Source organism: Bactrocera tryoni, chromosome 1 (assembly GCF_016617805.1).
Source record: "Bactrocera tryoni isolate S06 chromosome 1, CSIRO_BtryS06_freeze2, whole genome shotgun sequence".
Lineage (NCBI taxonomy): Eukaryota > Metazoa > Arthropoda > Insecta > Diptera > Tephritidae > Bactrocera > Bactrocera tryoni.
The window spans coordinates 68,564,431-68,636,519 of NC_052499.1; the positions used below are offsets into that span (position 1 = coordinate 68,564,431).

The 72,089-nt window shown below is 36.0% G+C and overlaps 6 protein-coding genes across 6 annotated transcripts in view; 3 read left to right on the top strand and 3 right to left on the bottom strand.

Moving 5' to 3' along the window:
• The first annotated feature begins 2,044 nt into the window (after positions 1-2,044).
• LOC120766439 (probable LIM domain-containing serine/threonine-protein kinase DDB_G0286997) lies at positions 2,045-7,069 on the top strand. Its single transcript, XM_040091948.1, has 3 exons — positions 2,045-2,059; positions 3,843-4,569; positions 6,767-7,069. Exons 1-3 carry the CDS (start codon positions 2,045-2,047, stop codon positions 6,991-6,993), a joined length of 969 nt encoding a protein of 322 aa, XP_039947882.1. The 3' UTR covers positions 6,994-7,069.
• A 9,648-nt stretch (positions 7,070-16,717) lies between these two features.
• On the bottom strand, positions 16,718-17,977 carry LOC120782237 (probable basic-leucine zipper transcription factor R). Its single transcript, XM_040114408.1, has 2 exons — positions 17,954-17,977; positions 16,718-17,866 (listed from the first exon to the last, which is right to left on the bottom strand). The coding sequence occupies exons 1-2, from the start codon at positions 17,975-17,977 to the stop codon at positions 16,718-16,720; spliced, it is 1,173 nt and encodes a 390-aa protein (XP_039970342.1).
• Positions 17,978-28,016: 10,039 nt separating this feature from the next.
• On the top strand, positions 28,017-31,980 carry LOC120774605 (mediator of RNA polymerase II transcription subunit 15-like). The gene is made up of 2 exons (XM_040104358.1): positions 28,017-28,061; positions 30,754-31,980. Exons 1-2 carry the CDS (start codon positions 28,017-28,019, stop codon positions 31,978-31,980), a joined length of 1,272 nt encoding a protein of 423 aa, XP_039960292.1.
• Positions 31,981-33,816: 1,836 nt separating this feature from the next.
• On the bottom strand, positions 33,817-34,675 carry LOC120782294. Its single transcript, XM_040114498.1, has 2 exons — positions 34,661-34,675; positions 33,817-34,590 (listed from the first exon to the last, which is right to left on the bottom strand). Exons 1-2 carry the CDS (start codon positions 34,673-34,675, stop codon positions 33,817-33,819), a joined length of 789 nt encoding a protein of 262 aa, XP_039970432.1.
• Positions 34,676-54,492: 19,817 nt separating this feature from the next.
• LOC120777057 lies at positions 54,493-55,260 on the bottom strand. The gene is made up of 2 exons (XM_040108174.1): positions 55,246-55,260; positions 54,493-55,140 (listed from the first exon to the last, which is right to left on the bottom strand). Exons 1-2 carry the CDS (start codon positions 55,258-55,260, stop codon positions 54,493-54,495), a joined length of 663 nt encoding a protein of 220 aa, XP_039964108.1.
• Positions 55,261-71,983: 16,723 nt separating this feature from the next.
• Positions 71,984-72,089, top strand: part of LOC120777062 — a 724-nt gene continuing 618 nt past the window's right edge. The window contains exons 1-2 of the mRNA XM_040108189.1: positions 71,984-71,998; positions 72,087-72,089. The exon at positions 72,087-72,089 is cut by the window's right edge and continues 618 nt beyond it. Coding sequence (XP_039964123.1) covers positions 71,984-71,998; positions 72,087-72,089 — 18 coding nt within the window. The remainder of the gene's footprint in view (positions 71,999-72,086) is intronic.

A 72,089-nucleotide genomic window follows, 5' to 3' on the forward strand; every position in this document is an offset into this window, starting at 1 on the left:
AGTATAGCGCAACGCTGGTTACGATAGTTGCGTTGGATATTAGTTTCTGCATACTGACTTATAGAAAAGCCTTTTGCTTGAAAAATGGAATCGAAAAAAATCCCATAGATATGGGAAGCTAGGTATTCGGTTCCGCAATGTGTGCTTCAATGCTCTCCGGTGTCTTCGAGCCGTCAGTAGTAGATCACCTGATCATACTTGGCTTTCATCGCCAAGAACCACTGACCAGGCATATGCACTCCATGAGTGCTTTTGTAGCTTTAGACAATGTTATTTCAATATAACTTTTCAACCGTAAGGTGGAGGCTACCATAATATGAGTAAATAGGTCAAAGTTTCATCCACCAGTCCCGTTACTATATTGACAAAATCGAATAAAGTAACCCATTCTTATGTAATCATTGGGAATAATTCGAATTCAGCGCAACCTATCCTTGGTTGATACTAATAACCCTCCCACTTGATCGTTTGAGAACCGAATACCTACGAAAATATACTTCGAGACATACAATGCTCTTCTTAAAACAAAAAAAATAAAATAAAATGAGAGTTTAAAATTTTTCATTTAACTCCAGCTATAAGTTTTAATGGTTTCGACATTTGCCCTGTAATTACAAATATATTATTAATTACTAATCATATTCATAAAATTATTAACGTTATGCAATATCTATAAAGATCGAATCAAGTTTAAGGTGTTAAAATCTTAAGTATGCGAAAGAGACCGCCTTCGAGTGCAATTCATCTCCGACAAGTCGTTACCCTAAATCAGCCGATTATGTCATAGACTGATATGCTCAATTTATAATTTTTTATATATTTGCGCAGCAACACCAGCAACAAAACAAAAAAAAACAAAACCTAAATTGAATGCCGTTGAGCATTTACACCTCAGGAGAGCAGGGCATGTCTGCGGCCATTCATTGAAGTCAACGAAAACCCACTGGACGGTTTGCACTTGGCATCAATTTCCGTATCAAAATATGCTGATCGTTCCGCCTCATTTACGAAACCAACGCCACTCCGCTCATTATAAAGTACTTGATTGTAAAAGGTTTGCACTGCGCCGGACACCCAGTGGGCAAACGCGTTGTACGCCTTGGGCGCCCTACGGTGAAGCAACGCTGGAATTTAGGCGCTCAAGCAGTGTTGATCGCGACGATCCTCTTGAAAGCGGGCGTAAGCATGAAAAGTTGAAAATAATCACAGTCGGTGCAATTAAATTCGATACAGCCGCAACCAGCGCATGGCGGGCGGTTGCATAAGCGAACTTGGCAACACCAGATTGGCTTTTCAAGGCGATAATTGCATACGTGTTCCGGGGAAGAGGCGCTTCTCAACGCATCCAAAGTGGGAAAATTAATCAACTCAACTGTTTGTCATTTCACTCAGCGCAGCGCATCCAATGCGCCAGCACTCGTTGGTTTGGCAATTGGACTTCCGGCGGCAGCGAGTTGCAGCGGTAGCCTTAATTTGTTTACATTACATTACCGCCAACACTCAAACATAAGTACTTATGTATTTATGCGGTAAATTATCACAAATACTCACGCAAACTGCTGGCGCTTTGCTAAAGTCTTCAGCAGCGTTTGTTAACTGAGCTTTTTCGCGCTCGCACTACCGCAGCAGTTGCCAAGCGTCATCTGCATTTCTTATTCTTCTTCTTCTTTGTTACTCTGCTTTTTACTACTTCTTTACTCTGCAATTTTTGGCGCTCATTTTAGGTACTTTGCATCGCACTCTGGATCTGCGCGCTTTGAGCGCCATCTGCGACTTCATCTCCCGCTGCATTGGCCAAACTACGTGACGCGCTTAGCTTTTTGGCCAACATCTGTACTTCGCATATATTGTTGTTGTTGTTTTAGCGTATCTTGGGTGTCGAAGACGTTGTTGTTGCTTTAATTTTTGACAGTGATATAAAAGATTGGCGTTCAACTGATTAGCATTTAGTTGATTTCTGCTTGTCAATTGGTTCAGTGGTCGGTTGTGTTGAAAATTGTGACGCGTACGTTTTAACCTAAAGTTGATTTGTGCTGTGGGAAAAATGCGCGCTTTTATTGTAAGTTCAAAAAAAAAAAATTTTAATGTGTTAAAAGAAGAGTTTGAGTTAGTGTCTAAAATAAATTATGGATTAAATTATGGAATATAAACTGACTCCAACTGGAACGGTGTGTTGAAATAGTGAGATTTGAAAAAACAATGCGAAAAGGACAAAAAGGATTACAAAATGGATATGTTACATTCACTAAAAAAAGTTAATTTATTAATGTCGCCAAAACAAATTTAGAGAATGCTTTGGCCCTCTCAAAGTATACAAAAAATATTTATAAAAATCAAAAATTATTTTAAAAAGCTGCTTTTCAAAAAAAAAAATATATTTTACTTCTATCTAAGAAAAACAAAAACATTTAACTATTCATTATATCTCTTTCTCTCCGAGAACAATACCAAAAATTTTAGTTTTTTAATATTATATTTTAATTTAATTAATTTACCTTTTAAAAATCAAAAATTTGATGTCATGATTAATTTATTTTTTTTTTAAATCATCTTGCAAAATACATTTCTCCAGAAATGAAGTATTATTTTATTATATTTTGTGGAAAATAAAAAATTTTTTTTAAATAAATTTCTAATATGTATGTATATTCGAATTATAGTTTTCTAAGTTAAATTTTCATTTTTATTCGAGTTTATTCCTTCGATAGTTCGGTCAAATTTACTGACCTCTTAAAGAACTCTTGGGCTACTGCTCAAATTAGCAGCAATAAATAGGTTTCATTTGGGGCTCCACCACATCGTATCGCCTAACGAAAAAAGGTCAGGTTTGGAGAATACCAGGTTATTCAATAAGTTTTGTCATTTGATAAGAAAAACACAATTTTATTATTCAAAATATTCAGTACAATCTCCCTGAAGTGAGAATCAGGGAGATCTGCTTAATAAGCTTCAACGGCTGTTATGACCTCTTCATTTGATGAAAAACGCTTGCCATGCATATATTTTTTGAATTCTGGAAACAAACGGAAGTCGATGGGGGCGAAATGTGGTGAATAGGGTGAATGCTCCAACAATTCGAACTTTAATTCATGGATTTTATCCATTGTCAAAATGCTCTTGTGACACGGTGCATTGACCTGATGAAAAAGGATTTTTTTCTTCTGCAAACCGGCTCCTTTTTCACGAATTTTTTTCTTCAACTTGTCCAAAAGGTCGCATTAATATTCAGGATTAGTTGTTTTACCAGTTTGCTTGTAATCCGCAAACAAAATTCCCAATTCACATCCCAAAAAACTGATGCTACAACATTCTTGGCCGATTTACGGACGCGAACTCGTTTCGAAGCCGAACAAGCAGGTTCCCACCACTCTTTAGCCTTTTGTTTTGATTCAGGATCATGGTGATAGACCCAAGTCTCATCCATTGCGATGAATCGACGCACAAAATTGACGTTATCCGTTTTAAAACGCTCCAAATGTTTCTGAGAAAATCGCATTCGAAGGTGTTTTGTTCCATTGTTAGCGAATGCGGCACACATTGTGCACACAGCTTTCTAAAACCCAAAATTTTAACATTCGTTCGTGAACTTCTTTTGGTGCTACACCTTCCAAAAATAAGAATTTCATCACTGCACAATATTAAATTTTTTCCATTGTAAAAAATACTGTGACATGGCGACACTAAATGGCTTCTAAACAAATAATGAATTGACTGAAATAAAACTTATAAATCAAATAGATTTCAGTGATTCCACCAGGTACAACCCACTCATAACTCTTCGCTACCAAAAAGCGTTTTTAACCAAGCTCTAATGCAAAACTCGCCACTTTTCACCATTTCAGACACTCTGCCTGCTTGCGTCGGCGTACGCGAAGCCACAAGGCTACAGCTACCAGAACCAGCAAAACAGCTACCAGAACCAACAGAGCAGCTATCAGAATCAACAAAACAGCTTCCAAATAAAATTGCCTGGCATTAGCAGTACTTCAAGCGCACAACAAACACCAAGTTTCCTACAACAAGCGTTACAGAACACCAAATTGACACAATCGCTTATCAGCGCACCAGCGCCAGCGCCAGTGCCAAGCGTTGCCACACCAAATAACTACTATCAGCCACAATTTCAATCTAACTTCCAACCCAGTCATCTGCCAGTGCAGCAACCCGCCTTTGCCACCTACCCACAACAACAATACCAACAAGGCGGTGGCAGCTTCGGACCAGCACCATCATCGCTAGTCACCAAGGACATCTATGTGCATGTTGCGCCCGAAGAGCAAGAGGAACGCTACCAACGACCAGTGTTGCCACCACCACCACCACGCAAGCACTACCGTATCGTTTTCATTAAGGCGCCATCACCAAAACCAAGCGCTGCGGCATTGCGTATCAATCAAGCGCCCACCGAGGAGAAGACCATCATCTATGTGCTCACACGCAAACCGGACCCACTCGACTTGGAGGCGGCCTACCAGGAGGCAGCGCCCAAACAGCCCAGCAAACCGGAAGTCTACTTCATCAAGTATCGCACACAAGAGGAAGCGCAACATGCACAGCGCACCATCCAAGGTAGGTCACAATCACCACAGTTTTTTTTTCTATGCAGATTGGCAACAGGTTGTATTTCCGCTGCGAATCAAGCGCGCGCTGCGAAATATTTGACTTCGAAAAGTTTATTGCTTTTTGCCTTTTATTTCCTGTTCTGCGACATTTGTTATGCAAATTCAATGCGCCGTCTAATGGCGGAGAACGTCATCGAAAATTTGCCAATCAACGCTGATATGATGAATCATTTTCACACCTAGCAACACCAACAACAACAATATGTTGTTTGATTGCCTTTGTTGTTTTATTCAGTTTTCTTGAAGTTGCTTTGATTTAGTTGCACAATCTCGGCATTTAATGGCGCTGCCAACGCTCTCCATCCATCCACCATCTCAAGCGTTTTATGTAAATTTGTTAGTCTTTCCTAAATTTGTATGCAAATCTGCGGCGCGGCACCTCTGATGTACCTTTAAATAGTATGTATGCAAGCGCTTTTGTTAATATTGACATAGGTCGAAGGCACTTGTTTCCCCGCTGACTGAAACAATCGTGCTTTGGAATGGATGCTCAAGGTCGTTGGAAGTTCTTCGGACTTTTTATTATTATGACACGAATATATTCTTTCAACGACTATTAAACGAGGTCAGATTCCACGCAATCAGATTTTATTGACTTCACGTCCACATTTGAATAAGTAAAAAAGAGTATTATGTAAATGAAAGTTTTATGATTCTTTCCGAATTATTAGTTCAGTAATGAATTTATGTTATTTGCTTCAATAAGCTTTTGACTTGTATTAGTAAAATGAAAGTAAATCAATTAGAAGCATTTTTGAGAGTCCTTTAATTGAGTCAAAAAGCAAATCTTTTTTTCGAAATTTAATATTTAGATCAATTGACCTTGGACACTTTGTTGCTTTATGAAAATTTTGGGAACTATTGTCCACTTTACTTTCTTAGTTCGTTAGTATTGGAAAAAGTACTAATTTATTAACACTACTTTGTCTTTAGAAGCATGGAGGAAGTGGATGTAGTGTCTACTTATAAATAACGAAATACCTGATGGGATTGCCAAAAGCGCCATGTCTACTTTATAAATTGGGTTTCAAATCATAAAGGAATTCCTGGAAACGAAATAGCTGATGAGATTGCCAAAAGCACCATCCGTCTGACTAACCGCACAACTACAGAAAATTGTAAAGTCACTAAAAACTATATATATACAATGAAATTTCCGAAAAGGTTGACAGACGGATCAGGACGTGATGGAATGTCTTAGAGCCATGTAGAATCGTCAAGTTCATAGCAAGTGCGCCGAAGAAAAACGCTAATGCTTTTTATTCAAGCGATGGGCAGAAGTAACGACAATACATGCATATAGTGCTTGGAAGTAGGTCTAAAAGACATGCTGGAACACCTCCTATGCTTACGTGCAACTTTGCCTAAAGATCGTCTAGGAGCTTTGCAGTTCAAGCGACTAGATGTTGTATGAAAATTAGATACCCAGTTTCCCTTGAAGTTCACAAAAAGTCAACACCTTCCTGTATGACGAATATATCGGCTCAAATTAAACTGAACCTCCGACATTACTGAGGACTAGTAGGTCTATATATGCCATGACAGCCCGTCGCTACAACCTAACCTAACATATTACAACTTATTATTTTCCTTTGGCCACACAATCGTGGGTGTGGTCCGAGCACACAAGTCAGTTATTTGTATCCTTAGCAAAGTCACGCCAGTCACGCAGATAGGTACCCATTCACTTCATCCTGCTATTGGATGCATGAGTGAAATTGCTGCAGTAGGCCTCAAGAATTCATGCGGAAAAGAGTTCTATATAATGTTCGAAGTTTAGCGCGGCATGATAGAACAGGAATGGTAAGAGGCTTAAATAGCGTTTTGTACGTTTCATTACGCGAAGAATCGCTGTGTGTATCCTTCAGGTTCTTTGTCTTGTTCTCGTTCATCACAAAACCCAACACATTCGCTTCTTTTTCTATATATCCATTATTTAATTAACCAACTATCTCCATTATTTTATTATTTAATTATGTATCTATAGAAAACAAAATTATTAGGTTATTGTGACCTAAACAATTTCTTATTATACTATTACTACTTATCTTCAAAATCATCCCCAAAAACATCACCATCACATCATCTTTTTCATTAAATTACCACATTTCAAGCCACACATTAAATGAATTTTCACTTTCCAGAGCAATACGATCAATTAGGTGGCACTACACAGGTCTCCGACGAGGGCATCGCACCGGTAACCTCAGTGATAGGATCGCTGGATCCACGTGGCGCAAGCGCCGGCGGCAGCATCAGCAGCTCCAGTGCATCGAGTAGCAGCAGCAGCAGCGGCAGTAGCAGCAGTGCCAGCAGCAGCAGTGAAGGTGGCAGTTTAGGCAAATATTTGCCCCCAATTACACGACTTTAAATTTAGTTAATTAAAATTTTTAGCGAGATTAAATTAATCGACTGAAAGCGATTTTACGGCACAACAAAAGAAAACAATGACTCGCAAAAACAAAACACACGCACACAAACACAAGACATACAAGCTCACAATATCAACAAAAAAATCTCACACACACACACAAAGAAACAACATTACACACACATATACACACACTCGTTTATATTCGCTCCAACAATTTTATGCACGATTATGCTCGCTTGCATCGCGGAATGCAGGCGAATCAAATCAGAGTTCATTTTCGTTATTTTTCAATTTTTGCCTTTTCTGTTGATAAAGTCTGTTAATTAATTTTGTTGTTATTGTTATAAATTTCTTGTATTTGTGTCATTATGCTTTTAAAAGCTTTGAACACAATGCGTTGTTTGTTGTTGTCTAATTTGTTAATTGATATTTTCGGCAAAATATTCTTTTGTTGATTTATTTATTTAGTTTTCGTTTTCCTTACTATATTTTTGTTATTTACTTTTAATTTAATTTGTATCGTTATGTCTTTATACATATATACTCATATATAATAACTGAGCGCCTCACTGCTGCCGCAGCCGGCCATCCGCCGCTAGTCGATCGTCAAGGCCCAAAGCGCCGAATGCCAACTAAATTATAAATATACATATCTACACATATGTATGTAGTTGTAAGTTGTTATGTAATAAATATGCGTTTTGCCACTTTTTCTACTATTTCTTGTAAATATGTATGTTAAATAGAAAAGCCGCCGTCACACAGCGCTTCATTGTGCATAAATGAAATAAAAGAAATAAAATTATATTTTTATATTTTTTAAAAAAGTTCAAACCAGTTTATTTGTTTACCTCCAAATTTGATATGCCATAATTTATGGTCGAGCGCCGAATTTCGACACGGAGAAATTAGCATTGTGTTGAGCAAGCGCGGATGGAGGAGAGATGTTTAAGATGAAAATGTCGAAATGTCAAAGTCTTGAAACATTCATCGATAGTAAAATATAACAACAACAACATTACACCTATATGAAATTATCAAAAAAAAAAACAGGTTGAAGTGCTTATAAAATAAAAGATAAAGAGGGAAAGAAAAAAAGAGAGAAAGAAATTGGCTGAATACCAGAGCGCTACTGACTGACCTGTCTTAAGGCGATGCTGCAGCTGCAAATGAATCAAAAAATGGATGCGTTTTTACATATGTGAACTGAGATCTTTAATTCAATTTTCTTTTAAATAATTTTTGGAAATTAAAATATTGGACCATCAAAGAAACAATAAGGAGAGAAATATCAACTTGAGCTATTATTTTTCCAATAAAGTTTCGCTCTATGTTAAGCCTTTATTAACTAATAAATTTTTATTATTATACTAAAACTAAATCATTTTTACCAAAAAATTTTAGATTAAACTCACTTTTTGTATGCTTAGGCAAGAATGAAAAGTATTCGCTCAGTTTATCCGATGGAAAACCTGTAAAAGTGGCAACAACTTTGACTACTTAGTCAAAGATACGCATGGAATTAGTACCCTTTTGCCTTTTTTCGTCTTTTATACATATCGAGTTGTATACATATATAAAACTGATCAGGATGGTAAACATACTTTTTGTTCTTTATAATATCTACAATATTGGGTAGTCGAAAAAGTCTTTTCGTATTTTGTCAATAAATGTCGATGCAGTCGTATATCTCCAGTGCTACCAATCACATTGTGTCATACCATATAGCATTGGAAAGGGAGACTATAACCTGCATTTAGTTACAGTTGTTCAAAAATGAGTGAAAATAATGAAGAAATTCGCTATAATTTGAAATTTTTGCATAAAAAAAGGGGAAGAATGCCACGCAAGCCACCAATGTTATCCGACCTGAACAATTTCTTCGGATATTGTATTATTGCTTTGGAGAGTAACTGGTTCGTAAAGACATATCGTTAAATGAAAAAAAAAATTTGCAAGCACTTGATTCTGAACGATCAGTTTCCATGACATGTCACAGGGAATTCCAGTAGAGGTACTTTTTTCAATAGCCTTTTTTAACAGATCACGCGTGTTTCGTATGAAGCTGTCATATTATCTTGTTTAGTAGTGTTTGGCATTTTATCTTTGATCTCCGTTTACAAATCGTACAATTTTATTACAAATGTTCTGTAAAGAATGTGTTTTGCTCATCAAAATCTTAAATTGCAAGCGTACAAAGTACAAAAAAAATTGAACATCACTTCGTTTATGTGTTCCATGTACCAAGAAGATCCAACCTTTTCAAGCCAAATTTTTTTCAGCGATGAGCCATTTGGGATAAAAAGATCCGAGGGCTGTCATTTCGTCCAGAAAAAAAAAACGGTTTGGTGTGGTTTGTGGGCCGTATCCTTCTCGCTGTTACAAACTTCTTGACAACTTAATATATCCTGTTCAGTGTATAATGAACACCAAGGGTGCATAGTCGAATATCTTCGTGTACTCCTCTAGATATATAAGATAATATTGTCAACATTCCCCTCTTTTGAAAAATTATGCGCAACAATAACAAAGTATTGTTCAAAACAACTTTTATATTCAACATCTCGATCTTCCGTAAAAATAAAAACAAGATTCATGTTCTGGAAACACGTTTCATAAACAAACCGCAGTAAAATTATCAAGAATACTTTTCAAATTTTCAGTTTTCTGGAGGTCATACAATAGTTCAAGCACCTCATGCTTGTGCAATTTTACTCCGGTTTTGAAGACTTTGTTACTATTTGAGCATAATATCAATATATCAGCACATAATGGAACTGATGTTCCTCATTTGGCGATTGAAAGACTAGACCACTTAATTAGCGTCTCATTAAAAACAAAGCTTTTAAATATTAGTCGTATGGAAATGGTAAAACTAAAATCAAGTCGTTAGCGAAACAATTATATCGAAACGGACAAAAATGTTAAGAAACCCCTATCACGGTAATGCGATATTCCCCCGCAACTATTATATTTGTGCATCGTTATCTCCAAACGACATATTTTAGGTAAGTTTTCGGTTACTTCAGTTAATTTTGGTGCTTTGTTTTAAAACTTATCTTTAAATAATAAAAAAGCTACAAAGATGCAAACAGCAACAACAAGACTTCAACTCACCGGTTGAACTTTTGAAAAATCGTTTCGTGCGGAATGTTCGGCGGTCGTGTCGTATACATGCTACGCTTTTCGGCAGCGAAATTTGCATTGTGGTCGCGACAAGTTGCGGCTAAGTCCATACAATGGGTCAAAGTCACACCTCAACGACTTAAGAGTGCCATAAGGAAGTTGACGTCAATATATGCATATGTTTGTATGTATGCTGTGGCTGGCAAGCGCCTAAAACCGACTGTCAGTAGCTGGCAGTGATGACTGTGAATAATCTGAGCGTAACTGAGGAATATAAAAATGACACCGAAAATTCATACATAACACCTCTTAAACATTGCCATAAAGTTAAAAATTTGCTTCGCGCAAGAAAGGCTTAGCTGATGGCCGACGTGTGGTAACAAATACTAAGGAGTTGTTTTGGTTGGCAGGCTATATGTATATGTACATATGTAACTTCAAAATAAATTGACTTTGGCAGTATTATGTAATTCGTTGGAGTATTGGGCGAACACAAGTAATGGCAAATAAAACTGTTCATTTACTTAATTGTTGGGTGCAGTGCGAGACAGGCGTTTCCTGGCAACTCTGGTTGGCTAATCCACCAACGTCAAGTTTATGATAAAATTAATTTCACAGTTTTTTTCTCAATTGATTGACAGATTGTCTTGATTGCAGGTTTTTTTATAAACTAATTTATCGCACAATAAAAGGTCAACAAAATAGTTAAGTCTGGCTTATGATTTTAATTAAATTAACTTGACAACGTTTGTGAAGTTTCTAAGAGGGAAACTCTGCTTTGAGTAGCAAGTTCTCCACGTTTAAAGGAAGCAATCGCGATCCAAAACGAGTGCTACCACTATCAGTCAAATCAAAAATGCTTTTCCTGTTAAAGATAACGGGTGATATAAATAGAGGTACTTTCAAAGGGTGCCATTTCATTAAGAAAAAACAACGGTTTGGTATGGTTTCAGGGCCGGTGAAATCATCGGTCCATATTTCCTCAAAAATGAAGGCGGTGAGAAAGTTACCTTCAATGATGAACGTTGTTGAGCCAACATAACCGACTATTCAATGCCTGAAATATCAATGGATTTATTGAGAGAACAGTTCGGTGAACAGATAATTGTACGTTCCAAGTTAGTGTGATATCACACTGTTAGACTTTTTCCTGTGGGGATAGGTAAAGTCTAAAGTATATGCGCACAATCCCACTTCAATTCCGGCTTTTCAGAAAAACATCGCACATGCCATTCGCTAGTTACCAGTCGAAATGCTCGAACAAGTCATAAAAATCGGACTAAACAGATGTATCATCTGAGACGTAGCCGCGGCCAAGGTTTGAAAGAGATAATCTTCAAAAAATAAATGAGAAATAATGTTCTTTCAAAAGATAATAAACATTTTCCATTAAATTTGAAGTTTTTGTGGTTTTTCTTAAAAAATGTAGAAAACCTCTAAATGAGTCACCCTTTAGTTTACTTCATCCCGAACACAGACCACAAAGAATTATGTGAAAGTCGTGAAGACAACGACAACTTGTCGATCCATCGTTTTTATTGAAGTTAATATAGAAATAGTTAAAGAAACAGTTGTTAAAAATCATAGTCTTGGCAGGTAGATAGCAGAGTACTTATATATATGTATATCATGGATGGACTCAAAACATTTTCATTAATCTTTGGGTAAGAAGCGTGTCAATACTAGACTCATACCAAAAGACCGGAATCTTTTAAAAAAACGATGCCGAGAAAGCCGCTAAAGTTATGTTTGAATAAGAGATAATATTCATCAAATGTATAATTTCTGGTTACGAGACGTGGATTTATGTATAATTGTGACTTTGAAACACTCCAAAAATGAGCCGAAACTTGAAAAACTAAGAAGAAGAAAGGACGGCAGCTCACCCCAATCGATGCTTATAACGCGTCAAAGGTGATCAGCATCTAAATAAGATTTATATCAAATATTAAATCCACAAAATCATCAAATTTGTTTATTCACTCGAGAGTCCTAGTCTAAGCCATTACGGAATCGTAAGTTTTCACCCCACTCTCCTGAAAGCTATAACTGTACTTTCTATAAAAGTGTAATCCGGTGCGAAAAAATCCATAACTTAAATGTTTTCATCCCATTTCTTAACAACTAAAAGTTTTTTCTCCTAACAATAATTGCTGTCACCAAACTTCCTTATTTTACAGTTTATAAAATTATAGTATTTTAGTGTCACACAGCAAAATCGCGTCATCACTCAGCTACTCAATTCGGCCTATATACTTACGGCAAATATGAATATTTATTGAAAATGCAGGTTTTAAAAATTCCACATTTTATGATGTCTTTGTAACACTTACGCTACAAATGTTTTGTGTGATATTGCGAACGTGTGCAAAGGGAGTAGCCAAAATAATGCAATAAACTTGCGTAGAAATACAATTCCGACGTAATCATAGAGAAAACACCGTTGCCGGCGTTGGCGTATAAAGACGAATAAGACGTAAGCTAAGCCGCTCAGCGGTTAAAATACGCAACGATCGTTAAAAGCAATGAGTGACTGCCTGTCAACAGCACCAAACTTTAGAAGTAAGCAAAACAGCTAAAAAGGTAAATACATAAATAGCAAATTGAATGAAACTAACGGCAGCATAACAAATGCATCAGTGGTCCGTGTACAACACCAACAAAAATAACAACGAAACCATAATACGCCAACGCTTATAGCGCCAAACGATTATTTCGACAAACTGTTATATTATTTATCGATTTTGTGTTTCAATTTTGAATATTTGTTTTACAATAAGCACTAATGTGGTTTCAAATATCTTCTGACGTTATTTCCATACCATATAACTGTTGTTTTGACACAACTAATGTCCTCTAGCCATTAATCAACAAATAATTTTGATTTTATCTGCTTGCTTTTGGTGTGCCACACAAAATCATTAAACATTAATCTTATTTTATCTTTGTGTTTATATTATTGACACAATTTGAATGAATTGGTTAGATGTATAAAAACTCTTTATTGCCTTCGATTTGCCACTTTTCTAACAGTTGGATTTACGCACAGCTGTTTTCTTGACAAAAAACTTACGTGTGAAAGAAGCAACTGAGCTTTCTTGCTCAATTCGATACATGAAATGAATGATCAAAAAAATTGTTTTTTTTTTTTTAATTCTCTTGTTAAATTCTACAACACCGCTAGAATATTGTAACAAATTTTCAAGTTGATCCGAGTAACAGTTTCTAAGATATAGCATTGAGAACTTATGCGCTCGGGGCCAGCTAGGCTAAATGCGCCGCCTTTAAACACGCTTTTCTCGAAACTACGTTTTTGAAGTCGGTTGGAAAAACTTCTCGAGAACTATTCCACCGATGTTCATGAAATTTTAGGTACAATTCTTAAAGACTTGGACGAAGGAGTTTTTTCTATTACAAATATTTAAAAAAAAGTCGCGAAATTTTCATCTTTTTTGTAAATCTAATTTTCTTCTTTTTTCTTCGTCCAAGTTCAAAGTTAAGGTTTTAACTAAAATACGCGTTTTTCACTTTAGGTGATCCTTTATTGAGTTATCCTGCCAACGCAGAATTATCTTTTTTCCGAACGGTTACCGGAAATGGCGTCGAAATGGCTGAGTTTAAAATATTTGTTCCGAAAAATTTCAGAATTTCTTTGCTAATAGCGTTTTTTGGTACAGATTGTACAAGTATACTGTAGAAAATACTTGTATAACATGCCTGGAGCATAACACATTGCACGTTACTTATAATTGAGTTATGAATTATTTTCTTAGCTATTTAGAACTTCCTCTTTTATGCCTTTGGTGGTGAAGCCGAAAAGTTTTCGTACAAAGTTTGTAGGAAAAATGACGTCAATCGTGATCTAACTCTTTAGCAAATACCCTATCCTCTCTCCCTATATACAGATTTAAAGAAAAAAAGCCATAGAATTTCTGAAACCAAACATCTATTAACTATAATAATTCTTCAGACACTAATGCCCGGCTTAACAGTCCATACTTAAGTTATGCTTAAGTACTGAAAATGGGAGACTTAAGCAGTGCTTAAGTAACAGCTGATTTTTGTTTTGAATTGTTTTGCATTTTCAGTTATTTGTCAAACGGGAATAATAAGAAATAAGAAATTATTTTTTGTGAAAAAATATGGAATCGGATTGGGATTTCCACCCGTTCCAATAGGTGCTCCCACTCGCTAACGGGTTTTCACACATTTTCGATATAAAGTTCCTTTAATGTATTAACTGTTATAATTTTAAATATTTCAAACATATTTCTATGGATGACATTTGTAAAACATGTATTGCCCATAACGTTGCCATACATATATCATAATAAATTTTATAGAAATTAAGCATTGACTGTGAAACGCAAACGACTACTCAGTCTGCAACAATGCTTAGCTAATATTTTATTTGGGCACAACTTAAGTATGGACCTTGAAACCGGGCAGAAATATTTTCATGATTTCACTTTCTGTTTTGTCAAAACACCATACTATAACTTACATATGTAAGTACTCTAATTAAATAATTAAAATGAAGTCATTACCACGCACATTTCATATCAGAATTTTGAAAATACTTTCTTCAACAAATACTAGTGATTTTATACCATATTAAGTGCTAATTTCACTCACACTAGTGGCGACAAAAAAAATTTCAAGACAACACGCCTAAAAGTATGCGCCGTACTTAAGAAATGTATATTTTAAGCTCATGTAATTCCGTTGCTAAGTTTTGCGATTTGTCTACGAGGCAGCCTAGCTTTCGTGGCTGTATGACATTACTTTAAGGTGTCAGTTTTATTGTTGTTTAATGTCCATCTTTTAGACTTTTAGTATTACTTACTGATAAAAATATTGATCATGATAATATTCAGATATACTTTAATATTAAAGAGATATTCACTATATGAGAGTAGCTAAAGACTAAAAATTTTAGGGGTAGATAAGTTAGTAAAACTAAAAAAATCACTGAAAAAATACTATCTTGTAAGGTTTTAAGCTTTAACGAATTCGAATATGATCGTTGCTGATTTTTGTTATTACTTTATTTAACAACTAACTAATATTGTTCCGCAGTTTAAGGACAATAGTCTAATAAAGCTTATACTGAGGAAAACAAACAGAAAATAATTTACTAAAAAATTAAAAAGAAACATCATAAATACTTGTCCTATTTGATACAATCCGTACTAAATCTGGCATTAATACGATCAAATTTCCGCCGAACGGACACACTGACCTGTAAAAATACATTACACATTTTCAACGGCGTCTGTACAACTTTGAAACTGTTAACATGTTACATGTCTTCCCTAAAGCTTTTGCTCTCGTGTATCCAATACGAAAAAATGAATAAAAGTTATGTTCCAATGTCATTTATAGATCCTATATTCAATGTTTATTTACTAAAACATTTTATTCTATTATTCAAGTATGAGCTTAATCGAAAACTAAATACGGATTTTATAAATAAAGGGTGATCCATATCGAGGATCCCTACTTTTTTTTAAGGAAAAAACACAGAAACTTCAAATTTAATGAGGAATGTTTATTATCATTCGAAAAACCATTCTTTTGTATTTATTTTTTAAAATTGTCTCGATTATATATATTTATATTATTATAAATCCATTCATTGATGCCATGCGTGGGAACTGGCGCCGTCTTGTTGAAACCAAATTTCGCCGAGGCTCAAAAACCACACCACACCGTTGTTTTTTTTTCGGATAAAATGGCAGCTCTTGATTATCTTCAAGTTGGTTTTCGTCTTAAATCCGGCAATTTTGCTTATTTACATACCCATTGAGCCAGAAATGGGCCTCATCGCTGAACCAAATTTGGCTAAAAGCCACCGGATCTTCTTTGAGCTTTTCAATACACTCTCAACCGTCTTCGTGTATACTCTCAGCTACGGCTGTTATGTTTTATTCACAGATCGGGTGGCAGACAGTCTATCGGCAAATTTTCGGAACATCCTTAAAATTTCTTCAAAACCTGTTCAGCCTTGAAGTACAATACCTAATTACACCCTTTTGAAAAAAATATTTTGTGCATATTTAAACAGACCGATAGAGATTTCATTGACCCAAATAGTTTCTTTGTTTGCTGCAGAAAAGTCTTACAAAATTATAAAATTTACCGCTAGTTGAGTGCAAGGTGACTTTTAAAGAACCCAAACTTATATCTTACACAGTAAATTATGGTAAACATTTTCATTGCATTCCTCTTAAGGTTTTACTCGTTACTTCTAATAGAAAATGCCTATTTCCTTATATGGTAAATGGTGGTTAAGTTCTCCTGAGCTGTGATGAATAAAAATATACACATGAAAGAGCAAACAACTGAATTATAAAATCAAAAAATATTTTCTTTTATTTCATTCAATAAATTAATACAAACTATTTGTGTGTGAATGGCGAATGAATGATACGATTGTGGGGCTCGCATGATTCAGAAGAAAACGAAAAAAGAAGCCATAATAGATTGCATAGATTGAAGAGAGAATGTATGAACAAGTCAGAGAATATGTGAGTGCCTTAAAAACTATTAACTAAATTATTTTGTAAATTTTTGCAAGTTCCAATGAACCCATTTACTTCTTCTTGATGGGCAAGTATTTGTTGGTGGGCAAATTATAGTTGCTAGCCGATTGGAAGTTCTGCTGCACGAAGGACGAATGTGAATGTTGCTGGCCAATGCTGCCACCCAAGTTCAGAGAACCACCAGAGACGGATGTAAGGGGAGCAATGCCCTCATCGGAAATGTGCGTAGAACCACCAAGAGCATCGTACTGAGCTTGGATTTCCTGTTGGGCGCGTTGAGCCTCCTCCTGAGTCTTGTACTTGATGAAGTACACTTCAGGCTTGTGTGTTTTCTGTTCACCTTGAGCCTGTTGCAATTGCTGTTGCACCTCGGACAAGTCGGGTTTCTTCGACAACACATAGATGACGGTCTTCTCTTCATTAGCATTCTGAGCGTGTCTCAAAGCTGCGCCGGCCAATTTGATATTGTGTGTTGGTGCCTTGATGAAGACGATGCGATAATTCTTGCGAATTGGGGCATTATCGAATTGTTGACCGAGCAAAGTCTCTTCCTGGTCTTCGGGTGCTGAGTGGATGTAAATATCCTTAGTAATAATGGCAGTCTGTGGACGTGGTTGCTGGAATGATTGGAAGTTCTGTTGGAAACCACCGTGACCGCCGGAGGGGAAGCCAAAAGCACCGCCACCCAGCTGTTGTTGTGGTTGGGGCTGAATTGGCTGGCTAAGTTGCGCAGCACCGAATTGTTGTTGTGGTTGAATTGGCTGACTAAGTTGCGCAGCACCGTATTGCGCCTGTTGCTGTACCACTTGTTGTTGTTGCACAAATTGTTGCTGATGGCTCTGTGAGATTGCTGACACTCCACCGTTTTGGAGCGGTGGCAAGTAGTTTTGTTGTGGTGGCGCTTGTGGTTCTGGCAAATGGATCTCTTGTGATGGTGGTTGCAATGGAATTGATGGTGATGGGTTGAATGTTTGCAATGGTGGTGACTGCACTGGGGAGTAGAGTGCGCTTGGTTGTTGTGGTGGTGGTGAAATGGGACTGGAAATGGGTGCAGCTGGACCTGCTTGCGGTACTGTATGATGATGATGATGATGATGCTGATGACTCACAGCTGGTACAATGGGCGCAGACGGTCCGGCTTGTGGTTGTTGATACTTGTAGCCTGGTTGAGCGCTAACCACGGCGAGTATGGTGAAATACTGTGTGGTGAAAAATTGTTTTTATTAATTTGATGTTATTGATGATAATAAGTTCATAAGCTCATCCTGTCTTATCATAATACCTACCAATGCGACACTGATTGCCTTCATGTTTGAGTATTTTTCGTTAATTTTTTGCTCTGTGATCTTCCTCACTTTCTCTGACAAGTTCAAATGCTTGACTGATGCCTAAATCTGAACCAGTTAACACTTTTATAGTCGGTGAACCGAATGGTAATCGAAATCTTTCTCAGCAAACTGAATCAATTCGCATTTGAATTAATCCACCAATTTGTAGCCGCTTTACATCCGTTATTGCCGTTATGCGCAAGCGCACCACGCACGTGTGACCTTTACATGTATCACCGAAAATCGTCACATAAGCGCGATTAGCACACCGCGGAATCGACCGCTCGACCGGTCCTCTATTCCGTTTTAAAATGCATCCCACTTAGCATAAGGTCGTTCGCTGGTATCACTTTAATCGATTATCTAACAAGCCAGACCAGCATTAGCTCACCATCCGTTTAGAGCGCGCTTCAATGGGCCGCAGACGCGCCTTCGCACTGTGCAACTGTAAACTTGTAAATCTTTTTTCCGTTTGGTTCAAGTTTTATTTTTCCAGTTTTTGTCTTCGAATTATGAAATTGCTAATGTCGTGTTGCTTATGGTTAATTTAATGCAAAATTATTATTATTATTTTATAGTCTTCGTAACATCTCTTCAACAAAAACACAAAGCTGAAGAAACAAAAGATCCAAAAGCGCAACGCAACAAACGCGACAAAAGTCGGTATTCGAACAATTCTAATTTGCATATTGCCATTCATTTCTTTTCACTTTTCCTGTTTGGCCGTCTGCTTCGGCGTGGAATTGTTGGACCAGACGTTAATGCGACGCTGCGCTGTTCCAATGCGTAGAAACGGCTTAGTCGCCCATTAGCCATGTTTACAGGCATTAAATATGGCCCTCTTATAAATTACAACAATAAACGTTATAACGAAGATATCACAACATAATTACGCAGCATCGTTTGCCATGCTCTTTCGCTCTCACTCTGTTCGATTCTCTCATGCAAGTTGCACAGCATTTGAAGTTCAGCAACATGTTGCTAGCTACATACTGCAACATCATGCTCTGTGCTATCGTTGAGGGTTATTAGAGTGTACGTATGCATAACTGTATACTATGAATAACGGTTACGTTATGCTTAAATAAAAATTATTATTTAGTGTGCTGAGAAGGGTTAGGTGCATAAAGATTTATTTTATAAAGTTTACGAATATTTTATTTTACATATTTTATTGAAATCAAATTCCCATGTAATTTCTTTACTTCCGTTCACCCATTATGTTTCTGTAAACAATTAAATAAGTGGCCCTTTTCCAAATCTTTGGCTTGACAGATTCTTGGCTTAACATATCCACGTCTGAGATTGATTTAAAACATTCTCAGACAACTGAATTCCATTCTCTTGTTTTTCGAATATTCAAAAAAGTATGTATGAATATTGACACGTGCTGCTGAACTGTATTTAACATGGTATTTTCTCTCTTCTTTCACTTTATTAACGAAAATTTGGGTGACTCTGGGCCCTCTGAAAAGACGTGGTGGATCGTCGCCTAAAAAGAACTTGATTAATTAAACTTGCTTTTACTTGATAGATAAATTCAATTATGCGGCAGTCATTTAAGTCAGCTAAGTCAATAGTATTTATATTTGAAGATAGATAGCCTAAAATCCTTCGGTGCGCGACGCAGATAAAAAAATTATTCCAAAGCTGGTAAGGCAGCGCTGAGTTCAGGTACAACCGCAAAGTTAATGCTCTTGCAACTTGCAGGAATCCAAACTCGGAAAATTCCTTCATATGGAAGCAAAACTTGATATTAAAATGTTGAAATTAGACTAGTATCGACCCGATTTCATCTACTTTTGCCGATAACACACACTATTAAGATGTCTCATACTAAGAAAATGTTCCTTGTGTTTCATAAAGTACCTCGCATACAATCAGCAATCTATATTGAGTAAATTCAGCTGGAAGTTCGAAAATTTTGATAATATTTGTATAGAGGCTAGGTCATGTTTTCGCCTAATTTTATCCACAAAGATACACTGTTATGAGTAAAACACGTTCTCTCTCAATTTTATTAAGATAATTCACATATAGGTCGATATATGCGGTATAAAGTCGTCCGGAAGTTTGAAAATACGGCTACGGGAAGGATTGACCCCTTTTAAAAACATTTCGTATACACAGATATACTATTATCAAGAAAAGATTATCACTGAATTTCAATTCTATGTTTCATACATTGACTGATATTTTCAGCCAAAAGTTAACGATTGATACTAGAGTACTGCGGCGTTACAGTTTTTATTGGATTTAGAATATTTGTGGTCATAAGGTGGCATACTTTAAAGATATTATTCGTGAATAGTTTTATTCAGTTATATTAATTGCTTCTTGATTAGTGGACTGGAAAGAATCAAAAGGAATTTAAAATAGTGTTATATTGGAAGTAGGAGTGGCTGTAGTACGATTTCGCCCTTTGTCACACTGTAACATAAAAATGTCAGATGAATGTAACGTACTAAATTTGGATGAAATCTGTCTGGTTGATCTCGAGATATGTGATTTCCCCTAAAAGTGGGCGGTGCCACGCAAATCGTCCAATTTAAGACCTCTTCCATCATCTCGAGAGTAAAATTTAATGTTTCTCGATTAATCGATAACTAAATACATCAGGATTTCCATCCATTTTTGGGATAACTTACTATTTACAGCGGCACAAGCATTAAATTTCACAACCAAAATTGCATGGAAGGACTTTATAGGAGAAGGTATTAAAATTGGACACTGGCACCGTCTACCTTTAAGTGAAATCATAATTCTATTCATCAATTTCAACCAAATTCGTTGTGTGAGGCGACTTAAAGGGGTACTCTCATGTGAACGCATACATTTTAGCACTTTTTAAGGAATTTTTTTTTTATGCGACAACAAAATTCAATCATTTTAATATATTTTTATTTGTATTTTGCAATGTACAACAAAAAAATTTTTTTTCGTTTTTTACATTTTTAATATATATTTTTTTTTTAAATCAAAGTAGTCCCCAACAGAAAAAAAATAGTTCACTGGTCATGGGGATAGCGGCTGTTCATGTTTTCTGAAATAAAAAAATCGAATGGATTATTATGCAGTAGTTCTGCGGCTTTCGTCCCTACCAAATATAATCAATTTCAATAAAAAAAATGTCGACCTTCAAAAAAAATTAACGAAAATCTTGTTTTTTCGTTAAAAAAAATATGAAAATATTTTCGAAAATAAACAATTCTGGTAGGGACGATAACTATAAATGAGTAGAAGAAATATATTTAAATTTTAAAGGAATCGGTTGAATACTTTTTTTTTAGGACCAATGCGTTTAAAGTTTCAATAGACTGCAGACTTGTCATGGCGCCTGGTAGACAGTAGCTTACGACACGTCGGCGACTATGAGCTGTAACTTATCAAATACTATGAATTTCGGTCTGAATTTTTCACAGCATATTTTCAATAGGTTTTACTGTCAAAATAAAAAAAATCGATTTTTCGAAGTGATTGCATGAGAATACTCCCTTAAAGATTCCTTTCATAAGCTGTGAAGGCCTATCACGCTTCTTCCCACATAAAAAAACTTTTTGATTCCATCTGATTGTATCATTTTACAGTATATAAATTAAACGCCCCTAAGGTATTTCATCTTACGCCCAAAAATTGTCGAAATCGTACATAAATAATGTGAACGCCAGAAACTTTAATGAGAACTTTCAGAAAGATTCTCTTTCTAACAACAGTGTATGCTATTGCTTATAATGGATGAAAACAGGGCAATACTACCGCTAGTTTAATATACAGTATTGCCAACAACTGAAGCTATATTCATAGCTTTGATCCTTACAAATTGCGAAAATATAAAATATTCAGTTTCACTCGAACCTACCTTGCTTGTTGTTACTTATAGTTAAACGTTTTCAAAATATTCTTTTATTCATTTGAAGCTGAAAATACTTTTAAAGAATGTCAATGCTTCTATCCAAGTATCAAAATATTCCAAAAATGTTTTCTTTTAGATCCTATGGCCGAACTCAATAACGGAAGTATAAATATTAATTGGGCGACCAACTGCTTCATACGGTGATTGAAATTCAGATAACACGCACAAACGAGCTCAAACGTTTTGAGTTTTCTATACACCACATATTATAATATAATTAGTTTTATTAGATTATTTGCCTTAAAAAACTATTTTATTTAGTAATAATTTAACAGCTTCGGCTCTATTCATTTTTAGTCATTTTTAATATAAAAGTCATCACTGTGGAGCTTGCATTTTTATGCTTTTAGTTCACTGACACACCTTACAAGGTAATATGACTTAAGTTCACGCTTAAAATTAATATGTTGGCCTATAGGCTATCAAGTCATATAGGTTGTCTTGGTTATATTACATTGAAAAATATATAATAATATTTTATTATTTTATTTTCATTGTGGGCGGGGTATTATTTTTGTATGAACTAGACTCATAAAAATAAATGAATAAAAAACCGCACATTGTCATTGAAATTGAACCGGATTTTAAAACAATTTTTTTTTAACAAGTTAAAGCGATTTATTGCCTAATAAAACTAGACTATTAAACACGATTTTTTAGGTTAAGTACCACACATAATGCATCATTTTATGAATTTGAATCTATAAATTAACATACAAACATTTATCGCATATGATTTATGGATTTTAAAGCGTTTTTTTTTTTCGAAGTTATTTGGCAGCCAAATATTATCAAAAACGTCAATAAGTTTACAGGTATTACCACAAAGGTTCAACTTAAAGATGTCTGAAGGCTGCAGAAGAGGCATTTCAATATACTAACACTACTATTATTATATGAACATAATTAAATTAAATAACAAGTTATTAATTAACAAACTAAGTTGACTGACTACAATAATTACAGTGTTAAAACACAAACACCAGATGACGGATGTCCAAATTCAATCAAGCAATTAATTCACCACTTGTGCCCACAGAGCAAACCCAACGCTTACAAATGCTCACTGGTGTTTCTCAATAATTTAAAACAACAACAGTGCAGCTCATTTCAATACTAACAAGACATCTGATGATAAAGGAGATTTGTCAAAAACTTATGATTAGTTAATTTATTTTATTGTACAATAACACAATCAAAATAAAAAAAAATGTTTTTGTAACTTAATCCCCAGATGAGCTATCGAAAGAAGATTTCGATTATTTACAGGGTGATCGATTTTTTCGTAAAGATGTTAAAAGTTTTAACTTTATCCATCTGAAATTTTCAATACGTGCAATTTAGATGAGAATACAGTGTCAAAACTACGCATATTGCCGGAAAACACTATTGCATATGAGATTCTCAGCAATGCAATTTACTATCGCCTAACCCAATGGTTGATCACTTCGGGTACTTGTGACCCGAGTATCAATAGTTATATTTTAGTTTAAAAAAATAACAAAGAAAAAGAAACAAAATTTAACAAAAATCGGCTGTAACCGAACATTTTATACTCATGCAACCTGTAAGGATCAAGGCCGCCGATTTTGTAAGTTTACAATATAACTCACTCACTGAACAGTTTATTCGTCATAAGACTTGTTAGAAAAACGAAAATTATTATTTGTTGTACTAAATGTGGTATAAGGACAACCTGAAGTTTAAAATCGTTTTTAGGCAGATTCACGTCCTGCGGTGGCTACTGTGCGAGCTCTTCGCGCAAAACACGAATGCATTTCTGGTTTAACGGTGCACGTGCTTTTTTTTGACATGTCTAAACACATCTTCATACGCATAGCGTGCAATGTTGGCGACTCGTTAATTTCAAGAAATGCCCAGTGAAATGGCCGCCAAAATCATGTCACTAGATTATTTTCTCAGGGAGATTGCCAAATTAAAGGTGTAATGTCTGATTCGACCATTATAGCGGCTAGGTCTCGGATGGTTCATCCATTGTGTATAATTTTCAATGGCTCTTTCGAGCATTTCAACTGGTAACTGGCGAATGACATGCGTCATGTTTTCCTCCAACATAGCCCTACAGGAAAAAGTCTGACGGTGTGGTATCACACGATCTTGGTGGCCATTCGAACAGCCCAAAACGTGAAATTATCTGTTTACCGAAATGTTATCTTAATAAACCCATTGATTGATGTGATGTGTGGGAATTGACGACGTTTTGTTCAAACAAAATGTTGCCGAGGTTATGAGCTTCAGGCGCGATAATGGTCGCCATTGACAGTAACGTTCTCACCGGCTTCATTTTTAAAGAAATATGGACCGGCAGTTCCACCGACTCACAACCACAATTTGCATTGCTTACATACCCATTGAACTAAAAATGGGTCTCATCATTGAACAAAATTTGGTTCGAAAACGTAAGATTTCTATGAAGCTTTTCAAGAGCCCATAGAGTGATGCTATGTCATTTGGGAAGGCTCAGGTTTTATTTTATACGCTTACAATTTAAGATCTCGATTTGAAATGCGCCAAATCGTTCTGTTATATTTTCTTCACTGCGTGCTGGACGTGGTTTATTCGGTCGAATATTGTCCAATAATGAATATTGGGTATCCTTGGTTTCCATTAATGAAACCCCCACCATCATTCCCGAAGAGGCTTTCCCAACCTCCATGACCACCACTGTTAACTTAGTCATCAGTTCAACTGCACTCAATGCTACCTATTAACTCTGACATCGAATTATACAACGACTACGAACCCATCGATTGACTTTAGTGTCATTTCGATGATCAACAAAGAGTTCATGAATATCTAATTTCATTTGAATTACAATACGAACAACAAGTGGCCAACAATGAGCCGTTTATTGGCCTACAAAACAATAGCGAAACGCAAACAAAAAATCAACGGCTTATAAAAATAATAAAAATAATTTTTAAGCGGATTTATACAATTTATGCGTAATTTCATGCAAATTCATACGATCGGCTTGCGAGATTCACAAATCGTTATCATAATACCAAGTGCTGTCGACGCAAATTGCACGGAGCAGATATTTATCTATTCATTCAAAACGATCATTTTATTGCACTCAACTGCCTTGTTATCAACTATGTTTTGCTATTGTTGCTCTTTGTGTTGGACCACTGTTGAGTAGGTGAAATTTTTATGACTTTATTTTTTATTGTCCATAAATATTTAACATAAAATGACAATCAATTTGGTGCGGTTTGACAATTTGCAGAACCAAACACAAAGCAACAGCTGAAAATAGAAAAACAAAAACAAATTTGTTTGGAAATGCAAATGAAATGACGAGAAGAGCTCAGAGGTGGAAGGGGTATTGCACAGCAGGGTTGAGCCTTTAAATTATGGATTTTATTGTCTGTTTGGCGCCACTTGACAGCTGTGCACCACACTAATGACAACTGACATTTATCGTTTGCAGGAATTTCAGGGCTAATCAAGATTATGTCATATGAAAAGAAACTAGTTCGCCAATGAGAGCAACTGTCTCCGCTTACCTACATATATCTAGGACAGACAAAAGTTATTTCATTTTGCAATAGAAAAAAGTAAAAAAGAGAAATTGGGAAAATAATTTTATGAATTCGCAGTGACGCAATAGGGGATGCTACACATACACCTATACTTAGACGATTATATATACTGATTAAATTTATAATCCAAATATATATACATATATCCAACATTTTTGCAGACCTCGAAAATTATAAATCCATTCAAAAGACCATTCAATTTAGTTTGCTTTACACCTACATTTTTGTATTTACCATAAATATGTATTATAAGTTTCGACACAGCCAGCTACCATATTACGATATCTTTAAAAATCGCTTAATCGAATTTCACTGCTACTTAATTATGTTTAGACCATTTTAGGCGCTTTCGATGGACTGCAAACGCATTATGTATGAATACATCAAAAACGCTCATAAATTTTATTGTCTTTTCTTCTTAGAAATACACAATTTGTCGCTGTGGATTTATGCAAATGTTGTTGACCAGATGTAAGTTGAGTATGTTTGTAAGCGGCGACATACAGAGACGTCCGCGGTAACTTTGAATTTGAATTAGTTCATATCTGATTCATATCTGTTTTAGACCAGAGCCTTGCGACATGGTGCTACAGAATATAATAGTTTTGTTCTCTTAATACAAACATTTGCTACAATTGTTAAGAAGAAAACGAAGTGTCCGAGCTATATCTTAAAATCTGAAGGACCAATATATAGAGGAACAGAAGAGCGACGAGCATTGCTAACTAGGCTTCGCTCGTTTCCATGATCATTAAAAAATACTGCTACTACTAACTAAATTTAGTAAAGCTTTGTTCATTATATAAAAAACCTTACAAATTCTTTAAAATCTATCCTGTGCCCTTCAAAGTAATCCCCCTGACCACAAAATACTTTTGAAAGCACTTTTTCCAATCTTCAAAACAGTTATTAAAGTTACCTTGCGGAGCGGTAAACGATTTCGGATGCCTCTAAATTACGCGATAGTGTACAAGGAACATTCCAAAGTAGACGGAACTTTTTGAACCTAGCGCCCCCTGGTAGCGCCATCTATATTTGCGACTAGTGCGTTATAAACTGCTATCTTTATTGATTATCCAGTAAGAATTTCATGACATTTTATTGATCGCAAGTAAAGTTATTTAAGTGTCAGTGTGTTTGTGTTATCGGTGCGAAAATGAGCTTCGAACAAAGAGCAGACATTAAATTTTGTTTTAAAATTCGTAAAACTTTTACCGAAACATTTCATTTGATGAAAGAAGTTTATGGCGTTGATTGTATATCCCGTAGCAGAGTGCACGACTGCTTTCAACGTTTTCAAAGTGGTCGTGAGGACATAAATGACGATCAACATGTGGGCCAATCAAAATCCGTGATCAGCGGAAATTCGTCCTTTTCCGGGTCGTAAGCATAGATCCAAGAGTCGCCGAAAGTAATAATACGTTTTATGACATCTTTCATAGACGTTAAGGCGAAGCTGTTTATCGGAAAAATTTAGCGATTTTGGAACCAATCGTGCTTTCACTTTTTTATGCCCAAATGATCTTTCAAAATTATTTCACCGCTCTTTCCGACATTCCAACGATGCCAGTAAGATCTCTGACTGTTAATCGTCGATTCTCAAACACCAATTCCTTTACTTTATTGACCTGTTGATCATCAGTGGATATTGATGGCCGTCGTGATTGTGATTCGTCGTCAATGCGTTTTCAACCCTCTTTGAATAATTTGTACCAATAAAATTTGATTCCGCACACAAAATTTAATGGAACTTATTTGTTGATTAACTTCACTCGTCGTAAAAGTCACCGAATGCACTATATGTGCTTCAGAAAGACTAGTGTATACTGAACTTTAATGATTATTTTGATGTGGCACAGGACAGCACAGATGTCGCTGACAATCATGCCAACCTACAAAAAAAAATATTTTGACGATTGGATTTTCGGTCGGAATTTAAATTAAAAAGTTCTAAAATTTTTTGCCCACAGTTGTATGTTTTGCATGCTCTCCGACATCTCCTTTTAGGTATTACGAAACACCTGTCAAACTTAATAAATACATGTTCAGGGTATAAGATTATTGTAATGATACTAAGTAAGCTCACAGCCTGTAATATAAGTTAAAAATGTTCCATATATGTAAATAATTAATTCTCAGGGTCCTCTAAAGTTTTGAAAACATCGCAAAATATTTACAACTTTAATTTGAGTGTGAAGTAAATACGAAATGGACTGTACCACCATTATTTGTTTTTTTTTTTGCTTATGAGATGGACTAAGTTTCAAATTAATTAAAACAAAATAACTTTATTTATATTAACCGGAAATTAAACTGCTTAAACTAGAATAAAATCGAAAAGTGGTGAATGCTTATATATTCTAAGGCTAAGGCTATTTATTCAATGATTACTAAAATTTCATACTGCTATTTCTTCACCAGAACATCAGAAACAAAAACGTTAATATTTTTTTCAAAGCAGATAACTTAGCACCCCACTGTGAAACGCCTCTGTTATTAATCAATAGAGAATTTAGAGAATTAACATAAAATTTTATAGATTATGAATAAAATCGACAGAGTAAATCATTTGCAAACATTAAGCCAGGTAAACACAACAAACAGTGTTTAAGGGTAATAATAATTAGCTACAAAAAATATAGAATACATAAATATGAGAAAATAATTGTTCCAAAAACCTTGGAAAATATATAATCTTTTATCGATTCTACTGTCAAGAAGGGTAGCTGAAGCCGCTCGACCTTACCCAGCGACATCGACAAGAAGTTCCGACGTGTTAGATCCAAATTTTGTTCAGCGACGAGGCCTACTTCTGGCTCAATGGTATGTAAACAAGCAAAATTACCGCATTTAGGAGGAAGAGAAACCCAAAGAGGTTCAAGAGCAGCCATTTTCACTTAGAAAATATATAATCTTTTATCGATTCTACTGTCAAGAAGGGTAGCTGAAGCCGCTCGACCTTACCCAGCGACATCGACAAGAAGTTCCGACGTGTTAGATCCAAATTTTGTTCAGCGACGAGGCCTATTTCTGGCTCAATGGGTATGTAAACAAGCAAAATTACCGCATTCAGGAGGAAGAGAAACCCAAAGAGGTTCAAGAGCAGCCATTTCACTTAGAAAAAACCAGGGTTTGGTGTGGTATGTGGGCCGGCGAAATCATCGGTTCATATTTCTTCAAAAATGACGCCACTTCTCACACTTCGCATTAATCAATGGATATATTGAGAAAACACTTCGGTGAGCAGATAAAAATCGTGTGATATCACGCCGTTAGAATTTTTCCTGTGAGGATATGTAAAATCTAAAGTCTATGCGGACAAACCCGCTTCGATTCAGGCCTTCATCACACGTGCCATTACCAGCTGAAATGTTCGAACGAGTCATCGAAAATTGGAATCAAAGGATGAATATTTGAAAGATATGCTATACAAAAAATAAACGCCAAACAATGCTCTTTCAGATGATAATAAACATTCCCCATTGAAATTAAAGTTTCTGTATTTTTTCTTTAAAAAAATAAGGAACCTCGAAATAGATTTAATATACTTGCATGAAATGTGGCCCCAATACTAATTTACAAATTGCTACCAGAATGTTTATATGAAATACGCTTTTTTAAAATCTGTAATAAGTCTGGAAAAATCTACATGCCAGAATATATGTAAATATAAAATTATGTGCAACTTCATCAGTCTTACACCACTGTTATCATATTCAGTTGTTATCAAAAGTGTTGCTGGTAATATTTTTCCGCTCAGCAGGGGTCGCGCGTCATTTGCTTTAGCAGATATTCATACTCACATACACACATAGAAAATTATACCTCATTATAGATTTGGTTAAGTAGAGCTGGTCTATGTTTGGTTATTCACGTCAACGCCCGCTTTTGCTGCTAATTCGCTGCAAATTGCTAAGCCGCCAAAAATGGATTAGTAGCAAGCTACTCTTCACCTTTCAGCATGCTGGCCTGTCTGGGCTGCATTCAAAAATTTTGCTAAATTATACTATATGTCTCAGATTTTGATCACAAAATTACATTTGCCCTCAAAAGCGCAGATGTGCATACGAAAAAGGATATATACATATATACATACATATGTGGGTATAACTTGTCTGTAATATAAAAGGGCTTATATGTATGTCTGTATTTAAGCTCCACATTTGTGAGTGTATGCATGTGTGTATATGTGTAGGCACAAATAAAGCACAAAAATGATGTGAGATGAAAATTTATGCATTTTGACGCTTACCATTACTGGCTTATTGATCACTCGGAGGTCGTTTAAGCTTTGTTTTTGTAGTTACTGGATTTTCTTAGTATTCGGGTTTTTATTTTTATTTTTATTATTATTATAATTTATTTTCTGGTTTTTTTCAGCTTTTATCATATTGGATATGATTGGGTCTGGATTACTATCGCTTTATCGTTACATATCGCGTTTCCCTAATTTGCCGACATATAAAAAGTGCACTATTGTCTCTCTTGATTAACAGTTAAATTTTAAATTTCACGTTGTAAAGACTTGCGGAGGGAATCTTCGTAGTTTGCCCGGGTTTTCGACAAAAAATCAACTAAATCGATGATGCGTGTGTTAGTGGTGAGTGCAAAAATTGGTTTAGTGATTTCGAGAATGTGTGTTGTTATTGAAATATAGTACGCAAACATTTTACGAACTGAGTTCTAGTGAGTGTCAAAAATTATATAAAATGTTATATGTTTGAAAAGATAAAAATATACAATAATAATAATTAAAGTAATTAAATTAATTCAATTAATGGATTAATGGAGGATGGAGTCATGTGCAGAAGTTCACGCAAGTGAGGAAAGTTCTCTGATCGACATTCACTTGAGAGTGGCCAGAAACAATTCTTTTACACATGGCTCAAGCAACTCACGACTTCCGGTCTTTGACCAAGTATCCTCTGGGTAGCCTAAGAACATCCGTTTGAAGGCGAGCTAATTTGAGAAGGCGAAACATCCCCTACATAGGGAATGAATCCAAATGAAATTTAACAATCAGCCTCGGATGAGATTGCTGTTGTTAACTCGGCTATAATCGCGTAAGCGGTGTCTACGCCAGTGAAGAAGAAGAAATTAATTCAATTAATAGTAAGCAATTTCATCGTGATTGAAACTTTCAGCGTTGCCACTCTTGGATGGTGATCTTTAACTAACTCAATTTTGAATTAAAAATTTAAATTAAGCCAAAAAAGAAAAACACTTTTGATATTTTGGTCACAATTCCTTATACTAATTATACCGTTTCCGTTTTGCAGTTTTCACTATTTGTAGGGGCGGCTCTCGCGGCACCGCAAGGCTACAACTATCAATTAAATTACGCTCCGAATTTTGGCGGGGCCTTGACCTATCCACAAGTACAGTTACTACAGAAGTTCGCTGCTAAACAAGAACAATCAATGGTACAACAACAAACCGTTACAATTTCCGAGCCACAAGCTCCTGTTCAGAGTCAAAATATTGCAACAGTTGGTGGCTCGCAATTCGCCAATCAGTTAATACAACTGGCAAATTATGGGCAACAACAGCAACAAGCACAGCTATCACAGGGGATTTCGGAGGTTCAACAAGCTCAGACACATAGTTTCTCCCAGCAAATACCTTCAGTTGAACAACAGCCACTACCTTTAGCGTTACCACAACCTCAAGTCCATCCACAGACACAATCTCCACAGCCTGCTCAACAACAGCCGCAAACCTTAGCCCAACCACAACTTCAGTCCGCGTCTCTGCCACAAATTCAAGCAGAACCACAACCTCAGCCTCAATTTTTACTTCAACCGCAGCCGCAGACGCTGCCTCAACCTCAACTTCAGCCACAACCACAAATTCAACAGCAATTTTTCCCTCAATCACAACGCCAACCTCAACTTGTACCGCAGGTCCAGCCCACTGTACAGTTACAGCCGCAACTAGCTCAGCCGATACAATTCCAGCACGCATCTCCACTCTCTCGCATACCGGAACCCACATACTACAATAAGGAGTACTATTATCTTTCTGCACCACAGGAAAACTACGAACTGCCGCCAGACTTCAATAATCTATTGAGCAAAATGAAAAAGAACCTTCGCGTCGTGTTCATCAAAGCGCCGGAACAGAACGGCCTCACAAAGACAGCTTTGCAATTGCTGAAGGATAGCCAGCAACCAAAGACGGCCATTTACGTGCTAACGAAGCAACATAATGCCGCTGAACTGGCTAAGAAATTACAACAACAACCCGGCTTAGCCCACCAGAAACCTGAAGTGATATTCATCAAATATCGCACGCGCCAGGAGGCTGAGCATGCGCAGCGCACTATTCAATCGCAATACGAATCGCTAAACGGACCCAATCACTTTAATTTCGAAAGCGTGGTACCAACGCAAAATTTTATCGGTTCCACTGCAGCAATAGAGCCACGGCAGCGCCCGGCGGACCAGATCGTCGTTACAAGTACGACTACGCCGTCGCCACTGGTCTATCTGCCGCCGGCGGAGTGAAGCATTTTGTTTTTATTTGGTAGTTAATTTATATGTGTGTATATATGTATGTGATTAGATTTAATAAAAGTTGTTTACATCCATTGTGGTCTTTATATTCCTTTCCAATAAAGCAAACTGCATAAATGGCTAAGTATGAAAACCAAATTGAAAGAACGCCGCACCGAAAGTGACCAGACTTAAATCCTCTTAAGGCTCAGTGTGCATCCAAGTGTGTTTCTACGACTTGCTGAAGCTTTTGCCATCCCAATTCAGCAACTAATTTCAGATTGGAAGATTTGTCTGCTCAACCAGCTGCATGCTCTGCATTCAGTCGATTCCACTTTACTTATTTTCTGAAGGTCTGAAGGTGAGATCTCACGGCAGTTTGCACTGTTAGGAAGGTAAAAGCCTTATAGTCTGTCAATCACCCATTCTAACGGAAATATCTATCATTGAAATATTCTTCACCGTTTGGATAGAGATTTGGTTGTTTTATCTGCGCAGATGTCTTTTTGTCGTGATCGAATATAGCCTCAATTAGCCTCCCCAAGGAAGTTTGCTTAAGCTGAAAGTTGTTTCTGAACAAAGAATAGACGCAAACAGACGCTGCATTTAACTTTTACAAGATCAATTAAATTAAAGATATCAATATACGTACATCGAAACCAAAGACCAACTAAGTTTACATACAGATTTTTCAATAGGGATGCTACAAGAGTAGACCTTTTTCTTCAGTAAGGCTTGCCATTTCATCATGGGCAGATATACGATACAACAAGGAGTCGAAGTTACTAAAATTTACTACCGAAATTCAGAGTCAGTGGCCGCAACCTTAAGAGCGCTACGTCCAATTTATGGTCGTCATATTCGTCCTGTCAGATCAGCAATTGAGCGTCTAGTGGAAAAATTTGAATGCACAGACACAGTACAAAATGTTTCCGTGTCAGACTGGCACTGCCAGTGAGGCAAAGAAGTGCCCGTAGTGTCGAGAATTTTGCTGCCGCTCGCGCATCAATTGAGGGAGACCCAAATCAGTTTCTCACACGTCGATCTCAAGCGTTGGGCATCTCTGCGACATCATTGCGGCGAATTTTGTGAACAGATCTTGGCCTTCATCCTTACAAGATCAAATTGACGCAGGAGCTGAAGCCACTTGACCATCAGAATCGTCGTATGTTAGTGAATTGGGCTAAGCAAGAACTTGAAAAAATTCGGATTTTCATCGAATCATCCTTAGCGATGAGGCTCATTTCCAACTGAATGGCTTCGTCAATAAGCAAAATATGTGTTATTGGTTAGACAGCAATCCACACGTACTCCATGAGTCAGTATTGCATCCCGAAAAAATGACGGTTTGGTGCGGTTTAAGGACCAGCGGAGTCAATGGGCTATACTTCTTCCGTGATGATCAAGACCAGCACGTTACTGTGACTGCCGGAATTCGACGATATGACCATTGAAAATATGTGGTTCCAACAGGTCGGTGCCACAAGCCACACATCGAATGTCATAATCGATTTATTTAAAACCAAGTTTGGTGAACGTGAAATTGTAGCAGTATCAGCCGATTTATGCTTGCAAACTGTCGAAAATTGGGATCAGCTTCTGGACTTCTGTAAGCGTGCCCGTGGAGATCGAATGTACTTTCACTGTAATAAAGAATTTCAGCGCTCTTATTGAAAACCCCGTTATAAATTATGTACATCAAAGTTCATTATAATAAAAATCCATTAATTTTAATTCGGTATCCTTAAAGATCTATTTTTTTATTTATGAAGAAACTTATACATTTAGTTAACAAGGAACATCAGGACTTAATTAATATTTAACGAATTGTTTGATAAATCCATACCATTAAACCTTGTTTGGTGGCAGATAAGCACCATCCACGCTACCGATTGGCTGCTGAGCTGCAGGAGCGGCTGGCTTTGAAGCGAAATCCAGAACTGGAGCAACACCACCACTGTAGCTGCTAGTATTGCCGCCCAAATCATCGTATTGCGATTGAATAGCTTGCTTGGCATTCTCAGCATCGGCTGGTGTTCTATATTTGACGAAGTGTACTTCTGGTTTGTAAGCGTTACGATGATCGACTGAGTTCAGTTTGTTAGCCAAATCGCCGATGTCAGCTTGTTTGTTCAGCACATAGATAGCGGTGCGTTCCTCAACAGCGTTTTTGGCCAATAATTGCACAGCGGCATTCTCGAGTGCAGAGTTTTGTGGTCCCTTAACGAAGATAACACGCACGTTTTTCTTCAGCGCATTTGCGATGTCACCGGCATCACCAGCATCGTTGAACTCATGTTCGGGTGCAGTGTAACTGAAGAATTCCTTGTTAAGCTCGGGAACTGGAGCCGGAGCGCTGTAACTGGGGCCACTTAACGCTTGTCCGCCATAACTGGGACCAGCAAGAGCCTGTCCTCCATAACTGGGTCCAGCAAGAGCTTGTCCGCCATAACTGGGACCAGCAAGAGCCTGTCCACCATAACTGGGTCCAGCAAGAGCTTGTCCGCCATAACTGGGACCAGCAAGAGCCTGTCCACCAAGCACGGGACCGCCCAGCGCTGGACCGTTGTAGTCGTAGCCGAGACTAGCGGCATACGCAGCAGAGACGACGGAGCACAGGATCTGTAAAGTGATTAGAGAGTGTGAGTGTTATTTTCGTTCGAAAAGACGGTGATGGATTCGTAAGTCTTACCAAAAATGCACGCATTTTGCAGATATTGTTAATTGACTGTATCGGTTTGCAGTTCAGTTGCTTTCTGTTCGTCTAAGCTAAACTGCAGCTAAATTTATACAAGAAATATTTCAGTACAAAAACGCGAAGCATTTTCCAAAGCAATAAAATTTTTACGACCAAATTTACCAACTAAAAACAAAACTAATATTAATAATAACTACGTGTGCAATCGAAAATGCCAAAAATTCTCCTAAAACCATAAAACGAAAATTTGTCGCAAACGCGAGCGCAAACACACACACACCAACACTGCTTTAAAGGTCGAACTGATATTATTCGGTATGTGTGCATATGTAAATGTGCAGCGGAGCCTGTGGTGCTTCATTGTAAGTTGTTGGAGGTGTGAACGCTGTCAGAAAGCGGAGCAAAACATTTTTCGTATTAGTCAGTCCATTGCAATGTGTTTGTCTTAGTTTAAGCTTGAAAAGTGGATAGATCATTTCATTTGTCACCGTCTCAACGCTCCACCAGAGCCATAAAAAATCAACAAAATCAGCAAAAAAACGTAAACTATTATGGTTTATCTCGCTCGGTATTAGCATGGCGCGGAGTTAATTTTTGCATTTGAACGTGAAATGCAAATTTATGTGACAATAGTAGGCGGATTCATTCAGGTTTTTAATTTTACAGATTTTTATGCAAAAAAAGTAATTAAAAATCCATTCAAAAGGTAGTTAGTTGGCTGCATCCTTTCTGGTTTAGGTTTTCTCACTATTGCGTGGGCGCTCGCTAAGTGACCTTGAAAGCTTTACAGTGAAATGTTGCAATTTTAATTTAAATTTGTTTATACATGTTTATATTTATATTTATATTTATATATTTTTTTATATTTGTATTTTTATTGGAGTGGAGTGCTATTTCCGCCCATTTAGTAATGTATAAATGGTCAACTAATTAAGGACCGTTTTCTCAATATCTGGTTAGCAGCCATCTGGTTAACTAAACCAAGACTCCTTCGTTCGGCAAAGAACCTTTTTTTAACCATAATTTAACTGACCAATGACCGCTACACTCTCAATATAGTGGAGAATTAGGAATCGCAAGGGGGTTGAATCAAAACAAAAACAAAATGATCTGATTATTTCACTGGGAAATACAAAATCCTTGGAGGCTCTCTTCGATAAATAGGACATGCCTGTCTCTCAAGGACAGCATTAAATACATACCTTAGGGTGGTCTTGGATAGCAAACCCCTGCGAAATCACAATGTACCGTGACAGTCGGGTCTACATAACCGGAACGGACCTGGATTTTAATCCGGCCAAGAACTGTTAACTTGGCAGAACTCTGTCGATACAATAACAACAAATCACAATGTAGAAAAAAGAGTGAGAAGGACCAGTGATGTTAAATTGAACATCAACCTCTCGGAAGCGACCGTCGTTCAGAATAAACTCTTCGGTGGAAGCAGCATATGGACCTGACCATAGTCAAAGCTACTAAAGCAATTGATTAGCCGAGAAATCCTGGCGCTGCAAGCCAAGGATTATCAATTTGAAAACTACAATTTCGACGAGGCAACTACTGGCTTCAGAAGAACTTACATATAAAAACTTTGGGCATAGCTCGGTGGGTAATCCCGGTTTGGTAAGCACCGACTACATGATTCCACTTTCCAATTAGGAAAGAAAGTACAGAGTAAACATTGAAAAGGTGGTTGGCGCAAAGATATGTTAACTTCGCGCGACACATAAAGTATTTATAAGGACGGCACGAAAATGGAGTACAGAGTAAGTGCGTGGATATACTAAAATTAGGTACGAGTCAGCCTTTTAAACTGCCGGACCACTACAGTATATTTCAAGCTGAGGTGAGAGCCGCGGAGTTGGCCTCTAATACACCTGCAATCAATCATCCGAAAATGTCATTAATATTGAAAATTGCATTGTCTAAAAGACGATCAGAACAGAAGCATGGCGGGGAAAATCAAAAACCGATGAAACGATCTACGAATTCACGACATCCCCATCGCCCCCGTGGATCCGCTCCAAAGTGAAGCTGTGTTGACGCCATTTGCGGTTGGCTTAGTTTGTCGATCTTGTTACAACGTACAACAAGAATTTTATTTGGACAGCTGAAAATGCTAGTCCGTTAGCTAAAACACCTCTGTATTGATAATAGCATCATAAGTCGAGCGCTTTGAGACTGTCCCAATTTGTTGAAGTTGCTAATATTAATTTCGCTATCACTGCCGTGATGTTTCAACTGCAGTCTTGAAGAACGCTGGACAAAAGAGCAAAAAATACTTGGATGTTTCCACCTCACCTTCATTCTTACAAGAGCTTCACCGCATATATAGAAAAAAGTTAATTAAAGACTCGTACAATTTCGGCAAAATGAACCTTGTTAAGAACAAATATTTCAGTGAATATCCTGCGTTCCGAAGGAATCTTTTCGACTGTTTGATAAATTTCTATACTTAGTTCTTGCAGTTTCCATGCCACCTTCTTTTAATAAGATATACAAAAAACTGTTTTCTCAACATCTCACAAAATTACATCCCGCAGTTAGTAGGAGAGATCATACGCAGAAAATCACACGAGCATTCTTAGTAACTTAATACTTCTTACTACAAATTATTGGATTTTAGAAAATGTAATTCTGTATTTTAAAATGAAGATGTCAGCAATTTACTGCACAAAGATCGATTAGAAGAAAAGATTTACTTTTCGAACTATTTTTTTTTTGCGCACCACCACACCAAAAAGATCCATTCCAATCAGCTTACGCTCGTCAACGGTAAAATTCAGATAAGATGACCATTCCATGTCGGGTAAAAATTGTGGAAAATATTTCGAATTGATCGTAAAGTTACGCATATAATATAAACGATTCTGAAAAGATAATCGGGAATTAATACCACTTGGGAATTATTTGTGCTAAATGTTGTACATGAGACCAAGTGTTGGATTGAACAAAATATATAAATATATAATTCTAGTCATCTCAATAGACTTTACCTCCTTTATAATGAATATAATTGGATGCCACCAAACCACTTCTAAGCAAAAAACTTGTTGAAAATAATTTCGAAATACTCACTTTATTAAACGGACACTGTAACGGCAAATTCGATATGCGATGTATCTCATCGAAAATCATACGAAAGAGATAAAAATCAAAGCGTTGACTAAGTGCATCACAAATATCCATTTCTATATCAAGAAACTTGGTAATGATGCCCGAGCGATTTAGAAAAAATTTGTTTTTTAACTTCACATCGGTTAACGGTTGGGTCAGTTTGAATTCGGCATTTAATACCCGTTCTTTGGTTATGTCATGCGTAGTCAAAGAGCAATTAAAGGACTCTACGATGGTTTCGTTATAAATTCGGGAAACAACGCGACCAAATTGCGGAATCACTTGATGCTGAAAACGGAGTTATTAGCAAATAAAGAGGAACATTTTCCTGTCATAAGAAAATTCTTACTTTTTTGGCGCTGTTGCTTTCATGCATCGTGCCAAGGAGCACAAAAAGTGTTATAATTGAAAAGAGTTTATTGAATTTGACGCCCATTCCCAACTAGTTGCGTGTTAACTAATAGTTCTAAGTAAACTAACGGCCTTCTAATTTAATTTCCTATTTATGATATGGAACACGAAATTATTTTTTAATACATATGTATACCCAGACCATATCATCGGTTAAATCATGCGTATAACGTTGAAAAATTGTGCAACAAACGAGGCTTAGGTTGACCCCTACATATACAGGGTGATCCAAGTACAGGTACTTTTTTCAATACTGTTTTTGACAGTTGACGCCTGAGTCGTGTCAAGCTGTAATGTTACTTTTATTCAGTATTGTATGGCTTTTAATGATGAAAAGACTTACGCCTGAGCAACGTTTACAAATCGTTCAACTTTATTACGAAAATTCACGTTCTGTAAATAATGTGTTTCGCGCGCTTCGCTCAACTTAAGGTCAACGTAATCGGGCTACTGAGCGTACTATTCGCAACACCAACACCCAGCTTGAGACCCAGCATTCATTATTGGTTAATATTCGACCAAATAGACCACGTGCAGCACGCAGTGAAGAATACACAAGGATAGCAGCCGCAGCGGAGATACACGAAGACCGTGGATAATCGATTCACGGCGTTTCGGACTAACGTATGGAACGACTTGGCGTACTTTACGTCGAGGACTTAAATTGAAAGCGTTCAAACTGCAGCTTGTGCAAGAATTATTTAGAGAGCATGAACAGAAACCACTTGAACTTCTCAAGCAACATCGCTTCTCTCTATGGGTTCTCGAAAAGTTCCACGAAAATCCGACGTTTTCGAGTCAAATTTTGTCTGAAAACAAGTAAAATTGCCGCATTTGTAACCTGAAGAGCCTAATGAGCTGCCGTTTCATGCAGAAAAAAACAACGGGTTGGTGTTGTTTATGAGCCGGTGGAATCATCGGTCCATATTTCTTCAAAAATTAGGCCGGTGAGAACGTAACCGACACCGTGCCTTGATAATCGCCTATCTGATGCCTGAAATTCAAGTTCGTGATCTCGGCGACATTTGGTTTGAACTAGATGGCGCCGTCTCCCACACATCGTATCAATCAATGAATTTATTGAAGCAAGACTTAGGTGAGCAGATAATTTTACGTTTTGGGCCGGTCGATTGGCCACCAAGATTGTGTGATATCTCACCATTAGACTTTTTCCTGTGGTCATTTGTGAAGTCTTAAAACTATGCGGACAATCCCGCTCCGATTCAGGCCCTGGAGCAAAACAGCACACATTTCATTCGCTAGTTCCCAGTCGAAATGCTCGCACGAGTCATCAAAAATTATACACAACGGATGGACCTTCTGTGACGTTTGAAAAAGATAACCTTCAATAAATAAATGCCAAAGAATATCTTTTCGAATGATAAAAAAACAATTCTCATGTAACTTGAATTTTCTGTTTTTTTTTCTTTAAAAAGTGGGGATTGTCGAATTGGATCACCTTTTAAATTGCGAAGACCGAGCTGTTGGAACGTGATTGAAAGATTTCCCGGAAACAATTTTTAAATTGAAAATTTTTAAGATAAAAGGCATTATATTTTACAGTGTAGTTCATGATCATTGTATCTACTCTGTCCCAGATAATTGATTTTAAACATAAATCAGTTTAAAAGTAAGGACGGTGTATAAACAAAATATGGTGTAACTGTATATAAATATTATATACATGTATGCATGTATATATTGCTGATATACAAAGCATGCGAGACCAGGTTTAAGTTATTATTACAATTTTAACAATTTAAAAAAATTCCACCTCAGCCAAAAATTATTTATTAATCGCAAAAAAATTACAACAATTATCGAAATAAAGCCAAATAGTTCTATGGAAGAACCATAGTTTTGAAAAATTTCCTATAAATTACAAATTATAATAGGATTATGATATGTCGGTAAATCTGTTTGGTCATTAACATTCCAAATTGGCTGCAAATTATACTTGGCTTATAAAACAATGATATTTTTGAATATTTTAAAATAATTAAGATAATACACATACATAATCTGACGAATAAGGTAGCTGATTGATGACTGTCCCTTTGCGCTTAATCAAAAAGTCAGTCAAGATCATGTTGGAATGTGACGGTGCTATTAGTTATTTCGGTACGAGTTCAACATTACCACGCTTCATACCCAAAACATTAACCAAAACGTGTTGATTCATTTTGTAAAATATGTTGGGATCTCCTGCTATCGTTCTGGTGCCACCGCACATTGCGTGAATTGTTTACAAAAGTGTGAAATATAAAAAAAAATAAATAAAATGTTTTTGGCAATCGAGCAGACTCAAACAAAAAAAAATGTGAGTACAAGCAAAAATCTAAAAATGCATATTCCAAGAGAAATTATTGAAATCAATTTGTCTGGGGTTATGTCCAACATAATTTATAAGTTAAAGAACGTTTTGTTATTTTTATTAAAAAAAATGTTTTCTGGGAGCTATGCTCCTTTATTGAATTCCACTAAAGAACTAAAATTAACAATTAATTATACTTAACTCTAGACCTATGTTTGCCGCTGCAACGGGTACGGAGTTTGCTGACGCTGCGCTTCCCACAGGTTGGCACTTCGCTGACGCAGCGCTTCCCACAGGTTGCCACTACACGTGTCGCACTCTCAGCGATTTAGTGGTGTCATATTATATTACTTTGTATCATATGATATTAGTGCATCATATGATACTTTTTGAATGTATGGGGTGCTAACTTATATATGTCAAGTATATTCATACATTGACCTGTAGAGGCAGATTTTTTCCAAAACGACACCTCTGACTGTAGATGAAGATTTTACAAGATTCTGAGGTTGATGAGGACGCTATGGATGGATAAGAGATACTCTGTGATGTGCGCCAAGAGCAATCGAAAGAGGAGCACGAAACCGAAGTATATGACGCCAATGCTTCCAATTGCGCAGATGGAGGCACTACTTAAAAAAAAAAAGATAAAATGTTTTGTACAGATATTCATTGGTGAAAATGTTAACAGCAGAAAATTTTTAGAGGCATAGCATAATATAAATAAGTGAGGTTTTGAAATAAACACTCATTTTTATATTCTTGCAACCTGTTGCTACAGACTATAATAGTTTTTTTTTCACCTAACGGTTGTATGTATCACATAAAACTAAACAAGATTGATATAGGGTTATATACAAGGTGAGTTCCAAAGTGAACAGGACGTTTTGAATCTAGCGCCCATGGTAGCGCCATCTACATGTCGACTGGTGCGTTAGAGTTTGCTATCTCTATTGACTGTCCAGTGAGAATTTTATGACATTTCATTGATTGGAAGTGTCAGTATGTATGTGTTATCGGTGCGAAAATGAGCTTCGAACAAAGAGCCAACATTACATTTTGTTATAAATTGATAAAACTTTCACCGAAACGTTTCAATTGATGAAACAAGTTTATGGCGATGATTGCCTATCCCGTGGCTGAGTGCACGCGTGGTTTCAACATTTTCAAAGTGGTCGTGAGGACAAATATGATTATCAACATGAGGGCCAATCAAAATCCGTGATCACCGGAAATTCCATCGAAACTGTGCGTGAATTCATCACAAATCAGCCGAAATGGAATTGAACATCTCCAAAACATCGATTTATCGTATTTTGATCAAACATTTGGGCTTACAAAAGGTGTGTGCACGGTTTGTTTCACACAAATTGACTGACGACCAAAAATTGCTTAGAATCCAACATTCGAAGGACCAAAACCAAAAATCACATTTTAACCCTTAACCATTTCCCGTATTCACCTGATATGGCACCTTGCGATTTCTTCCTTTTCGGAAATGCATTTGTCCATGCAAGGAAAGCATTATGCAGACGTAGAGGTCATTCAAAAGGCTTACACCGGCATACTGGCGGCCATACCGGCCAACGAGCTAAAACACTCGTTCGACATGCTTTTGGACTGTGCAAAACGCTGTATTGAAGCAGAATGAGACTATTTTGAATAAAATAAATTGATTTTGCCGAAAAAACCATTTGTTCTGTTTTTTTTAAGTCCTGTTTACCTTGGAAAGCACCGTGAATATATATATGTATGTATGTATATAATCAGGGTGACGAAAGAAGTTGAAATACGGGTGACTGTCTGCCTGTCCGTCCGTGCAAGTTGTAACTTTATTAAAAATTGAGATATCTTGATGAAACTTGGTGTGCGCGTTCCCTACTAAAAAAAGGTACGAGTTTGTAGAGAGGCGTTATCGGACCACTGCCAGGCCTACAAAACGCCATTGACCGAAAACTTTTAAAGTGCTAAAAGTAAGCATTAACTTATGATATAAAAAATTTAGTTTTTGTTATAACTTTTAATAACAAATCCTTTTTTGACGTCTCATTTACATAACAGGATTTTCAATAAGAGCACTACAAAAGTGTTTTTAAATGAACCAAAAACGGTTTGGGATATTAATGTAAAATTCTTTATTCTTGTGAAAATACCTACATCCGATGTCATTATCTATGGAACTCGATTTCTTTTACATGGCCACCACGGGCACATTTGCAACAGTCTAGACGCTGAACCCAATTTTCGATGGCTTTCAAGCATAAATCGGCCGATACTGTTGCAATTTCAGGTTTAATATTCGTACGCCATCGTCCCTGTCTTATTGGGATAGACCATAGACTTGACGTCCCTCGAGAAATAGTCTCGCACTAAACCGTAATTTTTTCGAGATGCAACACGTGGAGTATGTGTGGATTGCTGTCTGACTTATAACACAGCCTCAGATGAGCCTCATCGTTGCAGGTCAGACCAATTAACGAAAATGTGACGATTCTGGTGGTCAATCGGCTTCAGTTCTTGCGTCAATTTGATCTTGTAAGGATGTGGAACAAGATCTTTTTTCAAAATTCGTCACAACGATATCACAGAGATGCCCAACGCTTGAAGACGACGTGTGAGTGACTGATTTGGGTTCTCCTCAACTGATTCGCTTGAAGCGGCAATATTCTCGACACTACGGGCACTTCTTTGTCTCACTGGCACGGAAGCATTTTGTACTAAGCCTATGAATTCAACATTTTCCACTAGACGCTCCATTTTTTATCTAAGAGAACGATTATGACGACCATAAATTGGACGTACCGCTCTTAAAGTTGGAGCAACTGACTCCGAAATTTGGTACTAAATTTTACTAATTTTGACTCATTGTTGAATCGTATATCTTTCCATAATGAGACGGCAAACCTTACTGTAGAAAAATGCCAAAAAATCGAAAAAAATTTGGCGTTCTTTGCTGTCCCTATCGATGTACATTGGTAGCGCCTCCATTAAAAAACCCGTTATTTAACATTATATTTAGAATAATTGAAGAAAGAGAGCGTGTAGAGAGTATTGCACATAAATGTGCTCCCTAAAGAATGTTCATAAAGATAGTATATGAATTATACATAGATTTCTATAATTAAGTTTGCCAAATAAAATGAGATAAACAATTATATTTAGAGGTACCTTTTTAATTTCCAGAAAGTTCCAGAAATCATGTCAAAATTTCATATAACTGTATTTGTTAAACAGATAATAAGATCTACACTCATTGAGCAACTTTAACATTTAAAATTTATTTGTTTGTCATAATCGTTCGATTTCGCATAAAACTTTTCCATTGACTTTAATTATAGGTGTTTACGCACCAGCGAACCAGAGAGGTAGAAACCAACCACAGTAGAATTGTAGACACTAAAATTAGCGTAGGATGACCAATTCAAGTTTGGTAAGAATTGGGGAAACAATTTTGAACTGATGCTAAAATTACGCGCATAGTATACATAATTCTGAAAAGAAAGTGTAATGAAGAAGCGAACTGAAGTCAATTTGAAAAACTCACTGCCTTGAAGGGACACTCGAATGGCATATTTGATGAGCGACGTATCTCTTGGGCAATCATACGAAGCACAAAAAAATCGAAGCGGTTAGCAAAAAAATGACAAAAATCAGTTTCTATCTCACGAAACTTGGTAATGGTGCCCGAGCGATCTAGCAACAATGTGTGTTTTACCACCAAATCGGTTATCGGTTTTCTTAGTCGGAATTCATAATTTAATACCAGTTGCTTAGTTATGCCATGCTTAGTCAATGAGCAATTAATGCTTTCTATGACACTGTTGTTATAATTTCTACAAGCAACGCGCTTAAATTGCAGCATCAGTTGATGCTGAAAACATATTTATTAGTACATAAATTGGAGGATTTTATTATTATAAGAGAAGTGAAGATTCTTACTTTTTTAGCGCCGTTGCTCTCATGAATGGTGGTAAGGTGCACAATAATTGTGCTCACTAAAAGTAATTTATTGAATTTGCCTGTCATTGTGTACCGGTAAAGAGTCAACTGTAGATTAATATAGCGAACCGGCCAAAATCTATGTAAAAGTATCGGTAAACCAATCAGCCAATGATTTAAGTTAAAAGTCTATTTTTGTTCATATAAAATTTAAATTTTCCACGAATACTCTGAGCCCCTACATTTGTACAAATATGTATATTTCAGATTCTTATCATAACCTTGATTTCTACTGTATAAACAATATTTCTTCTCTTTTTTTAGACCAGTTGCGAGTCGGCAAGAAAAATAATTTTAGTGTTCTTTCAGAACGGGAAAATTCGGCTAAATTTAATTGAAATCGTTCAAAGTCAAGTTCTTGTTTGGAAAACGTGCTTATTTTACAAGGTATCTCCACAAAATTTGGTACAGATTATTGTCTAAATCCATGCTCCAATCTCCGAACATGTTGCTTAGATCACTATTGCGTATACTTAGCTACAGTAAAACCTGAGCGATCGAAATTTAGTTGAAGATCTTGTTGGAACCTTTATTGCTGTAAAAATACAGATATTATAGCTTCAATGCAGCCGAAATTAACATGTAATCTTGTTTCCATCGAATTAAGACATATAGAATTGGTCTGAGGCGATCAAGGAATGTTAACCAAGCTTTCGCATACCAAAATTTTCAATAACTAATTACCCGCACCTTCCGTCGATATCTTTGAGGTGTCATCTATTTAAATCAACTTCAACTTAAGGTAATCCAAGATCAATTTGAGAATGTTTTTAGGGTTTTGTCAACCGCTTCGTCCAAAATAGCAACATTCATTAGCTTCGTATTCGATGTTCATATGACAAACCAAGACAGAGTGCTCATATTTGAAGACCAAACTGGCTTACGACTAAAAATTCAATACTGCATAGCAGCTTCCTCTTATCAATATTATAGGAACTTCTCTGCCTGACCACAATGTCGGCAGGTCGGCGTCTGAGTTGAGAAAATTATTATTTAATATTCTTATGAAATTATGAGTAGGGTGAGTTTGAAATATAGTAATTAATAACACACTTATGGCGGTGTATTCTCCTCCATCAACGTCAATTATGAAATTACTGTTATAATATAGATTCATTTTTTCCGGTTATAACTCTATTAATTGACTATATTTACAGGGTGTTCAATTCGCCCGATCTATTCGCAATAAACTGTTTTCATTGTTTTGCAAATTTGTGGGAAAATGTAAAAAAATAATGCTGCTAATAACTCAGGCATGCAATAATGGAATGTGGCGGACCCAAGGCAGGAAACAAAAACGCGCTGAATATTGATCGACAGAGAACATTACGCTGCTAATGAGGGTGTGCTTTCACTTGAGACGACTCCACACCTGAACAGACGCAGAGGCAACGTAGCAAGAGAAATGGCGCGTTTTCACACCGCGAAAGAAGAACTAAAGCGGAGCATCGAAATTGACAAACACGAAAAATGGGAAGTTCTCCGATATGAATTTGACATGAACTTGAGGGGGCTAGGGTTCCAAATTGTTTTGATAAAATTACGTGGCATTGCTTCACCTCTTCAACTAAAACCACATTAACTGGATAAAATTATTAATATCTTATTTCCACAACATGAAATAAAAGCCGAGGAAACAAAACACATGGAACCCTAGGTATTTGTAAACTGTAAAATATCCACATATCTCAGTTTAATGACGAGAAGCTATTTAGAAGATAGGCATAGGAAGACAGGGGGCAAATCCAACATGAGCCCAAAGAAAATTTCTAACTTAGCAGGTTCATTGCCAACATCTGAGGACCGAAATAGGAAAAACGGAAGCTTTTGACTACGGAGCACAGTTACTGGCAGACCCATGGAGGAAATGTAACCAATGAAAAGCCCTAGAAAGAGAAAAAATACATTGATTGAATATACTAAGCATAAAAACACACAATCTGGACGGAGGTAATGACATTAATTCTCAAATTAAGAAATATGGAATGCCACGCTGAAGAAATGCGTAAGCGTTTACTGGGTAGGCAACTGTTCCGTAGAGGAGAGTTTTTTAGTGACCTACAAGTAGCACATGCCATTGCTATGACGACACTATGATGATGCCGAAGGCATTTTTCTCAATCTCCCTCGAAACAAATGTGTAACGTTGTGCCGAGAAAAAAGCCAAATTTGTATTGAGTATAAGATACATTTTGAAGTAGCCTTTCCAACGAAGGGACGCAAAGGTCTCAAATGGACTATACAGAAAACGGTGAAGTAAGAGTTGTTACATTTATCAAGAGGTGGGCTAAACATTATGGAGTAGAAGACAAGCTAAGCTGAGAAAGGAATCACTTGACATCTAAAACTGGGGACAAAGATATCGTTCTCTCTTTGAGAAGAAACCACTCTATATCTATTATATGAGAGTATAAAAGGAATTTCCTTTAAAGAGGGACTACATTTATATATAAATTCAATACAGGTCAGAGTTCAGACATCTGATATCAAACGGAACGCAATAGATACTGTAATCTAACCCACACTTTCAAAACACTCATTAAATAAAAAGCTGAATTGAGCGCAGGAAAACATCAATCGTGATTGGAGCAATGTCAAGTTTACAGATGATTCAACTTTTGTAGAATTGTTCAACACCTTGCAACACATTTGGCTAAGAAAAAGGCAAACTTAAGTATATTCAAAGCCGTGTTAAGCTCCCATAAAAGGTATATATTTACATATATTTAGATACTTCTCTGCCCATGAATTTGGGGATTTGAAGTACTTCACAGAAAACTTGAACACCGTTAGAAAGTTGAAATTGTAAAAAGAGGAGTTACTGAAGTCAGCTGAAATGCAATATGGCAAATATGATCATGATTAGATATTGCAAAAAGACAATGATCCGAAACATATTAACGGGTACTATACTCATTGAATCAAGAAAAGTATATTGGTGCTTTATATTGGTCTCCACAGCGACAATACATGATACCAACAAAGCAGTTTTTCAATGGCTGCTATGAAGTCCAAAACATGAACAAAAAATTAAACATTTTTAGTTAGGGTAACTAGAACATTTAAAGATTATTATTGTTATTCTAGTTAAGTGGCCCCAATACGCTTACGCCAATACTTTTTCCAATCCTCGAAACAGTTACTAAAGTCAGTTACCTTTAATTTCTGCAATTAACTCAAAACAGTTTGCCCGAAAGGATCGTTTGAGTTTGTTGAATGGCCACATGTCACACAGAGCTAAGTCAGGTGAATACGGTGGTTGTGGCAAGAACTGGTTGAAAATTTGGCGAAAACTTTTTGTGTCAACAATGCTATCAAGATGAAGATATTTTTATTATCTTCTATGCTTAAAAAAAAGCACCTGTGAAGGGACTTGCTTTCCAAGACCGTAGAAAGAAAATGTTTATCCAATATTTTTTTGGAAATTATAATATGTTTAGAATGAATTTAAAATAGTAGGTTGTCAAATATCTCCCTTCCGCCTATTTGCTCTTTATTAAATGCTTTATAAAAAGTGTTACAATAATCGGACTTAGTTCAAAAATGCGCTGTTTCGTTCGTTGAGCTGTTTCCATCCAGAAGGAAACTTCAGAATACCTCCCTCGTAGAAGCCCGCCTCATTATTTGCGAAGAACTGTGACAGTCTCTTTTCACAAGCCTCTTTTGAGTTCAACTTTACACCAACAAAGGCGTTCGCCATGGACAAGAACAGGTGGTAATCACTCGCTATATCCGGGCTATATAGTGGATGTGATAAAACCTCCCATAAGAGCTCCCGTAGCTTCTGATGAGTCATCAACGAAGTGTGTGGTCTGGCGTTATCCTGGTGGAACACTACTCCCTTCCTGTTGGCCAATTCTCGACGCTTCTGGTCGACCGCCTGCTTCAAGCGCTCCAGTTTTCCGCAGTTGATGGTAGAATTAAGCCTCTGGCCATATGGGAGCAGCTCATAGTGGATGATTCCCTTCCAATCCCACCAAACACACAGCAAACCTTCCTGACCGTCAATCCCGGCTTGGCCACAGTTTGGGATGATTCACCAGCCTTCGACCACGACCGTTTTCGCTTGATATTGCTGTATGTGATGCATTTTTCGTCACCAGTCACCATCCGCTTCAAAACTGGGTCGAACTTGTTCCGTTTCAGCCTTTTGTAGATGGCTGAAATGGTTTGGTGACTAAATCCTATCTTCTGGGCGATGTCACAAGATGCCACATGCCCGATATTTTCCATGATTTGATTTGATATTCGTCGTCACAGGTCTTCCGTCGGCTGGCTTATCCATGGTGTCGTTTTCATCCGCTCTGAATCGTCGAAACCATTCCTCTGCAGTTTGAAGTGATAAAGTACCATCCCCCAAATCCGCAGCATATTCTTCACCATTAATGTCAATTATGAAGTACTATATATCTACTTGTATCTATACATTGTATTTTGCCAGTTATAATTCTGTTAATAGGTTACATTTATAACCGAAACTATGCTCATTTACATATATACACATTAATGAAGCGGCATCGCCCCTCAAGTAATTCTCTTAAAAAACAACAAACATTTTATTACTTTTAGACACATGCTTTGCTGGCAAGCATAGCAGTTTGGGATGTCTTGATTTATATTTCACTCAACGACTACAATTTCATATGTTTAAAGGTTCCAAAAGCATCTACAGCAATGGTGGCACTTTTTTCGCTACTGAAATTAAAGTAAGTCGACCATTTCATATCCGGTAAGAATTTTGGGAAATATTTCGGGTTGATTGTGAAGTTGCGCATGTAATATAAAAAATTCTGCGAAAAAAATAAACTGCTGTCTCTTAAGCAAATGGCGATATATTAGCTCAATTTCATACTCACGCCCTTTAGTGGACAATTCAGCGGTATATTTGATTTTTTGAGAATTTCATGGGTCACCATACGCAATACAAAGAAGTCGATGCGCTTAGTCAAATTATCGCAAATATCAGCTTCAATACTTGGAAAGTTCACCACTCTACCATTTGTTTCGTAGGCAAATTTAAAGCGTAACGTTACATCGTGAACCTCCTTGGCCAATATGAGGTCGGTGTTTAGTAATAGTTTTTTCGTTAAGTCGTCTCTTCGCAGCGAGCATTTGAATGACTGCACGATTTTCTTGCTGTAAGTCCGACATTCGACATGCTCAAACTGAATGGATAATTTACTCTGCAAAATTACGATGATATTTTCAATATGGAAATTGTGTTTTTACCAAATATTCCCCTTCTTATACTTACTCCCTTAACGGCTTCGGTAATATGTACCTTCATAAATAGTAAAATAGAAAATTCCACAAAAATAATTAATTTGTGTTGAGTCTGCATTTCGGCTCGTTTGTCCGCGTTCGGCAATAGCGATCATCAGTCAGGCGAGTAAATAGTAAAAATCTAATCCACTTTATATGGACTCACGAATAAATTACATTTTGTACTGTTAGATAACGGTCGAAAATTACATTATTATGTTAATTAAAGTATTTATTTTGCAAATACTTTAAATATAATTATGCTAGCATATTGTTATCAAAAATCAGATTGGCAACTGCCCCAATCGGATGGGTTGAGTGCATTGCTACTACCAGGTCGATGGTGGGTTCCGATCCTAATTGAATGGAATTAAAAGTTGTGGATCCAGCTCTGTTTATGTAACATCACGAGGATATCTATAGATACAAACATAAGCTCGAACAAATATTCGACTGAAACTATTTAACTTAGTCTTTTGATATTTAAGTGGAAGAGTATTTATTAAGAATAATGCAGCCTCTATCTGCAGTTTTATACAAGAAGTAACGTTAATCTCGGCTGCAAGTGAAACTTAGGACCCTTCACAGATGCATTTTTATGGCACAAGATATCATAAAAAGATTTTTATCTTAATTTTGATCGGTCAGTTATTATGACAGCTTTATGCTATAATCTGTACAATTTCTTCGTGGATTGTACCATTGCTTTAGACAATAATCTGCGAAAAATTTTATAACGTTATTTCTCAAATAAAAAAGTTGGTCAAGTCGACCTTGAAATTCCTATATCCTCAAACACTTTTTCGAGCTGTGCAAAAATTGTAATTCTTATTCATATTTTGTTTGCAATTTTATTGTTCGGAAGCATGACAATAAGTACAAAATTTTGCTCGGTGACATGACGCAGAGACGTCTGGAGAAATTGTCTGCAAAATATAGGAAAGATGTTCTTCGAGAGCCGGAACTAAAAGATTCTTCATTACTTGCCCATATATTACAGCATTCATTGTAATACATAAAAGGTGCAAAAATGCCACGAATATAATAGGAAAAGCAACCCCAGCTCATCTGACTTTGAGAGTTTGGACAATAAATTTTTCTTCATATCGTTCTCTAGCAAAGCGGCTCACATAGGGCAATTTGTCGGCGCCATCCAGATTGAACTGGACGGAACAAACCGTTTCGCCATTGCTCAAGTGTCTAGTTCTTGTACTTGTTTACCCATTCTGGACTCGAATTTTTCCTTAAAATGTTTCCAACACTGCACGTATAGAAAAGGCACTGTTGAATCGATCCTTAACACTTATCATTTTTATTATGACATTACTCCTCTAGATAGCTGCACGTTTGGGACAAGATCCGTTTTTCGCCCCAGGTTCCTTAAAGTAACCTTTTTTTGCAAAATACGTACCACAGTTGAAAGTTAAAAGCTCACCCAATGGTCCTATAAGAAGACCTTGCTTCACCAACGCATCAATAGAAATTAATTTCTACGATAATTCCAAGTTGAATTTAGATATTCCAAAAGTGTTTGTGTTAAAAATTAATTAAAATGTTCTTGCAAAGTCTTTCTTTCGTGGAAAAGCTGCAAGGCGCTTAGTAATCTAATTTTCCTACGCAGTTTTTCAAATTTCAAAACTAAACTAACAGTAACTGCCAAAATGTTATGTCGGACTGAATATCTTAATCGTTCATCTAAAATGCTGCTCACTTTTAGGCGCATAAATTGAATATTTGTGTCTTCTTTTATATATGTGTTAAAGTTATTAATTTCGAACTTGATGCCACCAGCAGATAAGACGCGAGACACAATCACTAATCAAATTCCGAGATATGCAAATCGCATTCGGCGATCGCCGACAACCGTAACGTGTTCACATGTTGAAATTTAGTATTTGTAACGCCAGTGCCTTGCGGGTCGTAAATGACGAGATTTACATTCTCATTTTGCAATATTTGTCACAAAGCGCTGTAAACTAAATGAGATATTATTCCATATCAATTCGAAAAATATGAAATATGAAAAACAATTATGAAGCGAACAGTTTGGAAATACATAATGGCTCAATATGCCGATTGTAACTAAGTATAGTGAAGATATTTAATAAATAATGGTATTTACGTTAAAAGTAATTAAAATGTACTTTCAGGTATATAAAATCGATATTTTTCTTTTTGCTTTCATAATTATCACATTTCGGCCATTCTAATTTTCATATGTATTCGTATTTATGGGATTATTATAAGCACGTATAAGCTTTGCTGAACTATATTCGCTTTTATATGAAAAATATTGAGAAACTGATATCGTCGTTTGGGTATGTTTTCATTACATTACATTAAATGTAGACAAAGTTTTAACTTGAATTTTTTTAGAAAATTACGTCCGAAATTTCCATTTGTGAGAATGTGTGCGCTTAAGAAACTTTCAAAATTTAAAACTGTGAATTCTTAAGCATATATCCCTCCAGAGAAGAAAACAGTTAAATTATTATTCGTGTGCTTAAGGGGCTATACCAGTGTGACGCATGAAAAATTAGGCTATTTTCGTGAATTTTTTTAAGAGAAAGTACGAATATTTCAAACTTCCTTGAACGTAATAAGGTATATTTTCAGCTATATTTTAAGATTTTCTTTTTTACAAAAATGTTGAAAAATAACAGAGTTATGGGCAGTCTTCGGAAGTGCCAAACCAAAAGTGCCCAAATTGCTAGCATAATTCCAGCCGAATGAGTGGCTGAAACAAAAAAAATTGAAAATTTATTAAACTTACATAAAGATATTTCCTATGCATTGACCTACGACCTTTGAAAAATATCAAAAATTAACAAAATGGACAATTTTCAACCAATTAAAAAGATCGTAGGTCATTGTATAGTAAATGTGTTCAACAATACTCAGTTTTAAGTCAATCGGTTAAGTTCTCGTTGAGTTATGGTGTCAGCAGTCTTGAAAAATGTCGTTTCGAGAAAAACGTGTTTAAAGTTTCATTTACATAAGTATGTTTGCACAGTTTCAGAGCGGTCGCTTTGTAGAACGCTGCCATCCAAAAACTATTCAAGATACGATCTTCTCGATTTCACAGCATATTTACGGAAATATAAGCTATCAAAGAAGCAAATAAATTTTTTTTTTTTTTTTTAAAGTGTCACACTGATATAGCTTCTTAACGAGAAATTTTCTGAACGACTAGGCTACAGCAGGTATGATCTTGTCTTGTCGTAAAGTTTTCTTATAAATTCATTGAATATATAATTTAAGTGTTGAATTTAGCTTCTACTGGTTGTACGAACATGACTTGAATACTCCCTGCTCACAGTCTGGGATCGAAATCGTAATCAGACTGCAGGAAATACCCAGAGCAAAGTACCAAACGAAAAGAGCATCTCTTTTGCACTTATCCCGCATTGGCAACGCTACGTTTTAAGCACCACGGTATGGACACTGAAGGAGGTGAAACCATAGAATCTGTTGAAATTACCGTTAAGCGCAGGCATTCTAAAATATGACTACTCCATATGGACTTGGTAAAAGAACACCATCTGAAGTCGTAAAAGACCAGAACTAGTCAATGCATGGTTTATTAACCTATCATACTAACTTAAACAAATTCCCTGTAAAATGGGTATTCCATAATTAATGCAAGATTTAAATTTGCCGTCCTTTATATAGTAAAGGGTTGACACCCCTAAATCCTAAAAACAAACCGATAGCTGACAGCTTAGCTAGCTTAGTAAAGATGATGCGTTAAACGATGGAACAACGAGTCTTGGTTACTAAACAATATTTCAAGAGTGGTGAAAACTTTGCGGCTGCAGTTTGAAATACATCCACAACGTGTCAATGTTTGGTGTGGATTTGCGGCTTGTGACATAATTAGGCCACACTTATTTAAAAATGAGGCGACCCACAATTTTATCTCTTTTTATAGGCTTATTTAAGATCACAGGTCAATTGCAGCAAGCCCACAACCCCGCCTGCTTTAAAAGTGGAGATTCAACGATGCATCATTGAAATTCAGCCACATTTATGCAGAATAGTCATGGAAATTTTGACAAATGAGTGCTTATGCATGGAAAGCCGTGGAGGCAATTTACCCGACGTGCTATTCCATAAATAGCTCTAACTTATATACTTTATTGTTTAATAAAAAATAACAATCAAAAATTGTGTTTTCTATTTAATTCTAATCTTGCGTCTTGATTAAGACATCCTTTATTTTGACACATCTCTTAAACTGGCAATTTCATGAAAGCCTAGCTTCCAGACAGGGAATATGTTTTTGCATTTTCAGAACTTTTCTCTGAAAACTCGTAACGCCAACTCACCAGATGTTGTCATCGTCCATGCCTCTGCACCATCACCGTTCACAAACCCATTTGCTTCATTTCTTTGTCCAACCTGGAGAAAGCAGAACTAACGGCGCGGTTGTTATGGCCAATGATATCGATGTTTCAATTTCATTAGCTTGTCTCTCGTTGAGGTGTTTAGAATTCACTTCTTCACAAGTACCAATATTATTTCCCTTCTAAGTTACCAAAAAAGCCATTCATTTTTTATAAAATTTGTACATTTTTATTTAATCTGTACATACAGCTGTTGCGCTTCTAACAGAAAGTATTTAACAGAACATAGAAACTAATAAAACAAAAACTAATAAAACATGAATATTAAAACTAGTCAACAGTTAATCACGACATTCGCTAGAAATCACTCGTGTAGCTTAGAACCTTCTGCCGGGCGGCAAATACGCTTGTGCTTGTGGTGGAATGTAGGTGTTGGCGGGGGCAGCGGGTGCGGGTGCGGCTGCAGCCAATGGAGCTGGAGCTGGAGCGGCAGCTGGAGCTGCAGCTGCTTTGCTGGCGAAGTCCAAAACAGGCGCTGAACCGGCATTGTGATTGCTTGAAGCACCAGGCAACGAGTCATATTGCGATTGGATAGCTTGCTTGGCATTCTCAGCGTCGGCTGGGGTGCGGTACTTGACAAAGTGTACTTCTGGTTTGCTGCCGGTGCTCTGTACCGAGTTCAATTTGTTGGCCAAATCACCGATATCCGCTTGCTTGGTCAACACATAGATGGCAGTGCGTTCTTCGCCAGCCGATTTAGCCAATTGCAAAGCAGCATTCTCGAGTCCGGTGTTCTCGGGTCCCTTAACGAAGATGACACGCAAATTCTTCCTCAATGCATTGCCGATATTGTCAGCGGAGCCGGCATCATTGAATTCATGTTCGGGTGCTGAGTAAGTGTAGTATTCCTTATTGAATTCGCTGACTGGCTGAATGGGTTGGGAGAGTTGAGCGGCGCCCACTTGTGGCTGCGTATTGGCGGCATATTCGTATTGAGCAGCAGCAACAGCAATCAGACAAAGCACCTGCAAGTGATGGGAGGGAAAGTGTGTGAATATTAAAATTTATGATTTTTTTTTATGTAATTCTTTAGAATATGTAATTTTGTTACTTTTTACTTGACAACTCACCACAATCACACGCATTTTGATGTTTGTAGAGAAGGTTTTGGCACGGAGCGTTTATTACTGTATGAGTATCGAACTGTTTATGTCCTAACAAAGCCACGCTCGCACTATTTATACTCGATCAGCTACGCACCGATGCTGAAATGTGCCGTCGTCGCCGCCCTACGCACTACAACAACACCACCAACACCGCCAACACATGTTGCGCCTAATTGCAGCTGCTTCCAGAGCAAAACTTGTTCCATCCAACAAATTAATTATATTCAGCCTATGTTTGTATGTGTGTCACCAATAAAGTTAATGGTGCATAGTTTACTTCTTTTTCTTTATAGCAGAGGGTCTATTACAAAATTGTATCTAAAATATTGCCACAATTAAGACCACAGGGGCTGTCAACACATTCTCCATGTGGTCAGCGTACTTCTTTGTGGAATCGAAATCCAAAACCGCAGCAGCATAAAACTGAAAACATTTGAATTGCACTATTAAAATGCATTTCCAAAAAGCAAATATATATTTAAAAAAAGTTTGAATATTCAAAATTATAAATATTTAAAAAACTGTAACACTATTCGCATTCGAAGTCGAGCACTTATAGCCTTATACCACGCCCCAGCAACCAAAAACGCATAATTAGTTATATATTTATAACCAAAGACACACATTTACACATAAAGGACAAATTTTAAAGTCTGACAAATTAAATGCACAAATGCAATGTGTTTTCCTGGGCTTTTTCCAATTTTAATAGCTCCCCCATTTCATTGCTTCATTGTTGTTGGCACACACATTTGCATTGCATTTGTGGGTGTGTGCGCGTGCGTGCTGTCATTTGGCCATATTTCTTCTACACATTGCTTTCTGCTTCTTCCGCTTTGCCAAATGGTTTCAACCAATAGCGAGTTGGCACTGCTTTCGCTGTTAATTTGATTACGTTTTTGCAAAATCGCTGTTTTGTAGATCCTAAAACTATGCTTCGATTTTACTTTTACCAGTATATGTAATTTGTTTGCGAAATTTTGATTATTTCTTGAAAATATTCAAAACAATGACAATTGTTGGGGTTATAGCGAACTTAACGTATTGAAACTCCATATCTATTCCTGTAAGGAGAGCAAGTTATTATCCGTAGGAATCAGAAACTATAGCTTTTCACTAATAGTCCCATTATATGTCTTAATAAAATTGTAATAATGAATTAATCAGATAATATTCGCACAGAGTTAAGCCTCAATAAATGCTTTCCCCAAAAGTCTTGCTGTGGAACCGAAAGGAGGGGTATAGTATACACAAAGAGAATATTTCAATGAGTAGTGTGAACTGTGCAAGTAGATTCTCTGCAACGGAATTAGAGATATTATGCAATTCACCCACAACTCATCAATTAACCAGCTCACCTAATTCATCTACAACTCCAATTTATTCCAAAAATTATTCCGGAATGACGAATCTTTGTAATAAAAAAGATATCATGAGGCGAGTTTGTTAACACGTCTCAGTCCCTGGAGTACCAACCGTTATTTATACTTTAAGAATAAACTTGACACGGATGGGTTACTTTAAACTGCACAAGATAAGCTAATCGATAAAAATTTCCTTTCTATATTGGCACAACCTTTATGATAAATTTGGTGTGTTTAGTAGCTGTTTGTTTACGACACGAAAAGTTTGTCTGGATTTTTGCTAAGGAAAAAATTTTAAATTTTTTAAATTTAAAAAAAAAAAAAATTTTAAAGTTTTATAAAAGTTTGTGTTCAAATTAAATGAATGGAGACTACGAAAAATACTTCAAAAGTGTCTATTTTTTCACAATATAAGTTTTGGAGTAGCACAAAGCATTCAGTGAAAGACATGAAATAAGAAAACTTGCCTCTCGCAAGTTATCCATCCACCTCTGACGAGCATGACTAAAGGCCTATAAAGTGTTGCTTTCACCCGACTTAATTGCTAACTCAGCCGAATGGCACAGATGACCGTAACGTGAAAACCAAGAGTCGGGTCCGCTGTTTTCTTTTTGATGCTATAAGACATTTCTACCTAAAGTAATGCACCTGTCTATCTTACTTCTCTATTCAACTTAGAAAGAGCGGTTATAAGCTCATGTTTAGCAACAGAGTTCAATTACTCAAAGTATTGATTCGCAAACTTTAAATGAATTTTTCGACTTTCCATAAAATGTAGAAGCCTTTACATAAAAGTTTAAATTACAGAAATGAACAGATTATGTTGTACATAAAACCAATTCACTAAACATTTGCTGGAAAATGAGACCACTACTACAGACACCAAGTATGATGATTATTAAATGGATTTAGTAGCAATTAAGAGAGAAACAATTAAAAATAAAGTTATAAACAAGCTCTTTAGGCCTTAAGTAGATATTTTTTCACTACCTTATGAATCGTTGTGAAGTGGGCTTGAGATAAAAATACATACACATACATTTGTAAATAATACTTCATATTTCTGTTTATATCATTATGGCCATATTTAAATATTACAAATGGTTGGCAAACCCAGCATTTTTCAATTTCTTTCATAACTAATCAAGCGGTGATTAATTTCATTTAATGAACTCAAACTTATTTTTCGATATCTACTCATTTGAATTTCCCTTAAGGCAGCGTTGTGTTAAATTCTCAGAATAACACCGAAAATACTTGCAACTGGTGTATAACATTTCGCAAATAACAATGAAACACCAATAATCTGATAGTTACAAAAAAATTTTAAAATTTTTGAATTTAAACAATTTATTTGGGTTAAAGATGGATTAGCGCTCGTATCAAACGGTTCATATGTCATAAATTAATTGCTTAATAAACTACTAATGACACCCATGGTGAGAAATGGTGAGAAATGGTGAAAAAACATTAACAGGCAGACTGCAGTAGCCACTGAAACTCACATGTACTTAGGTATATTATGACTAATAATAGGTGGCAGACGCGAGAGACTGGTGTGTGAAACTCATCAGCTGTTAGAAGAAAACTTCAGCGGAGTGCAACGAAATCTACATAGAATTTGAACACACATAATTAAAAGCATTTGAAAAGATTTAATTTCTAATATGAGTGACAAGAGATTTGAAATAAAATGAGCATTATTCGATTAAACAAAAACTCGGCCCAAATCCGTCAATGCTTAACACGTTGGTATATGTTGAGCTAACTTTTCGATATTATTAATGACGCTGATTATCATAAGCTGTTAAAATTGCTTATTTTCCGTTGGCAATGTAAACAATTAACTACACTAAATGAGCGCCAGGTATTATGTCACTTGAAAGAAGAAACCATTTTTACTTTGAACAATCAGAGAACAATCAGAGACCGACAGACCGGTCAACTCGGCTAGTAACACTGATCGTGTATATATGTAAGTATACATTTCACAGAGTTTCCTTCTTACTGTTACAAACTTCTTCACAAACTTAATATACCCTCTGTTCAGGGTATAAAAATTAAATAATAGCGTATCTATTTCTTGGTGAACACCTACCGACATATGTACATATGTATATATATATATATATTAGGGTGATTCAAAAAAAAATTTTTTTTTTTTCAATTGGTACTCGCAAAAATAGGTTCCTAGACACCTCTAAGAAAGCCTCTCCAAATATGAGTTTTTAATTGTAACGGGAAGGTCCTCCGCCTAACGGTTTTCTATTTTTTCTTATTATCAGATAGAAAAATTTATATCTCGCTTCCAACTACTTGAAAAAAAATATTTTGTTAATTAGGTTTTGTAGGAAATTGAATGCTCTAAAATATGGTCTCTTATGAGTTTTTCGTAAACCCAACCGTTTAAAAGATATTAACGGTTGAAATTTGACTATTTTTGGAAAAATTTTTTTTCTTATTAATTTTATAACTCAATGAAAAAAATTATTATGAATAGATTTTTGGAGGCTTTCTTAGGGTGTCTAGGAACCCATTTTTCAGGGTACCAAACGAAAAAAAAATTTTTTTTGAATCACCTAATATGCATTGATGTTTGACGATGAATATCTCGTAAACGCTTAACTTAATCGAGAAATATCGTAGTAGACCATTTTTATAGAGCAGTAAATTTCCTACAAAACTATATGTATCATCATTCATAATAATTTTTTCATTGAGTTATAAAATTAATAAGAAAAAGAATTTTTCCAAAAATAGTCAAATTTCAACCGTTAATATCTTTTAAACAGTTGGGTTTACAAAAAAAATCATAAGAGACCATATTTTAGAACATTCAATTTCCTACAAAACCTAATTAACAAAATATTTTTTCAAGTAGTTGGAAGCGAGATATAAATTTTTCTATCTGATAATAAGAAAAAATAGAAAACCGTTAGGCGGAGGACCTTCCCGTTACAATTAAAAACTCATATTTGGAGAGGCTTTCTTAGAGGTGTCTAGAAACATATTTTTGCGAGTACCAATTGAAAAAAAAAAAAATTTTTTTTGAATCACCCTAATATATATATGATGCCATTATAAAATTAATTTTACATCACACAACTATTTTTATGACTATAATAAACAAAGCAAATTTTACGCTACCAAACTACACACTGAAAGCGACAAACAAAGAGTCTCCCAAATAATGGCGAACAAAATCAAGAGGAGTTCGAAACACAAAAGATGAAACAAAGACATTAAACAACCTGACATATATATACATATGTATGTATAAAACTATGGCGTCGTAAGGGAAGTAGCTGGAGATGACCAAAGTGAAAAACGATAAGTTGGAAAGCAAAACATAAGTTTGCTCGATTATCAACGAAGGGATTGATGATGTTGATGTCTGAACTCTCACAAAAACTTATCATACGAAGTGGATGATCGAATGTCAATTCATCAAAATTTTGAGACGAATTTTTGAAACATTATCATTAAAGATATGTCAGATTCTTAAAAAATCGGGAGAGAAATGATTGACAAACAAAGGTCACCTCCTAACCGCTATTTTCTTAAGCGCTCTTGTGCTCAAAACATTAATATACAAATTCAACGAAAAAGATGCACAACCCCGACTGAAACTGAAGTTATCAGTCTTACTATTAAGTGCGCAACTAAGTTCTCACTGGTTTTTTTTTAGCAAACCGCTTTTTTATTGTAAGAAAATGGTAACAAATGAATTATTCAAAGTATTGCTCATCGTTAGTCACAACTTTTTCCTATCTTTCTGACAAAACTCGAACGCCATTACGGTAAAACTTGTGATGATATCCAAGAATCAAGCCATTTTTCGATGTCGTCTTTTGAACGGAACTGCTTCTGAGCTAGATCATGTGCCATCAAACGGAACAAGTAACAATCGCACGGTACAATATTTGGGGAATATGGCGGCTGATGTTGGATTAAAGTGTTTCCAAGTTGGTTTTAACGGGTTTGGCGAAGTATGGCCGAGAGTTGTAATGCAGCTGAATCACTTCGTGCTTCTCCTGGTATTGAAGCCAGTGCTCATCATTCCTAGCGCATGCATTCGCTCTAAAATGGTTCACCGGGTGACTCCCAATGCTAAAGCAACCTATTCTTGCGTTTGACTAGTCTTGTCATTTTAGAATTTAACGGGTTTTAATAATTGAAACCGTGTTTTTATATTAAAATGGTTCTCTATCCTAAATACCATTCCTAAATCGGTGTATTTTTATTCTGCATTAATGTATGTACTTGTATGTTGAGGTCACCCATTCAAGTCGCGTATTTAATCTCCTTCGTATGTGTATTCGTAATTTTGCGATTTTATACATTCCTCAAAAGCAATAAAAATTTTTATGCTTATTTTGTTATGAAAACTTTTATTATTATTTTTTATTATCAAAGTCATTCATTTTTTTATTTCTCCACAAGCTTTTCACAATTCAGTCACGCTGCGTTTACGATATAAATAAATTTTTTACATTTCCGTTTTGTTATGAATTGCTCTAATTTAATATTGAGTTATGCAAATTCATACGACTAATTCAAGAATTCTTATCGAAGCCATGATTTTACAATCGATATTAATAATTAACCAATGCGATAATATCTTGAATTTTTTATGCTTTTGTTTTAATCGTAGAATTTGATTCGGCATGCCATTCGATTTGTTTTTCAAGGATTCTTATGTTTTCGGCTTTTTGAAGCAGTTATATAAATATGTACGGGCGCTGGTTTCTAAAAAATAGTTTTATATTTCCAAACTTTGATTATGTTCAGAATTCTTAGTACTATAGTTCAAGATGTTCTTTCTACATACATCACCCATAAATGAAACATTATTTTGTTGAGTAATTTTTGGTGTCTTTTGACCAATTTTATCTAATTTCAAACAAAATTAATCAGCTCTTAATACTTTATGGAATAAAATTTTGACTTTACTTAACGAAGACTTTTATTGTTACACGAGATGAAAGATTAGGGAAAAAATAGATAGCTTTATCTCTTGCATTAGCTGATTGTAAGATTCAAGATCAGTGAAAAGTAAAAATTATAAATAAGTTCTGTGCAGTAAATGTAAAATAACCCTAATGTAAGCTAACTGTTAGATTATTAAGTATCTGTTGCATTACATTAACATACGATGGGCTTGAAAGAAAATTATATCAAAGTCCTTAGAATCTTTCATGTTTCAAAGTAAATTCGGAGGTTAACAAAGAAATTTGTATGAAAAGTTTGGATATTTCAAACGACATTACTGTTTTATTGATTTTAAAATATAAGAAGAAAGCTTTGGTTTTTCAAAAGAAGCAATTTTATACATAATTTTAATCAACTGATGAATTCCTAAAAGAAGCTCTTTTTCAAATCATATAAACACCCACTCTTTGGTCATTTGTTGACAGGAACCAACCACGGCGAGCTCTGTGTGAGAATGTGTACTGTAAATCCTTTCAGCTTGAAGTCAGTATATGCTGTACAATAACTGTTACTATATATACAAACATATGTACATACTTGTATATAGTAATATTTGGTATGCTCATCTCCCCTACTTGTCTATGCGTAACACGACTAAACTCACTTTCCATGCGCTGCGCTCTGTTATCTTTTAATTCCGTGACGTAGCAGTCGTTAATAGCTGGTGCCAGTACGACGCTTAACTCGCTAAGCGGCATTTAACTCGTTGTTATTAAATTTTGGTTATAACCCATTATCATTTACATATTAAATATATACATGTAAATCTATAATTGCTGCGGCATGGCCTAGTTATTTTCCAAGACCTTGACCTATTAACTAATGACAACATATTTGAATGAAATATTTGTTGACAATTCGAAATTTGGAAATTAATGTTAAGTTTCATTTGTTGAGCGTAGGTAATTAATAATGAAACCAAATCTGTTGGGACAAACCCGCAGTCTGCAGCGTCAGACGATTTCAGTTAACAAAAGGTTAAAGTAAAGTGGGGAAATTGAAGAAGTGGAATTATAGTTGAATTTCGAAATTATTTGGAATATAATGCTTCAAATACATATGCTTTTAGATTACTAAAAGAAGGGTTTTAATGAGAATGATTAGTTTTTAGTGGATCTGATCCCAATCATCCATTTCCGAAGACAGATTTGGATATCTATAACTGAAACCCTATTTTCCAGAAATACGCTGGGAATTCAAGGTAGTTTAGACATTTATTTACCACCTAAGCTTAAAGATAATGCTTCAGAGATTAAAAATAAAATATTTATTTTCTGAAATCTTATATACAAACATCTCTAAGAACTAAGCAGTTTCATCAGATAAGACAAATTAAAGCATTTCTTCTATAACAAAATAAAATAAAATTTTATTCTAAAACCTTTTAGTACATGATAACAACAACAACTTATAATTTCTAAAATGAAATCTTTTATTTATGTATATCAAATTAATAAAAGTAAAATAAATAAATAAGTAAAACTCTTGACGCCCAAGCCTGAGTGGGTCAATATACTCATTTCCATTTGTTATAGACAATTATAATCCGCCTCTGAACAAGCAATTCACAACGCTAATTTACACATTCTTACTAAACGCCAGTCTAACTAATCATAAACACAATTTTGTTTCATTTTGTGCTTGACATTTTTTATTTATAGGTGTCTAGTATCACATGCTAATTAACATCTTTAATATATTTATCATTTGCTGGATTGGGTTTTTTCGTCGGCTTCTCAACGTTTGTCAACATTCTTGAAAAATTTGCTTTATAATTTATGACAAGACCCATAACTAAAACGATAATAATCTTGAATTTATGTTATGGTTAAGCTTCTAGGCAGCTGTGGAGTTCGTGACTCAGGCGCTAGTTTGCATAATGCGCTCGAAATTTGAATTACTTTGATCTCGGATGAGAGACCATTAAAAAGGTCAGTTATAATTGGACACTAGCCTAATTAGAAGGCTTAGAAATTGAAAAACAAAAAGACATGCAGACAATGTAGTATTGAAAAAACACCAAATTCAGACAGTCTAAATTTGCCAATTTATATAAATATGTATAAAAACGGTTTTTGTTTTTGTTAATAAATAACTTTTAAAAAAGATTTGCATAAACGCGCATAATTAAACAACATAAGTATCAAGTCAAAATTAATGAAAGTGAGCAGAGTTTTAAAAAATTTAACTTACATTAGGGTGATGCTTGAATTATGAAAGAAAATTATATACTCGCATTTAATAAACGGGTTTCCAGTAAGAAAGATATGATTATTATATGAATTTCAATTTATTTTTATTATTTAAGTACAATTGATACAATTAAATTCTTATTACAACATCATTCAAATAGCCTCCATGACTTCTTTTGCAAAAACGAATTCGATCAACCCAATTTTCGAGTGCTTTTCCTACTAAATCAAGTCGATGGCATGAATACTAACTAAAGCTTTAATAGAGTCAGATTTATTGCTTAAGATCAACGACTTTATATAACCCAACAAAAAGTAGTCTTATGGTGTTGAATCACAACTTCTGAATGGCCTCCAATGTCACAATTTCTTGAAATAATTGAATTTGCAAACTTTTCTCGCAATAATTCGGTTGTCGCACGTACTCTGTGGACGTAGCCCCGCCTTGTTGGAAACAGATGTTTCAAGATCAATTTCTTCCAACTGTGGCCAAAGAAAGTTGGTTATAATCGATCTATACCGCTCTCCATTGACAGTAATTGTGTCAACAGCTTCATTTCGAAATTCATAAGTACGGACCGATGATTCGACCAGACCAGAAACCACACCAAACGCCCAGTTTAGTTGAATGTAATGATTGTTCATGTATAATTTGTAGATTTTCTTCGCACCAGAATCGACGGTTTTGTTTAATTACCACAGCACTCAGATGAAAGTGAGTCTGATCGGAGTTGATGATTTTCTTAAAAAAAATCATTATCGTTTTCAAGTTGTTCCAAAGGGAAATCAGCAAATTCACGACGATAACGGTAGTCTAATATCTTCAGTTCTTAAGTGAGAACGTTTTTATACGGATGCAAGCCCAATACTGTCCCAGTTTTTGAGAACGTCTTGGAATCGACAAATTCTTCAGCAACACTTGCCTGAACGTCAGCACTATTTTCATTATTTCCAGCGATTCTTTGTCTTATTGGCACTTGAAGATTATATAAAGAAAATGTACACTCGAAATTTTCAACATTTCGACGAATAGCGAGCACAGATGGACGATTATTACGACCATAAAATGACAAAAGCGCACGAAAAGTTGCAATTGGAAAACGATTGTTTTGATAATAAAATTGAATAATATGTAAACGTTGTTCTTGCGTATATCTTTGCATGATAATATTGTAAATATTACTGAATACATTATGTTAAATAAGTTCCCGGAAATTCTCATTTTAAATTTTCCAGCTCAGAATATTTCAAAAATGTTTCCCCAGGTTGGCACAACTGTCAGCCACTACTCTGCCAGTTTTTATTACTATGTGTCATTTAGTTTGTTTACGGCGTCACTAGGAACGAGTCAACAGTTTTGTGTGCGTTACGATTTTTTTTTCGGTTTTGGCTCATTTTTGTCGCGCCATTCCGATGATTGTTGACAAATACAAATTTGAAATATTCTCAGCGGGAAAATTTAAAATGAGAATTTCCGGGTACTTATTTGACAGAATGTAGAATAAAAAAATATCTTCGACGTCAAACTTAGCGGAACGGAATCGAGGAAACCAAAATTGCACATGTTCGGATATTAAAATATTACAACCAGAAACACTATTTACGTTTTCAACTACCGGGCTGGCATTTTCGCCTATATCTTTATCTCCTTATCTTCCATTTTTGATTATGTCTGTTCTTTGGCTTGCCTCGAAATTTCAGCATAGTCTTATCAGAAATAATGCTATAATATTCAGCTTGAACTGGAAGTAGCCCTTGGAGTTAATTTCAGTGTGGTGCCGCAATACGGCCAGATGCTGGACCCACAGTACTCAACGCATTATTTTGAACTATGTATGTCTGTATGTGCTTTTAAGCACCGTGAGATTAGGCCGTCGACGACAAGTATTCACGTAAATTATAACGACTGTTGTTGTCCATCTTCGACGCATTTTCGAGCAATAGCGAGTCAAGCAATTAGCGTATCTTTTGTAGCGATTTTTATATTATTTTTAAGCCTAAAATAGTACCCATTCCTCTTAGTAAATTTATTTATTTTTTATTATTCTTTCCGACTGTCGTAAGTTTGATTGAATACAAAGCAGTGCCAGGGAATGAGAGGAGAAACATGTTACTTTTGTTTTCGAAGGACTGCCCTAATGCAACAATGTATGTATATAGTAGTTCGAGTAGTATGTTATGTGAAATACTGCAAATATGCTGAACAAACTAAATGACATAGGAATATTTATAATATAATTAAATACAATATATAATTAAAGGCACAGTGGGTTGTGTCTGAAGAAAAGCCAACAAAATTTAAAAATATTCAATTATTAACAACAAAATATAATTGTTTTAATCACTGATAATAATTTCGATTCAAGGTATTTCTCATCTGATAATACGCTTTTTAGCCAATGCTTTTTCCGGTACAGCCTTCAAGACCACCTTCTATTAAATTTTTATCTTCTCAGTAATGTGAAAATGGTGTCCCTATATGGTCTTTTTGAATTTGTGGAAAAGCCAGAAATCGCGCGGAGCCAAATCAAACGGATACGATGGTTGTGGAATAATAAGAGTCTAGTTCTTGACGAAAAAATTTGGAAGAATCAATGCACTATGCTATGAGTGATGAAGGAATTATTATTTCGTAAATGAAATTTTGATGTAAACGACGTGTTTGGCTCATATTCAATATTCTTTGTGGACAGATTGGCCTGGCGGATGAAATTCACACCGCACCACACCACGACAATCACTTCACTTTACTCTTTGATCACAGTAGTATGGTAACAAAAAATGTTTGGGTTTTTGAATATGAGATGATTTAGGCAGGGTAGAGGTCCTCTTTGAAATCAAATAAAACGCGTATTCAAAACAAAAATTATATTAAAACGCGTTTTTACTGTAATGAAAATGGAAAGGTTGTATCCGTAGGAGATTAAAAAATAGGAAACGGTTAAATCATAACTCTTTCTTATTTCCTTTAAAACCATTTGAAGATTTATTTACTTTTTCAATAAATTACTTTGCACTAGGCCGTGTTAAAGGCAAACGTTTACTTTGGAGCAAAAATTAATATTTTCCATAATCACATTAAATTTTTTTAATGCAGTGCGCACTTAAAAAAAAACATTTATTATTATCTCAAGTAATTCATCTACCAACTATCTATCATACGGTAGATTACAGTATGTGTGGTTTGATGATGAAAAAAATACACAAGTAAATAAATTAAAAAAAAACGAGTCTTCTTAACACACTGTGCCTTGTGAACAACCAAAACACCAACACCTACAACAGACAACACTAAAATTGCAGACGACAGTCACGAGCGGCGCTAGCATTTTCGGAAAGCCACAAACACATTTGTATGCAAATAAACGAATATATAAATTGTCTACGCACACACATACAGACATGTCCCTAACGAAGGAGAAGAAAATGTTATCGGCAATTAACGTTATTTTGTTTTGATTGTGACAGCTGGCATTTAAGACAACTATAGCTTTAAATAACATATTCCTAATAGAGATCAATGTTGCAACAACAGCAACACTATGCGATGCGGCAATGAAACCGGAATATTCACATTTGCATAATTCACAAGCAAAATTGGCCTAACGCGAGGAATTCCGTAACAAAAACAAAGCAATATCACCTATGAAATACACAAACGGAGACAAAAATGTTACAACAACAAAAGTAAAATTACTTTATCACAACAATGACAATCGCCGATATGCTGACGTTAATCGGGCAGTTAAGGATTGCCAGCATATTTTTATTTAAAAAATAGAAAACTTAAATAAATCAATTGTAATTACGACTACGCAGACTTTCAAAATAGGCTCCTTCTGCGCCGATGCAACGCAGCCAGCGCGATTTTCAAGCATTGAAGGTGTCCAAGGCAGTCTCTGGAATAGCTTTGAAATCCGAGATGCACGCTGCTTAGATCAAAATGCTTGCCTTTCATCGACCTTTTCAGGCAAGGAAACCAAAAAGTCAGGGCTGAAGGGAGGCTACAGAAGCGTTGGGATGCCGGCCTTGGTTAGGTAGCTATTTACGAGAAAGGCGGTGTACGCCGGTACATTGACACTTTCAGAAACATGTCGCATGAAAATGTTTGTCCTCACTCGCCAGGTGCTCGGAGACCACTGACCAGTCACACGTTCGTTAGCTAGGAACGCCCTTTACCGAATCCAGTCAGTGCACGCACACTCTAAAGTATAGTCGCGACAGAAGAAGATCAGTCCTATTACTTTCCGGACAAACCCTGTGGTAAAAGGGTAACATCAAGTTATTCCATGTTACTATTCGTTGGCCTCTTGCATCATATTGGATCTGTGGGCCACTGACTCAGTTGAACGTAAAGGGTCCATTGCATTATTAGCTTGAAAAGTAGTTTTAACTGAACCTCTTGGTAAGCAGCGATTTTTTACGACGCAAATATTCAAAGCTGCGCAGGTAAAGATGAGTTGAGGACACCTTAACGACTTCTCCTCCACTTTCTAGCTTTAATTATAAATAGTCATAAGAAGTACAGAAATTCAGTATTATTTACAATGTATCAAGAAATACAATCGGATTTGAATTAAAAGCTTCCTCAAACCGCGAAGCCAATATTTTCTTTTAGGAACTTTGCAATATTCTCACAAAATTTCGCGAAGGTGGCAACTCTAAGCACTTACATATACTACGTATAGGTTATAACCGCTTTCACGCCCCCAACAAACTATTTCATAATTGTTTCTTCATTTATATGTGTGTATGTAAAATATGGCGAGCATCATTAGTTGTCCCAACGCTTCGCCTCGGTTGATGTGCGAAGCTTTGACGTCGCAAAGCCACACGAATAACTGATGGCTTCGTCAATATCTGCTCACCCTGCATCACATTTATCATTTCTACCAAAAAATATTGGAAAACGTTTATTTCTTTCATAAAATTTGTCTCATTACTGTTTTGCACCATAATTTACGAACTTAGCTTAATGAATTTCTCTAAGAATTAACAATTTTAATTATTGCCACCTTTTCAATGTTTTCATTGTGAACTAGTTTCGAGCTCTGGTTAGCTGATCGCTTCGGCATTGCATATTGTGGAAGGTTACGGACTTTCCTCTGGTTCAGTTTTAACTATTTTTAATTCATTTTTTATGTTTTCGTTTCGATTGACGTAAAAAGTTAGCAATGTTGTTTACCAATTCGAGTTTAATAGTATTTAGCTCAAATTAATACATACGGATAACATATGTCTAATAATAGCTCGCATGAGTCACAAGGCTAAAAACGTTATTAATTCGAAAGTATTTTATGAAAGTTTATTTAAAATGGATGAATAAATAAAAAAATTTGGGTGGTGCCGCTTTTAGTATTAATCAAATAATCTTCATCAAACTTTCTCACAAATGTGGCTCATAAATCTTTCGTAGTGATTTTGCAGATCACATCTTATCACAAACCACTTCGAAAGAAAGAGAGGATCTAGATCTTCAGACGTGAGCTTAAGCCATAAAGACAAAGTTCAATGGTCCTTTTCCACTAGCAGAAGTCTCCACTTTTATTCGCATCTTCATTGTACTATAAACTCAAGCCATTTGTAAACAATTTTTGCATACATAAATTTGAAGTGATAATAACTTAATTCAATTTTCGTAAATTTCAACCGAAATATGCAAACAATTTCGAATTCAATTCAGCTTCAAATCAATTATACGCTTCGTTATCTTCCTCCTAATGTATTGCAAAAATCAAGTTCATTGTCTAAATTTCTATAAACGGAATTTCCGCTGATCATAACAAGGGAGTCGAACAAAAACAGACATAAAATAAACACGACTTCCATCGTTGCCCTTACGCACATTTCGGCGAGGTTACCCAGCAATTCACTCAGCATTGCTGCCCTGTTGGAAAAATATTACACTACTACTTCAGCATTTTTTTAAATTTATTTTATTTGCTTGAAAATAACCTATCGGTCTTAAGGATAAGATTGAAGATTATATCTGGTGGAAATGAAAAGCTTGTTAGAGTACTGTAAGAATATTTTTACACAGAACAAAAAAATCAAGCCACGCCTGAAAGTTTCTCTAAAAGCTGCTACTTCGGAGTTTTTTTTTAAATATTGCAGAACTAATTTCTTATAAATATTAGCAATACTTTTTAGATTTTCAGTAAAAAAACAAATTTTTCATAAAAAATTAATTTCGTGAAAATATTATTAAAAATTGATTGTAATTCTCTCAATTTTTTTGTATATCAGTGTTTTATAAAATGCTTTCGATCGTATGAAATAATGCGTCAAAAATGATTATGAGTAGCACAAGCAATTAACTTTAGCACCGTCAACTTTTTCTTCATTCGCCTAGACACCGCTCTCGGTTATAACCGAGTTCACAACAGCGCGCCAGTCCTTCTTTCTTTTCGCTGATTGGCGCCAATTGATGATTCCAAGTGTAGCCAGGTCATCCTCTACTTGGTATTTCCGACGGAGTGAAGGTCTTCCTCTGGTTCTCCCGGCGGGTACTGCGTCGAATACTCTCAGAGCTAGAGTTATCCATTCAGACGACATAACCTAGCCAGCGAGGCCGGTGTCTCTTAATTCGCTGAACTGTGTCATCGTTCCAAAAGTCCATATATATTCCGCAGAACCTTTCTCTCGAAAAATTGTAATGCTGACTTATCAGATGTTGTCATCGTCCATGCCTCTGCACCATATCGCAGGACGGGGACCTTGGTCTTCGTTCGTCGATAGGCTTTACCTCTCAATTGTCCACTCAATCTGAAGTAACACCTATTGGCAAGAGTTATTCTACGTTGGATTTCGAGGTCTAAGTTGTCGTTGATGTTAATGCTGGTTCCAAGATACACAAAATTTTGTACGTCGTTTAGCACCATCAACCACCTAATAATAGCCTAAGGAAAGCTATTGCTCCGACTCATCCAAAGGTTAAAAAAAAGACAAAAGCATTCAAATACATAAATGAAGCACGCAGACAAAAAGTAATATCATGGACCAAGAAAGATCAAAAGATCTTTGGAGCAATAAAGGATAATAACGAGTGACATATAAGCTAAACGAACTTAAACAGGGTGAAAATGTAATACGCTTTATGAAATTTTCAAAGATATTTCAACCATGTGCCGAGAATGGACAACAAGAAAGCGCAGAAGAAACTTGTAGAGGCCGCACAATGCACCATTAAAGCAAGGCGAAGTAACGTATATCGAACAGAGTTTGTAAATATGAATAAAGAACCTAAGAATGAGAAACTCGTAGTACAAACCTTTTGTCATGCTAAGAAACTGAAAGAAAATAAGAAAATTTGCCAAACCGAATTCTGAATGCTGAAAATTCTCCAGTTTCGTAGCATTTTTTTCCAGACTTCAGAATATGAAATTAAACTCCTATAGCGGACCACGAAATTCTCCTATAAGTTCTTAACTGTGCTTAGCTTAACTTACCTCGCCTAATTATATTTTAGTTTTTGCCTACCTAAAAAATCATGAAAATAATTGACTAAGTTGGTTTAACTCACGATTCAACTCAATTTTTTTGCCGCTACGAACTTTCTACAGTCACTGCAGGCTCGTCTGCGGCTTCAAGACGGTCTGCGAGTATTTACAACAAGATTTTGTAAACGTTGCAACAAAAGCTTCAGATGGCGCTTGGAATACTGCCAAAAACCAAATTACTTAATTTTCCTCCAGGGTCATTTAAATAAATAAATATTTGTCACTTCATGCGTATAACTGTGCGATCTGAGATTATTTTTTTCAAATTTGCATTGGTAACTTTCTATGAAAAAATGTTAATCGTCTCCTTTGAACAAAGAGAATCAAGCTATTTTTATTATACTAAATTATTTTAATATTGTATCGATCGGCGTATTTTCAGTAAGATTGTCTTTGGAAACCTTCGTGCCACCAACAGCGCTACTTGTGTTTGTATTTTACACAGGTTGAATCACAATATCGAACTTACTGCTATGACGTCGATCAAGATAACGCTTGTGCAAAGCCTGAAGCGGCTTCAACGCTGGTATTTGACAACACCGAAAGCTTGTTGCATTGGAGAGCTAAATGGTATAAAGATCGCGACGCGAACGAAAACTAATCATAATCAACTCGACACTCTTTCAAAACTGTACTTACTGCTGCAAGCCTGAAGATGCGTACATTTGTGGTAGGTGTACCAAGGATACATTCAAAAGGATTCTACCAAAACAGAGTCAACGAAAAATTAAATAACTTTTTTCATTTTAAATTTGCAGGTT

What these genes read in the sequence shown, in the direction of transcription:
- LOC120766439 (XM_040091948.1), top strand. An exon ending in TGCACAGCGCACCATCCAAG is followed by an intron (nt 4,570 to 6,766) that starts GTAGGTCACAAT and finishes TTCACTTTCCAG; the next exon opens with AGCAATACGATCAATTAGGT.
- LOC120782237 (XM_040114408.1), bottom strand. Translation starts at nt 17,977, where the DNA reads ATGAAGGCAATCAGTGTCGCATTG. An exon ending in AGGCAATCAGTGTCGCATTG is followed by an intron (nt 17,867 to 17,953) that starts GTAGGTATTATG and finishes TTCACCACACAG; the next exon opens with TATTTCACCATACTCGCCGT.
- LOC120774605 (XM_040104358.1), top strand. Translation starts at nt 28,017, where the DNA reads ATGAATAAAATCGACAGAGTAAATCATTTGCAAACATTAAGCCAG. An exon ending in ATTTGCAAACATTAAGCCAG is followed by an intron (nt 28,062 to 30,753) that starts GTAAACACAACA and finishes TCCGTTTTGCAG; the next exon opens with TTTTCACTATTTGTAGGGGC.